Source organism: Neolamprologus brichardi, chromosome 11, assembly GCF_056152115.1.
Source record: "Neolamprologus brichardi isolate AB-2024 chromosome 11, ASM5615211v1, whole genome shotgun sequence".
NCBI lineage: Eukaryota > Metazoa > Chordata > Actinopteri > Cichliformes > Cichlidae > Neolamprologus > Neolamprologus brichardi.
The window spans coordinates 8257796-8328660 of record NC_142114.1 but is presented as its reverse complement, the minus strand read 5'-3'; the positions used below and the strand labels follow the sequence as shown (position 1 = coordinate 8328660).

At 40.4% G+C, this 70865-nt stretch overlaps 5 protein-coding genes and 2 long non-coding RNA genes across 11 annotated transcripts in view; 4 read left to right on the top strand and 3 right to left on the bottom strand.

Annotated features, from left to right (window-relative positions):
• Positions 1 to 4129, top strand: part of LOC148100485 (sulfotransferase 2B1-like) — a 21806-nt gene extending 17677 nt beyond the window's left edge. For both annotated transcript variants that reach the window (XM_087848082.1, XM_087848081.1), the window contains 2 exons: positions 1152 to 1332; positions 1528 to 4129. In XM_087848082.1, the coding sequence (XP_087704208.1) occupies positions 1152 to 1332; positions 1528 to 1643 (297 nt within the window). In that variant the 3' untranslated portion in view covers positions 1644 to 4129. The remainder of the gene's footprint in view (positions 1 to 1151; positions 1333 to 1527) is intronic.
• A 2636-nt stretch (positions 4130 to 6765) lies between these two features.
• On the top strand, positions 6766 to 20916 carry LOC148100484 (sulfotransferase 2B1-like). 2 transcript variants are annotated; one of them, XM_087848079.1, is made up of 5 exons: positions 6766 to 6901; positions 8785 to 8993; positions 9083 to 9418; positions 18878 to 19058; positions 19254 to 20916. In XM_087848079.1, the coding sequence occupies exons 1-5, from the start codon at positions 6766 to 6768 to the stop codon at positions 19367 to 19369; spliced, it is 978 nt and encodes a 325-aa protein (XP_087704205.1). In that variant the 3' UTR covers positions 19370 to 20916. The 2 variants fall into 2 exon arrangements, with proteins under 2 accessions (XP_087704205.1, XP_087704206.1); XM_087848080.1 differs by lacking the exon at positions 6766 to 6901 and having other exon boundaries at positions 8796 to 8993; positions 9083 to 9209; positions 9324 to 9418.
• Positions 20917 to 25300: 4384 nt separating this feature from the next.
• LOC148100480 (sulfotransferase 2B1-like) lies at positions 25301 to 61828 on the top strand. 2 transcript variants are annotated; one of them, XM_087848072.1, is made up of 6 exons: positions 25301 to 25523; positions 35023 to 35231; positions 35321 to 35447; positions 35562 to 35656; positions 59790 to 59970; positions 60166 to 61828. In XM_087848072.1, exons 1-6 carry the CDS (start codon positions 25382 to 25384, stop codon positions 60279 to 60281), a joined length of 870 nt encoding a protein of 289 aa, XP_087704198.1. In that variant the 5' UTR covers positions 25301 to 25381; the 3' UTR covers positions 60282 to 61828. The 2 variants fall into 2 exon arrangements, with proteins under 2 accessions (XP_087704198.1, XP_087704197.1); XM_087848071.1 differs by having other exon boundaries at positions 35321 to 35656.
• LOC148100483 (uncharacterized) lies at positions 48830 to 49506 on the bottom strand. Its single transcript, XR_015719768.1, has 2 exons — positions 49458 to 49506; positions 48830 to 49287 (listed from the first exon to the last, which is right to left on the bottom strand). It is a non-coding gene; the product is annotated as an uncharacterized LOC148100483 (long non-coding RNA).
• Positions 51121 to 52325, top strand: LOC148100482 (uncharacterized). Its single transcript, XR_015719767.1, has 2 exons — positions 51121 to 51536; positions 52070 to 52325. It is a non-coding gene; the product is annotated as an uncharacterized LOC148100482 (long non-coding RNA).
• LOC148100481 (transcription factor Adf-1-like) lies at positions 52762 to 54980 on the bottom strand. Of its 2 annotated transcripts, XR_015719766.1 has the most exons (3): positions 54476 to 54980; positions 53417 to 54334; positions 52762 to 53246 (listed from the first exon to the last, which is right to left on the bottom strand). XR_015719766.1 is itself a non-coding variant. In XM_087848077.1 (2 exons), exons 1-2 carry the CDS (start codon positions 54603 to 54605, stop codon positions 54063 to 54065), a joined length of 402 nt encoding a protein of 133 aa, XP_087704203.1. In that variant the 5' UTR covers positions 54606 to 54980; the 3' UTR covers positions 52762 to 54062. The 2 variants fall into 2 exon arrangements, 1 of the variants encoding a protein (XP_087704203.1); XM_087848077.1 differs by having other exon boundaries at positions 52762 to 54334.
• Positions 61829 to 65293: 3465 nt separating the features above from the next.
• On the bottom strand, positions 65294 to 70533 carry LOC148100479 (uncharacterized). Its single transcript, XM_087847896.1, has 9 exons — positions 70099 to 70533; positions 68983 to 69069; positions 68500 to 68640; positions 68240 to 68379; positions 67987 to 68123; positions 67863 to 67881; positions 65666 to 65765; positions 65393 to 65548; positions 65294 to 65319 (listed from the first exon to the last, which is right to left on the bottom strand). The coding sequence occupies exons 1-9, from the start codon at positions 70325 to 70327 to the stop codon at positions 65294 to 65296; spliced, it is 1035 nt and encodes a 344-aa protein (XP_087704022.1). The 5' UTR covers positions 70328 to 70533.
• Between the last annotated feature and the right edge of the window lie 332 nt (positions 70534 to 70865).

Here is a 70865-nt window from a genome sequence, read left to right as displayed (position 1 = left end):
CATGAAAACAGAATTTATTAAATTTAACGGAGTTAGAAGTTAACAGGAAGTTAGCTCGCTAGTTTACACCTAAACATTTCATACCATGTTCTGACAGAGATTTTTGAAACTAATTAAAATGTACAGCTCTGCTACCACTTCCAACATAAATGAAGACAGAAAACTAAACAGCAGTGGCGTTTGCAGGGTTACTGAAGTTGGACTACCTGGTATATAATGTTGTGCTACGTGATTGCTAGCGACACAGCTATGTTAGCATAACATTAGCACAGTAAAGCTGGAGGATGAACGCCAACTTTTTTTCCACTCGATAAAAGTTAACGTGAGGGATTCTGGTGGTTAGGGACAAATGCAATCGCATAGCAGGATGCTATACACGGGCCAAACTTCAGTCAGGAGAACAACTGAGATTATTCATCCACAATACGAGGTTAGTTATTAATATACTGCAACAACATGGGAATAGAACAGCTGCGAGAGAATTCAACGTTAATGAATCAATGTTACGGAAGTGTAGTAAGCGCAGTTTTTGGCTTTCCCCATATTTCAAAAGTGAAAAGTGCAACAGAGAGTTACAGGACTCTCTCCCAGACCACAGACTCATACTCATAATTCAAGTCAGAGCTTTATTTAAAAAAGAAAGAAAGTTGTGTTCTCAAAATTGGAGTTCAAGTTATTTTTACTTCCAATAGTGTTAACATACTAAACAGGTCATGAACAAGATTTTTTTTTTAAATTTTCATTGTCAGTGGGCTGAAGCAGTTAATTAAAAGTAGTCTAACATAAATGCTGTAATTTGGTTATTTTAATAAACCATGTAACTTGGATGGATTCGATGTTGGCGTGACCACAGTGCACACGTCTAATGTTGCTCACAGTGGTCCAAGGGACCGCTCAGGGAGTTTGTGTGTTTGCTCAGACACATGAAAAATTAGAGGGAACATTGGAGTGCACCCTCCACATTTGTCACTTTGAGCAAAACAAACCCAGACTTATGTCTTGCCAAAACTTGAAATTGTGACTTAAACCATTCAAACCCCTGACTTTTAAAAGTTTGCTCATGAAATGACTTGAGAATAAGTTTTCAATAAAAGCCAAATTTAAAAAAACACAGACTGTTTCACATTATATAACAAGCGTGTTTCTTCCAGGACCTGCCTGCGGCTCTCAGGCGTATTTCTGATTTCCTGGGCTGTAATCTGACTGAAGAAGTACTTCAGAAGATAGCAGAACATTGTTCCTTCAAGACCATGAAGAACAACAACATGTCCAACTTCAGTCTGATCCCTAAGGTGTACTTGGACCATGACAAATCTCCTTTCCTAAGAAAAGGTGAGTTTCCATATCCCATTATGACACATCTGACTGGGTTGAAAAATTTGTGATATTGAACACAACACACCAACTTGGACGCATTTGTTATCAAAGATGTCTTTTCAGAGTTTCTTCCATGGTCAATTTCTGTTCTCATCAGGTGTTTTTATGTTTATGTGACTCTTTGCATGCTTGGCGTGTTTTTGTTGTCAGGTATTGCTGGAGACTGGGAAAACCACTTCAGCTCAGAGCAACTGACCCGATTCACCTCTGTGATTTCCAAAGAGCTGGAAGGTGAGAGCTTCCCTCTACCGTGGAGCTTGGATTGACCACCATCTGAAATAGTGAGACGGAGAGATCAGGAGTGGTAAAGACAAAATCGAGACCTATATCGCGAGTAATGTTATATTTCTTATATATTTGGAAGGAAAATGACAAATGGCTGCACCGATTTAGTGAAACATGCAAACACACATGGAAGTACAGTACATAAGGAGAAAACAAAGTTTGTCTTCTAAGGAACTTGAAAGTCAGTAATTTGTCAAATCAATTTTATTCCTCAAAGCAGCCTCAATTGTCTTGGCAAGGTTTTCTTGTAAATTCAGTTAAATTAAGCCAATCAGACGCTTTCCAGATGGTATTAGATAGTGGACCACCTTTGTACCTTTTTCCGGATCTCCTCCATACATATTGTTGACAATTTGAACTAGACATTTTAAATTTGGATTCATCACTCTAAGAGACCTGTTGCCACTGATCTTCAGTCCAGTTCTTGTAGAATTTGGCATACCTCAGCCTTTTCTCTCTGTTCACCTTCCTTAAGAATGGCATCTTGACAGGCACCCTTCCACTGAGATCATTTCTGATGAGACTTCAGTGAACAGTAGATGGATCGACTGAAGGGTCCGATCCATCTACTCTAGATGTGCCAATTTTTAACTTTACTGGATGGGACAACTGTCTTATTTAATCAGCATTTCTAGAACACAATGCTAAATGGCATGATCAGGAAGTGACACTATGGTTTAGGGAAGGCCTCAGAGGGGACTGGTGGCAGCTTGTGCTTTACTGAGCTGCAGGTCCTGGAAGGGTAAAGGCACTTTCACGTGCCATCGTTTTCCTTCATCACCACAAAGGAAAACGTTTTGTATTGTCTGAGTTTGGTGAATTTTTTGTCACAGGTTTGCGTTCTTATACAGGGACCTTCAGAGTCATTCTAATGGCTCTGCGGACCTCAGGGGGAAAGCAGTGTTGTGGAAATTACACAGTCTTCACTAGTCGGGATAGTTACAAAGCTGTCTTCATTATGAATGAGCAATACATGTCTTTATTGAACATTTGAAGGTAATACAACACAAACTCTGGTAGAGGATATAAAGTCAGACATACACGTTTTGAAACGACAAGGAGCAGGTGCATCTAGTATACATAGAGCTGCCCCAAAAAAACAAAAGAGTGCATCGGCCAGCACAACAAATTTTGGATCCTTCGCTCTGATTTAGCGATGAGCGCAGCGCATGCCGTTGTGAAAGGGCCTTTATGCTCCGCAGTGTGACTCACAGGTCCCAGGTCAGCCCTGACTTTGTGTTAGGTAATACTAAAGTAATAATGGGATTTCTGGTATATCACAGCTTTATCCTTGCAACAGTTACCGGAAGTTAAGGGACCTACCTTATAATGAATATTCATATGGAAATCCTCCAGCTTCAAGCTATATTACCCTTCCAGGACCTGCAGCTCAGCAAAGCACCCCTTCGACAGTCCAACCCATCTGTTCTCTGATTGGATTGTTAAATTTGTGATTTACCTGACATTGACCAATCAGCTGAAAGGAAGACAAATTTGGTCAAAATTTTTAAGTTGAAAGTCACACACAGCCAGGGAACTTGAAAGTTTAATATATAGTTTTTTGCTTTGTATCTGTAACCAGACCTTAAAAAACAAATTTGTAATGTGTAAATATTTTTTTACAATTACAAATCTTTTTTACATTGACACAAATTCTCTTCCATAGATGCACAAACATAAAATTTTCAGATATTTGGTTTAGAGGTTACAAAACTCAGTTCACAACAAACAAAATATTTGTACTTGTAAAATATTTATAATAAATATTTTAAAATATTTATAACCACAATTTGAGCCCATAAACTAGAGCCCTAAACTAGTGGTAAAAAACTAAATTGCCGCAAAATGACGTCACTTCCGGTTTCAAGCAGGTCATGGCGGACATGCAATAGTTCACGCTGATGGACGTAGGAAGTGTTACAAACAGCTGATCGGATCGGCAAAGCATGTTTCTGGAATATTGTGTTTTTGTTGCTGCAACTGCTTTTTATGCAGTTTTTGCAAAGCTATATGTGGAAGGAAACTGTGACCTAGGACAAGCTGATGGCATAAGATGTACGTACAACTCCTCCGGTTTCATATGCAAAAAAAATTATTGCGCTAGCTTACGTGGTTGCAGTGCCACCGGGATTTAAAAATAGTTATGCAAAACGGAGCGTGCCCGCTCCGACCGGCTTTAAAGGGTTAATATATATTGTTTTTTAGTTTGTAATACTTATTGCATGTTAACCTTGTATATGATTAACTTTTGCCATCTAGGACCTCCATATTCTGGATCTGCATGTATTTGACATTTAACTGGTACAATTTTTAAAGTTACTGAGCACAGCACATTCACGGCACAGTCCACATGTTTCTGCTAATACAAAGTTATGATACTGCAATCTTAATTAACATGGATGTAATGTTGTATTTAATTTGTTGTTGAGAATTTTAACAAGAAGATCAATAAAGTCATTAACAGTAACTTGTTGTCTTATTTACTTCTTTTATAGTTTTGATGAAATAGTAGTAAAATTTTAAATGCTAAACATCATATTGTTCTCTGGACATATGATAGACACACAGGCTTGTTTTTATTTCAGCTGCAGCTGTAATAACAAGAATGATGGATGAATCTTTGAAAAGACACATTTCTGTTGGATTTTGTAAAAATAAGGCCTACAAATAAAGCTCCATTCCCCTATATCTGTAACGGGGTTGCTTTTTTTCTCTCATAATGAATCAAGCTACTTTAGCCACTCTGCATTCCTCTAATCTGATTTTCAAGCCTGTACATTATGTGTACATAGTGACTCAATGTGCTCTAATCACCACTTATATATTACAGAGCTGGAGCTTTTAGTCAGCAGCAGAGCTCGCACAAGTTGATCCTCCTGGGATGTTGCAATGGTAGACTGAAAAAAAAAGCTAGGATACTAGATATAAAAATGCTTTGCTAACTTTATGGAGCAAGTCAAAGCTTAAAAATGCCTTGCCTTTTTATGCTTTGGAGAAAAGTTATTTGCAAACATATTCAACTTAAAATGCGACAGCTATGCAGATTTCAAGCTGCTAGCATATACAGGTCTGCTTACAGCAACATTTTATGATAAACTGTATCTTGGAGACAAATGCAAACACATTCCTACATGTCAGACCACAGGGGTTGGAAGCACACACAGGACATTGGGTAGACTAAAGCAATTGTCAGTCTTAAATGAACCATATCCAACAAATGTTGCACCAAATCATGTTTTCACTTGAAATGTGTTTTATTTATTTAAATTTGTTAGATGACAGTCAAACATCAAAACAGGATCTGCACACAGTGTTAAAGTGTAGCAGACTGATGAGTGTGTGCAGTGGCGGTCCTAGTCTGTTTGGCGCCCTGGGCGAACACTCCCTCAATTTTAAATTGTTATTGATCCCTTTACCCCTACTCCTAAAGTGTATATTTATTGTTTGTTTACTCGCACTTCTGTAACTGGAGCCTCATCATCTCTCTATATACTGGACTGTATGTAGCGGAGATGACAATAAAGTTTACTTTGACTTCAGCAGCGACCAGGCGCACCGAGGGCTCTCGCGCTCACCTATAGAATTTCAAAAAAACATCAGTGCAAATTATAAGTCTGTATCATGATGTGTGGTGTTTTCGTGTTTGTTGTTTTGTTTTTATTTTGTTTTAATTTGCGAGTTGGTTATTAGATGCTGCTCCAGCCAGCCAGTGAATCCCCTGTCGCCCCGCCCTCTCCACCCTGTGCCCCAAGCAGCAGGCGCACCTCGCAAACAGAGGGCGCCCTTACTCCCAGCAAATGGGCGATAGAAAACCGATCGATGCCTATGCCATTCCCAATATGCGCTGGCTGATGTCGGGGCAGCATGAGTACGAGCAATTTTTTATTTTTTTGCCAATGCCCGTGATGCCGCCCCCCATCACGATGCTGCCCCGGGCAACCACCCGTGTCTCCCGTATCTAAAACCGCTACTGAGTGCGTGTTTCTCTCACAAAATGCAGACACTCACTCTGTCACAGCCCAAAACACAGAAAGGCACAGGTCTAGATTCAAACCCAGGACCTTGGTGCTATCAGCGGAATAGCAATAAGTTTATTTAACCTAATTCCTTGGAGTCAAAAATAACTGACTCTCTAACTCTGTCATATCTATTGTTATAGTAAGGAAGTTACTTTTTCATACACAAGCTCATTATAAGCATACATTACTTTCTAATTATCTGTGATGCTTTTTGACAATAAAATATGGAGATGCAACAGCTCCCCAAAAATGAAGCCAAAACGTCTCTATCGCCCCCTGGTGTCTGGCTGCAGGATAGGTCATAAACCCCACCTCCTCCATGTTAGCGGATGGGACTATGGTCAGAGTAAAATAAAAAAATTCTTCGATAATTTTTTTTTCAACAGAGGCTTTCTTTCATTATCAGCAGGCATGTGCCCCAAGTGCCCTTTTCTTGAGGCAATATGAAACAGGGAAGTACCGCCGTGTAATCCATTTATTTTAACAAAGTAACTGTATTCTAAATACCACCTTTTTAAATGGTAACTGTAACGGAATACAGTTACTCATATTTTGTATTTTGAATACGTAACGGCGGTACATGTATTCCGTTACTCCCCAACACTGTGTGAGTGGAAAAGTACGAGCTATCACCGAGCAGAAACAATAATAACCACTGCAGCCAAGAAGAGTGCCTGACGAGCCCAATTGTAAGTAAGCTATTAAGACTCGACTGTACACCGTGTTCCTGTTTTCCTCCGAAACAATAAGTTTTGTTGGAGCAGCCTTTCAACGCCTCTCTCTGTCTCTATTTTTCGGCTACGAGCCCGACACGGAACCGACGTATTAGCCAGAGGTCCCTTTACCAACCGGTGGTCATTAGGTCTTGGCTTCAACCTCTGAAATTGAAAAGCAGTTTGGAATACAAAGTTCCCTTTCAGGAAGGTATACGTACTTGAGGGAGAATGGTCCAATCATTTCAACTAGATTATTAAATAAGGAGGTGCTCAGGGAAAGGGCACTGACTACGTAACAGGAGAAAGTCTCTAACGAAGGAGAAGGATAGGAGAAAAATACAGAAGACTCACTCATCCAGAGAACTGTCATGTCTGCCACTGAGTACATTAAGTACCACGGTCTCCTCCTGCCCCCGGAGGCCCACACCACGGAGAGCTTGGAGTACGCCCAGAATTTCTGTGTGGAAGACACTGATGTGTTTGCCATCACTTATCCGAAGTCAGGTATGTGTTTGTTCTCATATCTGTTGTCGCTTTTTAGCTTTTCTAGTTGTCTCTGATGGTTTTTGTTGGTTTACTTTTGTTGATAAGCTTTAGTTTCCACATTTTATATATTTATTCCTGTATATTTAAGAAATTTATTTTGATGGCAGCAAAACATCTCAAAAAAGGCTGAGATTTGGGCAAAGGAACACTGAAAAGGGAAGTGACACTAAAAATAATCACATGGAGGAGCATTTCAAAACTTATTTGATTAATTAGTGACAGGTCAGCAACATGACTTGGAATAAAAAGATCATCTAAGAGAGGCAGAGTTTCTCAAAAATGACGCTAGGCAGCGGTTCCTTTCTGAAAACAGCATTCACAAGTTGTGGAATGGTTTCAGAAAAATGTTCCTCAAATTAATGCCTGCATCTCTGAAGGTGTGGGGGTCTATCTGTGCTTATGGAGTGGGTGCTTGCACATCTGGAAAGATGCCTTCAGAGCAGAAAAGTAACTTTTAGTTTAATTTTTCTGTGATTTTCTGCCTCTTTTTCTGTGATATCCTGCCTTTTTGGCCTAAAGAGACCACCCACCATTGGAGAGGAACTCCTCTAATAAGCACATCAGGGCTTAGGAGGGTAGCTCAAATAAGTCAAACGATATAGACCAAAAGCAAATATGCATATTTCAGCAACATAATGCTAAACCACATACTGCCGCTAATACAGCATGCTTTTATAGTAGAAGATTCTACTTCAACTGGCTCCTTTCAGTATGGAAGAGTAGCGGCTCTACCCTGAGGCACAATCTCTAATGGAGAGACCAGCCTCCCTTCAGAGAAAGGTCATTTCTGCCAACTTTCTCAACTTAGAGGTGCTGATTCTCATTCCCACCACTTCATACTCAGCTGTAAGACAGGACAGCAGGGGGAAAAGGGGGAATTTCTTGAAATTCAGAGATTATACATAATGTCCTCATTTATTTAAAAAACAAACTGGAGTATACTCCCTGTATCCCATACAGAGGTGGCATGAAAATGCTATGCAGTTAAGTGAAGGCTCAACAAGTTAGCTTACTGTTTGTAATAATGCACCTTGTAGGACTGGTAGAGAGCAGACTCTGGGCTTCATGGTCAGTTTAACAGACAATGATGGTGGGAATATTATTAGTAGTCCACTCACTGAGCTTGACGTTTATAGTAGCTTCATACTCTGTAACAGTTGGAAATCAGCCATGATAGCTCATCTAGCATCTCTGTTGGCTAAATCCATAAACAACAGTGAATCTCAGAGCAGCAGCATACCTTAGCTGATCACAGCATGTACTCAAAGAAAAATCCTACTGGCGCTCACATTGGGAATTGTTCTTATGTGATTCTTTTCCCTATGCCCACCACCCACCTACTGAATCCTACTGTCTACTGTAATGTTGGGCTACATTATTTTTTTCTGTTTACATGTTGATGCAAAGTCACCCATCTACAGTGCAGGCAACAGCAACAAATGTAAGGCGGAGTTAGCTTAGTACAAAAATAGCTGGTAGAAATTTTTTTTCAAAGAGCTGTTTTTTCTTTTTGTACTCAGGGTACATTTACATCCAGTATAAGTCCACATGCTTTACGTATACTTGGTCAAAGAAGTTGAATCATCTGGACGACCCTTTCAAATTTTGATTTGTCAGACCTCTGGAAAATCTTTCACTTAAGTCTTTGTTAGATGAAGTCAGCCTCAAAGAAGACAACAGCATTTCTGGATCTTTTTTTCCCTTGCAGGGCAGGATGTTGTTTTGAAGTTGTGGTGCAATGACAAACTGTGTTCAATGGCATTGTTTCTCAGAAGGGTTCCTGAGCTCGGGCATAGTTTCCAATACAGATTGTGTCTGTTATTTCACTGTTATTTCTTCAGGTACAATCTGGATGCAGGAGATCCTCCCACTGGTGCTGAATGGCGGGGATCTGACCCCCATACATAGCATTCCTAACTGGGAGAGAGTCCCATGGCTGGAAGAGAAACACCTGGCACGGGTGGTGGATAAGCTGGCATCTCCACGGGCACTGGTCTCACATTTTCCCTACAACCTCATGCCCCCTTCCTTCTGTACCTCCAAAGCAAAGGTAATGACTCTGTGTGATATTCCCAATGTGTTCCTGATTGTGTAAGAGACTTTACACACACGTATGTTTTTGCACTCTTTCTGCTGTAGGTGATCTACGTCATGAGGAACCCAAAGGACATCATGGTGTCTTCATACTACTTCCACCAGATGGTCGGCTTCCTTGAGGATCCAGGAACCTTTGATGAGTTCATGGATAAATTTCTTGAGGGCAAAGGTCAGAGATCACATATGCACAAGAGGAGACATGCAAGAAAATCAATATTTGCAAGTTCTATCACAATAGTGGTTGGATCAGTAACTGGTCAGCCAATGTCTGCTTTATTTGCAGTGATGTTTGGAAAATGGACAGACCACGTGAAGAGTTGGAGAAACAGTGAACTGGGAGACAGAATAATGTACATTACATATGAAGAAATGGTTCAGGTAAAAACACTTCCAATGTTTTCACTGAAAGGAAAGTATTTCATGTGAGGTTTTTTTTTTTTTGACTAAACCAGCAGACGCAGTGTCTCATAGTGCACCGCATTGTCAGTGTGTGCGTGCACACTATGAGAGACAGGTGTAACAGAGAGCTGCCATTACCTGCACAGAATAAATATTTTAACTCACACTTTCTCTTGTTATATTTTCAATTGTCATATTGTGCATTGAAGTAAACAGAAAGTAATTGGAGGAATGTTGAAACTTTTATTCATTATCAGGTCATCAGCTGAATTACATGAGCAGGTGTTGTTAGCTGTGTGTGTATTTGTGGGTGCGGTTGTCTTGCTCAACTTCAGCCTGCAACTTGTCACTACGGCATTCGCCTACAATATACAAGTAAAGAAAGCGATCTATATCAATATACAAATCTGTTGGTTAAATAACATGAATTTTTGCAAATATAAATCATAGTAGTCAGCTAGAACCTCATAGAAAGAAATAGTTTTTTCAGCCTTTTACTCACCTCTGCTGCCTCGAGGTTGCAATGTTATGATTGGGGAAGATTGTGCCCTAGGCAGTGTTGGGAAGGTTACTTTTAAAATGTATTCCACTACAGATTACAGAATACATGCCCCAAAATGTATTTTGTAACGTATTCCGTTACGTTACTCAGTGAGAGTAACGTATTCTGAATACTTTGGATCACTTAACATATTATCATGCTTTTTACAACTGCATGAATGTACTGCTGCTGTGTGATTTATTACTATTACTGAAGGTCTGCGGCTCCAAACCGTAGTAAAGGGACCTCTGGCTAATACGTCGGTTCCGTGTCGGGCTTGTAGCCAGGGCTGGACTGGGACAAAAAATTGACCCGGGCATTTTGACTAGAGACCGCCCCCTCAGGTATTATAGGAAAAGCCATAAAGCCTTTGAATGAAAACAGACGCTGTTGTGACAGTGATGTACACTGTCTTGTTGGTATATGTATGATTTCTATACATTTTACGTCAGATAACAACTTTGGTTGTAAGCATCAGATAATTAATAAAAGCGAGACGTTTTAAATGAGAATAAGAACGTGTTTCTTTGTGCCCCCCTTTCCCTGTTAATGCCCTACCTGGCCCCCTGGCAAAACATACTAGACCCGCCCCTGCACTGTTACCAGCTGTCAGCGTAAAAAAGGATCCTGGTGTTATTTGTCTCTTAGAAACAGTTCATAACTTCCCTTCAACTCATTCATGTCACCTAAAAGGTAAACCTGTTTCTCAATCACCTGTTCAGCTCTGATGATTCAGTAAGGACATCTCCTGGTTTCATCTTCATGTTTCCCTCTCGCCACATATACAAACCGATATCATGACCATGAGAGATCATGAGTTATTGTAACTGACTGTAAAAAGTCAGCACAATGAAAATAAACTACACCTTAACTTGGTTTATATTTGACCCAGATAGACTGCAGGTCATAACTTCTTACCTGAAGTTCAGTTCACCTGACACTCAGACCTGCGTCTGCCTCGGGTCTCTCCTTCTCCTGCCTCACCTTTCTCTCATCCACCTGCTGGCCTCCACCACTTGCTAATGTTACTGAATCTGTGGAAGCTCCGCGATAGCCACCACCAAACAACTGAGTTATTTTTACACACCGGCCAGCATCTGGCCAATCCACCACCTTTCATTGTTTATACCATTACCAAAAAAAAAAAAAAAATCATCGGCCCATAAAAACAAAAAATCACCATCGGCCCACCGGGCAAATGCCCGGTATGCCCGATGGCCAGTCCAGCTATGCTTGTAGCCAAAAAATAGAGACAGAGAGAGGCGTTGAAAGGCTGCTCCAACGGAACTTATTGTTTCGGAGGAAAACAGGAACACAGTGTACACTCGAGTCTTAATAGCTTACTTACAACTGGGCTCTTCAGGCACTCTTCTTGGCTGCAGTGGTTATTATTGTTTCTGCTCGGTGACAGCTCGTACTTTTCCACTCACATTTTTCTCCCTCCTCGCGCTCACAGACACATAGCGGGTATGGCAGTCCATTCTCCCTGTAGCACAGACTACACTGCCATAAGGCTACATTCTTTAGGCCTATTAGCTTAGCACAACAACAACAACAACAAAAAAGCACTCTCTCACCCAGGAAACACACAGTCGCAGAGAGAGCGCGTCACCATGGCAACCGTAACGCTGCCGCCTGGATCAACAGAACATAGCTGTCAAACAAAACCCAAACAGGCCTGACCCGCCACAATATGAAACAGGAAAACACCGCCGTGTAATCCATTTATTTCAACACAGTAACTGTATTCTAAATACCACCTTTTTAAACGGTAACTGTAACAGAATACAGTTACTCATATTTTGTATTTTAAATACGTAACAGCGGTACATGTATTCCGTTACTCCCCAACACTGGCCCCAGGACCCGCAAACTATTTGTTCCGGGAGGAGAGTAAGGCATGAGTATAGGGTATGGGAATTTATTTATTCATTCATTCATATTTATAATAGGGTTATTGTTGGTTGTTATTTTAAATGTGGCCTAAGTTGGAAATGTTTGTAAATAGTGTATTTTTATAAATATTTCTGTGTTACAATGCAATTTCTTTTGTATCATCTATAGTCCTGAGTGAAACCTGCAGAATGGAATATCCTGTGAGGTTATTTAAACCCATCTGTTCCATTCAGTCAAAGACTCTTTGGTTCTTATGTTGGATGTCTGCTTCCATGGCCACTCGACCAAGCTGACAACTGTGTTTTTAAAAAATTGTTACTTACCTACATCTATTAATATTGTGTTTTGAGTAGGGGTGGGACTCGATTAAAAGAAAGTTAATCTAATTAATTAGAGGCTTTGTAATTAATGAATTAATCTTGATTAATCACATTTAATCGCACAAGCAAATGTGCCTCAAAGCGCAAATGTTTTTTTTTTTTTTTAGTTTAAAAGGGTTTTAGTGGGCGACAGAATAAATAATAGACATGGACATGAAAATTGTAAACTCAAGCTCTTAATTTCTGGGGGGAAAAAAATTAAACTGCATTTCAATTCAAAACAGAGAAGCAAAAATAATATCCCTGGCCAAAATTGGGCAGACTTAAAAATAAAATACTATTATAAGTACATTTTCAAAATGGTATTGTCTTTCAATAATAATGATAAAGATTTCAACATAAAGTGCAGTTTTTCTTCTTAAAAAAATAAGGCAGAAATATAAAAGGTTATTTGACCAGTGTCACCTTTAAACTCTGAGTAACCTTAGCCAAAATTATTTTGTACATTCTGCTAAAACACTGTGATCATCGACTATTTTAGTGCAAAAAATAACAAACCCATTGGACTCACAATACCTACGTACTCCATACTGTCTGGTCTGTGTCTTTTAACCAGTTACTTAGACAAAGTAACTGTGCTTTTATCTGTTTTTATGTTGTAAGGTATGAAGATTCATGCGCTTTGTGCTGAGATGGTTTTTTTCTGTTCTCAAACTGCTCTCCTCTCAGGAGCTCAGTCTGCTTTTCTCCTCCTCTCCCTTCATGTATTGTGCATTTCATTGTTTTTCTTACCATCCTACCGCTCTCTGACCTGTCTTCCCAATGTGATGTTTTTGAAGTGTATATATGGTTAGAAGGGGACCCATTTCACTGCAGGTAACATGTACATGAAACATTGCAAGTGACAGTTAAATGCATAACCATCATCATCATCATCACTTCCAGGCCAGGCCAGACAGCTGTGGGTGGGTCTCTGCTTGACTGGACCACCACTGCAGCTGTCTGTCTGTCTGTCTCGCTGATGATGGATTCTGCTCTGTACAAACTCAGAGCCCTGTTGCACAGGGTGTCCTCATCTCAATCAGAGTCTGAAGACAAATGTAACCCTGGTAAGATTTACAGCAATCAGAAGTACAGGGTTCTTTGAATGCATCGTAGTTCTTGTTTGATAGTTTAATTTCCGGGCATGCCCTGAAGGCATCATCTGCAGCTCGGTGCGCGTGAAGGTGTGGTGTAGGGGAAAAAAGACGGCAAGGAAAAACTCCATGCTGCCGCAGAGCACGGTTTTCCAGTTGAAAGAGAGAAAAAAAGAGGTTCAATTAACATTTGTGAGTGAGCTGTCGTTAGCGGTGAACCACAGACGGGTACCTACCTCGAAGGAGTCGGAGTGTTTCTTCGAACTTTTTGAACTATTCTGGTGAGTTAGCCTAGCTCACTTAGCACCGCTATTGCAGTTCAATGCACTGAAAAAAATAACTAACCAGTCAGAATAGTAGTAAATGTGTTTAATGATGTTTAAGATGTGTTTTTTATAGTATTGTGATGTTGTGACAGTTTGTTTATTATGAGTGTCTAGTGTTTTTCTTTTTTTGGGCCTGCTAGTTCAGCCGCGGCCAGCTAAGTGGTTATGCGCAGTTCACGTGCAATAGCTGTGCTGTAGCTGTAACTGCGGGTGATGCACAGTAATACTGGTGTATTTACTTTTAATGTGTCACAAGATGCAAATTTATTTTAATATTTAAAAGAACCAAGGACATTAGGAACAAGGACATTTAAGGAATGTGGACATCTAACATTCTGCGTATTTGTGTGCAGACTGGTTTTTTTTTTGAGGTACAGTTCCATGTGTGCCAAGTGAGGAGCTGGTATCGTGGGTCTAAGACACTGTTGCTGCTGTGGAGGCCTTCTGTGTGTCAGGACGCCAACACGTGGATGCCTGCCGTACCAGGAGGGCGGTAGGGAAAAAACAAAGGGAAGCCCACCTGAGAGATACTTTATCATTTTCTTTTGCTACTTTTTCCCCGCCTGAGATTCAGGTCGTTTTCAGTTCTTAACCCAGGGCAGTGGGTAACTGAATAAACTGACACCATAAGGAACTGGACACTCACATGCTATTTTCTTTTCTTTTTTCCTTTTCTTGGGGTGTTGAAATATTGTGTTTCTTGTCTTAAATCTATTTTGATTGTTCAATTATTTTTGTTATGCATTTGAGATGGTTACTGCATTTAAAGGTATCCCTACATTGAGGATGAGCAAAGGGAACTGATCCAAGGAAAATATATATATAAAGCAAACTTTCTTTCACAAACCTGTGGTTGTGCGTGTTATGTGGGTTGGAAGTCTTATTGCTCTTACAGAGTTGCTACTGCCAATCTCCTTCCCAAACCTAGATTCGGATATTGTAGACATTGCACTTAGGCGAGCAGTATAGATCATCTCTTTATAGATAGAGGGACACACGTCCAGGTTACACAAAGAAGAGAGGAGGAGGCCCATTGTTTTTGCTGCCTCCTTTGTGGTGGCATCTTTACGCTATTCCTACAGCAGGGCTTCAAGGCTGGTCCAAAACTCTTCTCGCTCTCCGCTTGCAGGATGCTTTAAATCCTTAAAGTGTGGGTCAAGCACAGTAGCTATCTTGAGCCACTGATGGTTGAGTGTAGCTACACGCTGGGATAGGTCCTTTGTGAAGGCAGTCTTAAATTTCACCATGTAGTTTGAGTTATCATTGGAGACCTCCATGGTGTGACGCAGGTGGCCGAAAGCAGGTAAAACCACGGAATATAAGACATATGGCTCACCTCCAAGAAGCTCAGTCACAAACCTGTAGTAGACAGTTCAAGAAAATAATGTCCTAAATTCTTCGTTTAATGCTACCGCATCCGGGGCAGCCGATACGCCAGTATTGGGGAACAAGGATGCTGGTGAGAAGTGGGCTACTGGCCGAAGAAACCGAAACATCATCACACCGAAAGTGGAAATACAAATTTGAACTGGTCACCACGTCGGCCAAAATGAAATCATTGCCAGAACTACTGAACTGCAAAATCGACATCAGAGCTTTATCCAAATTATGACTCACAGGATCAGGGCAGACGGTCGTCGAACCATCACTCAACGATGACCAGATGGCACTCTACTACTCAGGTGGAGAAATTGGCAAAGCTCAACTGGAAATGCCTGTCAGATCCCGCTTACAAGGCAGAATTTCAAATAGCATTATCCAGCCACTTCGGTGCACTGGTGCCATCCAAAGATGTCAACGTCAAAGAGCAACAAGTTTTGGACGTCATCATGGAAAGCGCCAAAGACCTGTGCCATCCCACACGCTGCCGAACACAGCCGTAGATATCCGACGAATGTCTCGATATGGTAGATGAAGCGAAATGTGTGAAGCTGGTCGACTTTAAACGATATCATCAGCTCAACAAGGAAGTCTGATGCCAAATGAAGGAAGAACGCGAGGCTTACTGGAACCAAGTAGTGGCTGACTTGGAGGAAGTGGCCTCAAAGCATGAGTGCCACACCATTTATCGAATGCTCTGATGCCTGAGTAGAAAAACCAAATCAACAAATGACAACATCTGAAAGGCTGATGGCACCTTTGTACAATCATCAACTGAGCGGTTACAGTGCTGGACGGAGCCACAAGGACCACCAGCAGAGCCGCCACCTATCGAAGCACCAGAGACCCCGATGGTCCGATGATGAGTCGACCCTGACAAAGGTGAAGACAGCCATCCGGACTTTGAAAAATGTAAAAAGCGCTTGGTGTGGATGCAATTACAGCGGAATCAATCAAGGCTGGCGGTGATGTTCTTCTCCAACAAGTGCACCTTCTTCCGCAAAAAAATGTGGCGCACAGAGACGATTCCAAGAACACGGAAGAAGGCCATCATTATCCCAATCTTCAAGAAAGGCAACAACCGAGAATACCAAAACTAATGCGGCATCAGTCTGCTCTTGATCAGTGGAAAAGTTTTCATGAAAGTAATTCAATCATGCCTGCAGAAACATCGCGAACAAACGAACCGCGAAGAGCAAGCCGGCTTCAGACCTCACCGCGGGTCCTGTGACCAGATATTCAGTATTTGCCAGGTGAGGAGCAAATTTTATGTGGGAAACGGACGGTCATTGTCTTTATTGACTTTCGGCCTACATTCGACTGCATCGATTGGGCAGCACTTTGGATGACGCTGGAGACTGAGCACATCCCACCGAAAGTAATTAAGCTCCTACAGGAAAATTAGAACAAATCATTGAGCCAAATTCGCATCTGAAGCAAGCAGTCGACTGAATTCGCCATCCGCACAGGAGTCACCTTACTGCTGCTCTTCAACATCATGGTTTACACCATCATTTGACCGTGTAGAAACATCCTGTATGAGTGGCTCTTTCTGTTGCCCCAGTCTTGTTTGCTCCTGGTGTAGTTCCTCCATATTAGCAGGGGTGTCTGTAATGCATCTCATTTTGCTTCCCTTTTAATATCATAAGGCTGTTCAATTTTACTTGAAGGCTTGAAGGCCAGTCATTTCATCAAATTTGGACTGTTCATATCTTTTATTGGCACTGCCAGTGCTAGGATCTGTGCCTCCTGCAACATGTTTTGCATTTGGATGGTACCGTAAGGTTGAGGTGCTTCGGTGGTACGGAAACTCCTTTTTGGACAGCTTGCACATGCTTTTTATCAAGGCTTCTGTCAGGTAGTCTTTTGAAATGAAATTTGCCTCCGATCAGTGCTAACAATGCGCGTTCTTCTTCTCCCTTTTTGTACATCTGATGTGTGCATCAGTGTAGTCGGTATTCCAGGAAATTGTGCATTGACAAAACTTCCCCTTTGCTTGAAATGCAAAGTGTGATTAAATGCGTTATTTTTTATTTAAATTATGTAATAAATTATTTACATGTTTAAATTCCCACCCCTAGTTTTGAGACACAATTTCCCACATATTTTGATGCTCCACCTAAAGGCCCGAGTGCACCAATGTTCCTTCTAAGCTGTGCACGTGCACAATTGCGCACTGCTGGCATGGTCTCTGCGCACAGAAAATCTGTGTTGTGCTCAAAAAAAATCGAACCTGAATTGAAATTAAAATTAAAACTTTAACAATTCTGTTTTGCAGTGTTAGTCAGTGAGTGACTGGCTGCTCCCGTATGGGATTAGAACAATGCCACCATATCCCATAGTCCAGCCAATAATGCGATTTACATTCGCAGCTATTCAATGTGGTTGACAGGCTATGACAGCGTCCTAATGTGCCGACACCGGTGTTTTAGCTAGCAAAGCGGCGTGGCTTATGTGGAGTGAAGCCACGTTAATGACAACGTGTACAACCATTGGAGATGTGAGCAGGACAGACAAAACAATTGACGGAAAAAGTGTGGACTTTATACCAGTTTTTAAATTGTGTTGATAGGCCACGTAAAACCGGAGTTATGATAAAAAGATATGCAATGTTTGGTTTTGTTCCTGAATACTATTGTTGTTTATATTTACTGCGGGAAGAAACGGTAAAAATGGATTTCATAAGGAAAACGCTCGAAAGCCTGTGAGCAAAAACAAAACCAAAAAAACCCCACCCTTTCCTATTGATCGAAAAATATACCATGTCGACCAATCAAAAATGATATGGCAACATGGCATTTATTGTTTAGGAAGGGGGGAAGTTTTAGGAGTGACCGCAGTGTTTTGCCAGGTGAGCGATATGCGACGTTTAGCACAAATCTTGTGTAGTTAGTGTGTAGTGTAGTCAATAGTTTTGTTGTGTGTGTCAGAACAATGAGGCGACTACTAAATGTTACAGGTGTTACAGGAGTGATACATCTCCTGTTGTCAGGCAGGTATCAGGCGGTTGTTCTCCTTTATCTCATAGTGGACAGAAATAATTTTTTGGAGTGACACAAATAATTTGTGTGGCATCAAATTTGATGCAGAACAGCTGATTGTTCTGTAAATAGTTTGAAATATTTATTTTTAAAAATGCCTTGGCTGCATTTTTAGGTAAACAGCTGCAAAAAACTTCGTTGTTTGCAAAACTTTTTTGAAGAAGTAACTATATAATTAATTGCCCAACACTGGTCATTATATACTGTATTTTGCAAACAGAGAGTTACAGGACTCTCTCCCAGACCTCAGACTCATACTCATAATTCAAGTCAGAGCTTTATTTAAAAAAGAAAGTTGTGTTTTCAAAACTGGAGTTCAAGTTATTTTTACTTCCAATAGTGTTAACATACTAAACAGGTCATGAACAAGATTTTTGTTTAAATTTTCATTGTCAGTGGGCTGAAGCAGTTAATTAAAAGTAGTCTAACATAAATGCTGTAATTTGGTTATTTTAATAAACCATGTAACTTGGATGGATTCAATGTTGGCGTGACCACAGTGCACACGTCTAATGTTGCTCACAGTGGTCCAAAGGACCGCTCAGGGAGTTTGTGTGTTTGCTCAGACACATGACAAATTAGAGGGAACATTGGAGTGCACCCTCCACATGTGTCACTTTGAGCAAAACAAACCCAGACTTATGTCTTGCCAAAACTTGAAATTGTGACTTAAACCATTCAAACCCCTGACTTTTCAAAGTTTGCTCATGAAATGACTTTAGAATAAGTTTTCAATAAAAGCCAAATTTAAAAAAACACAGACTGTTTCACATTATATAACAAGCGTGTTTCTTCCAGGACCTGCCTGCGGCTCTCAGACGTATTTCTGATTTCCTGGGCTGTAATCTGACTGAAGAAGTAATTCAGAAGATAGCAGAGCATTGTTCCTTCAAGACCATGAAGAACAACAACATGTCCAACCTCAGTCTGGTCCCCAAGGTGTACTTGGACCATGACAAATCTCCTTTCCTAAGAAAAGGTGAGTTTCCATATCCCATTATGACACATCTGACTGGGTTGAAAAATTTGTGATATTGAACACAACACACCAACTTGGACGCGTTTGTTATCAAAGATGTCTTTTCAGAGTTTCTTCCATGGTCAATTTCTGTTCTCATCAGGTGTTTTTATGTTTATGTGACTCTTTGCATGCTTGGCGTGTTTTTGTTGTCAGGTATTGCTGGAGACTGGAAAAACCACTTCAGCTCAGAGCAACTGACCCGATTCACCTCTGTGATTTCCAAAGAGCTGGAAGGTGAGAGCTTCCCTCTACCGTGGAGCTTGGATTGACCACCATCTGAAATAGTGAGACGGAGAGATCAGGAGTGGTAAAGACAAAATCGAGACCTATATCGCGAGTAATGTTATATTTCTTATATATTTGGAAGGAAAATGACAAATGGCTGCACCGATTTAGTGAAACATGCAAACACACATGGAAATACAGTACATAAGGAGAAAACAAAGTTTGTCTTCTAACAAACTTGAAAGTCAGTAATTTGTCAAATCAATTGTATTCCTCAAAGCAGCCTCAATTGTCTTGGCAAGGTTTTCTTGTAAATTCAGTTAAATTAAGCCAATCAGATGCTTTTCTTTTTTTTCTCTAGGGTTTTATACTGGAGTGTAATCTTATAGTGTAATGTTATAGCTTATGATTACTGAGGTATTAACCCTTTAAGACCTACCATAGAACCAAGTCCGCCAGAGCTTATATTATATTTTTACATGTTGTAGTGCCATTTTTGGAAGCATTTCAAGTTGATATACATCAATACCACCATTATAGCCCAAATTTTAATGATATGTATGCATTAAGTGCATAGTGCACCAAAAAATTGAAAATCGTTTTTGTTTTTTTAACATATATTTCTAGTTAGAGAAATTTAAGAGTCTTATCCCTCAAAACTGTAAATACAACAAAGTTGCACAAAATAGTTTCCCACCACAGGAAATTTATTTTAAGTGTCTTCATAGTTTTATTTTTGAAATACACCAATTTTTATATACTGCAGGAAAAACAAAAATAAATATTATAAAGCAAATTTGCAAAAAAAAAAACCCAGCATATGCATCAAAATAAACTATTTCCAGCAGTGCAATATGAGTCCTAAGCATCCCAGAAACGACACAGAAAGTCATAAAGTCAAACATAACTTTTAAAAACACAAGTATAGGCTCATAAGGTCCTGATGGTAAAAAACTAAATTTCCGCAAAATGACGTCACTTCCGGCTCCGAGCAGGTCATGGCGGATATGAGATAGTTCACGCTGATGGATGTAGGAAGTGTTACAAACAGCTGATCGGATTGGCAAAGCCTGTTTCTGGAATATTGTGTTTTTGTTGCTGCAAGTGCTTTTTATGCAGTTTTTGCAAAGCTATATGTGGAAGGAAACTGTGACCTAGGACAAGCTGATGGCATAAGATGTACGTACAACTCCTCCGGTTTCAAATGCAAAAAAAATTATTGCGCTAGCTTACGTGGTTGCAGTGCTACCGGGATTTAAAAATAGTTATGCAAAACGGAGCGTGCCCGCTCCGACCGGCTTTAAAGGGTTAATATATATTGTTTTTTAGTTTGTAATACTTATTGCATGTTAACCTTGTATATGATTAACTTTTGCCATCTAGGACCTCCATATTCTGGATCTGCATGTATTTGACATTTAACTGGTACAATTTTTAAAGTTACTGAGCACAGCACATTCACGGCACAGTCCACATGTTTCTGCTAATACAAAGTTATGATACTGCAATCTTAATTAACATGGATGTAATGTTGTATTTAATTTGTTGTTGAGAATTTTAACAAGAAGATCAATAAAGTCATTAACAGTAACTTGTTGTCTTATTTACTTCTTTTATAGTTTTGATGAAATAGTAGTAAAATTTTAAATGCTAAACATCATATTGTTCTCTGGACGTATGATAGACACACAGGCTTGTTTTTATTTCAGCTGCAGCTGTAATAACAAGAATGATGGATGAATCTTTGAAAAGACACATTTCTGTTGGATTTTGTAAAAATAAGGCCTACAAATAAAGCTCCATTCCCCTATATCTGTAACGGGGTTGCTTTTTTTCTCTCATGATGAATCAAGCTACTTTAGCCACTCTGCATTCCTCTAATCTGATTTTCAAGCCTGTACATTATGTGTACATAGTGACTCAATGTGCTCTAATCACCACTTATATATTACAGAGCTGGAGCTTTTAGTCAGCAGGCGAGCTGTGCCTAAAAATAATGAAATAGATGGACAGCCGAAAGATTTGTTTCTGAACAGAGGTCTTTAAGTTAAGAAAGTGCCATCTTTAAAAAGATATTTAAAGGTGTTTATACTATTATGTTTCCACTGTACATAAGTGCCATTGATAAGACAAGGGGTAAATAGGTGGTTCTGTGTGATGGGCATGTGTACTGATCCAAAGACGTACTTAAAATGACTCCTGTATTGTGACCACATCCAGTACCACAGTAGTGATGTGCGATACCACTGATTTCCTTTCCGATCCGATACCAAGTAAAATTCAGGGTGGTATCGACGATACTGATCCGATACCGATACTTTGTACAAAAACGTATTTTATTTATTGTATCTTTTATAGTATCTCAAATTATAGCGTCATCATGATTACAGGATATCAGATTACTTGTTCTTATCACTTAATATTGCAGAATTCATCATATAGAAATAAAAAAACTGAAGTTGTGCGCAATTTGAACACGCTGCCTGCCTGCAGCACTAAAGGACTCCGCGAGAGATGTCATATTCTGTGATATGATTTACTCTGAGGTGTTTGACGAGGTTAGTGGTGTTGCCACAACACCTCACTTTCTTGCCACATGTATCACAAACCACGTCTCGGCTGTTTGTGGAGGTAAAATACGTCCACACATGACTCCATTTATGCTCAGCCATTGTTGTGAGTGCCATGCCAAGGGGCTGCAACACATTTATACAGCCATATTTCGCATATGACTATGAAAGGCGGAAGAGGAAGTAGTTCCTTCCAATGTAGACAATCCGAATGATAATAGTTTCTTTCCACTGTGTTCCTGTTAATGATAAACTACAAATTTACCCTAAATTACTAAAATATCGATATTTTAATATGAGAATCAATTCAAGAACATAAATGACTGCTATCGGAGGAATCGATATTTCAGTATCGATCCGCACATCACTATACCACAGGTTTTTTTTTGGGGGGGGTTTGTGAAATGAGAGGGGTTGAGTGGTAGTGGTAGTGGTTAGCACTTTTGACTTGCAGCAAGAAGGTCCTGGGTTGAAATCCAGCGTGTTGTGTTTTCGTCCTTGTTTGTATTGGTTCTATCCAGATACTCCAGCTTCCTCTCTCGTGCCAAAGACATCCAGTTAGTGTAGTTGGGTTAATTGGTGATTTTAAGTTGCCCATGAGTGGCTAACTCTCTGTGCTAACCCTGCTATAGAATGATGATCTTTCCAGGATGCACCTTTCCTGTCGCCCAATGAAGCTGGGATAGGCTCCAGTCAACCCACAAACCTGAACTGAATATTTATTATACTATTAGAAGGATTTCATTAAATATTTTAAATGGATTAGTTGGTGTTTTACATGCTAGTTTTCTAGTTAAGAGTTTTATGTGTTGATTTTAGCTTTCATTTGTGCAATCTCACAATAATAACAGTAAAAGCTTAAAATACTTCACAGCTGCATGATTGGTTGACTGGATTTGTAGAAAGATACACTTGTGGTCATATGGTACATACGCTCATCATGGACATGAATACATTGGGCTTTGATCTTTAGTGTCTTAAAAAAAAAAAGAATCGTGGTCAAGTTTGAATTTATTTTGGATTTTTCCACACAGTCAAAAGTACAGATGCATGGGTGAAATGTATGCATAAACTCAAATCTTTTAATAAGTGGTTCTGAATGAGCTACACGGTCTTTTAAAATCGCACCACACATCAAAACTGGAACGGATGAAGAAGGTTAACATTCCCCAAAATTTGAGGACTATGCTTAAAACCAACCAATTTAGCCAACTACTTTTTGACTACCAAAAATGCCTGGTTAAGGTGTTAATTGCTAATGGACATTTACCCAAATATTAGTTCTGGTGTATTTGTACTTGTATCTCTATGTATGTTATTATTATTATGTGTCTGGTTGTTATTTTGAAAAAATTCACCTCTTAACAACCAGGAATGCTGCAAACATGTGAAAGTAATCAAATTTGCCTCTGGAACATGCAGAGAATGACACATTCCTGAAGTTTGGCTCAAAATGCAGGATAACTTGTAGTTCTTTACATACTGAAGAACTGCAAGTATTAAACATTTTTCCCCATTAATAAATCAATCAGATCAAGATGAGGATCAGATGGAGATAAAAAGGTCATCAAGGAACAAGAGAAAGAGACAATTTTTTCAGTTATCACACGGAATTGTCTTTCGGTAAAAGAAAACTGTATAAAAAGAAGATGGCAAAAAGGAAAGGGAAAGGTTCATGCCTTTGTATATTTCAGGTGTCTCCTCTGCTTTTCACACACCTGATTTTCCCAGTAGTTACATCTCATTTTTCTTGGTTAACATTTTTTCTCCTAATAGAGCTCACACTGCCGAATGTTTTCTCCTTCTGTCAGCTGTTGTCTCTAGATTCAAATAAAGCACTCACTTTTCAAGCGTCACAATGGACTATGCTGTTATATATTATACACAGACACACATTATATTAACATGGACCCACTCCAAGATAAGGTCAAGATACAGAAAGGGAGAACATTCTGATACTTTCCCAGAAACACAGAGGAAATTTGAAGGCTACTTAACAAATTTTTTAAAAACCTATGATCCAGCTTTATGCTGTAGTCAGTAATGTCTGCAGCATAAGGCTGGTCATAGTTTGTTTGTTCTTTAAGTTAGTTTACTAAATACAGCCAAGACTAATTTAGTAAGAACACAAGGGTCTTTTGGTTCAGACCTGGAAATTATCAAAGCATTTTGGAATACAAAGGTTTTTTTTCTGGAAGGTATACGTACTAGGGAAAATGCACTAAGAACCAGGAACAATGCTAAAAATTAACATTGGCCCCTGATCTTCAGGCAGTACTGCATAAAAACCAGGTTTCTGTCATGAAAACTATGGGATGGGTAGAGGAGCACTTCTAGAAATCCTTGTCTGTGAACACAGGTCACAAATTCAGGTTAAAGCCCTGTCTCTCTGCAAAGGAGAAGCCACATGAACAAGAACCAGAAACATCACCATCTTCATTGAGCATCTATCCTTAACCACCAGGAGGAAGTCAAAAGTGAAACATGTATGTGACGGTGGTGCAGAGAAATGTGTCGTGAAAGTCTTAAAAAACAAATTGAAGTATGCTAACTGTGTCTTACTCAGAGGTTGTGTTAAAATGCTGTACAGTTTAGTGCAGGCTAAACAAGTTAGCTTTCTGTACTGTGAAGTCTGCAATATGACTGAAGTATGTGCTGAGAAAAACTGCCAAGAAAGTGTATGGTGTGGTGGTGGAATAAAAAATACAGGAAAATATTCGAAGGGAAAGGTTATTTATATCTGCTAAATTGAGTATGAAACCCACTGAATTGTGATAAATATATTATCATTTGGGAAAAAATATACCTCAAACATGCACTATGAAAAATCTCTGAACCTTCATGTCTATAACTTTAAGCTGCCCTAAAGTGCTTTGGAGGCAGACACATTTATATTCCAGGTCTCCAAAAAAAAAAAAAAAACCCAGATTCAAAATCAATGAAAAGCTGGAAGGTGGGTTAACTGAGTATTTGGGAAAGTAAACCCTGGGTGATTTAGTGGTAACTGAAATGTGTTTGCAAATTGCTGATGTTTTATCTCATAACTCACAACACACGTCTCTCCTCTACATAAGCTTTATAAGTTAAAAATATCAGTATCGGTATTAATATCAGCGATAGTGCCCCTGTATTGACCTGATATTAATATATATATTTTTTTTTTGCTGTATCGAACAAAACCTAATTGTAAATACGGCGCCATCACGTGCCGCCTTCACGCCCCCCTTTAAAATCTGGCTATTACTTTATTCGACAAGATTGTGGGACAGTTAATTGCTATTAGTCTGAATAGTAATTTTGAGGTCATAAGTAACATAATAAATAACTTTGGAGATGTTTAAGGAATCAAGCACTGGGTACGAGGAAAGTAAATATTTACTGTTTGATTTGCATTTTCGCTTCCTCTGTGATTTCCCACCGTGAGTGAACGTGGCGGGGAGGTGCGAAGGTTACTGACAGCGACACTTTCTCTGCATACTTCGAAAAATGTCGATTTCCGAGGAGATGTACCTGCACTATCACGGACTGATTATGCCCAAGGAAACTCACTCTTATGAGAGTTTGGAGTTTGCTCAGGGATTCAAGTTTGAAGACGACGACGTCCTGGCTGTTACATACCCGAAGTCAGGTGTGAGCTTCTGTAAAACACTCAAGCGGCTTTTACTTCACAGAAAACTGATGACTAAACCTTTGTGACGGTAATATTTGACGATAGACGCTACACCTGCGCATTTATCTGTGTAAGTGGTGTCAGACAGAGTACGCAGAGTCTGCGGGTGAGGGTGAAAATAAATGAGGTTCGCGAGTGAATTGTACGCCGTTGTTGTACAACAGTTGTTGTGCCAAAAAGTGATTGTCTGCCAAAAACTGATTTCCGGTATTTGCCAAAAACTGATTGCTTGTATTTAAACTGCTATAAGTGTTGGCCTATAATATGTGAAACACAGGGGCGATTCTAGGATCAGAGCTTTGGGGGTGCTGAGCACCCAGAGAGCTGCCCATCCAGGCAAGGTAAACTTTACTCATCACAATGAGACTTCTTCCCCGTCTCTGTCAGTCCCTGCATCCCTAAATGCCTCCAGTTGTCCCGAGTTCTCTCTGACTGCCTCCTTGGTGCATTTAAACCCCTGTTCCTCCCTGTCCTCATCGTCTGTTGTCTTCATCAACATGAAGACAACGGCATATCAGTCATCATAATTTTACCCTCTCTGTGCAAGTCTGCAAATTTCTTTATTAAATCATAAGTTTCTTAAATTCATCAAGTCTCTCTGTGCCTGGGTCCTCACAAAACATGACATCACTGTTTTGTACATTTTAACACAATTTAATCCCCACATTTTTGAAAGAATAGCAAAACACTTTTTTGAAAAGTCTGTAACAAAACCATCAAATCTGATCAAGGTTATTAAAATGCTGCCAAAGAAGAATGGATTGGAATTTTTTTTAAAAAAAACATATCCTAACCTTAATTACTGGGGAAAAATGATGAATGGTGCTCATAGTGAGTAAAAAGTAAACTGTGTGCATTTTTTGGACAGAGATTCACTTCTAAAGTGTATGTATAATACAATACAGATACATAAAAAAATACACTCCAAAAATAGAAGAGTCCTTGAAATATACAAAATATTATTAGAAAATGGAGACACTTGGCCTTTGATACAATGTATGAAAATATCTTTACTGCAGATACTACTATGGCTCTGCAGATTTTTTCTTTTCTTTTAACATGTCGCCTCACCTTGAGGTTGGTAAATCTGTCTATCACATTTTGGTGGTCAAGTCTCTCACGCATCTCTTTCTCAACTGACATCACAGCCAGGTGCTGGAGTCTGCTTTGACCCATGGTCCTTCTCAGCCAGGTATGGAGCTGACTCAAGACACTAAAAGACCTTTCACAGCTACAGCTGCTAACTGGGTTTGTTAGGGCAACCTGAATAACAGTTTTCAGTTTGGGGAAGATCCGATTATCCAGAAGATTGTACAATGTTAACATATCTGGAATGGCACCAGCCTCACTCTTGAGCTTTATAAAGTCTTTGGCAACCGTGACTTCCTCTGACTGAAGCTCAATATGGTAATGCAGTGCCAGGGCTGACAACCCAGTTTGTTTTGCAGATTCTGTATAGCAGCTTTAATATAGGGAGAACACAACTTCCAGATTGTATGAGTTGTTTGTATTAGATGTTTGTCTTTCTTTTCTTTGCCAGTTTAACAGTTCCTGTTTTGCCTGTTAGTACTCCCTGTCTGTTTTCTTAACTGGTACTTCCTGATCTTGTACTTTGTCCTCATGTTCCCCTCTTTCCTCTCTCCCTCTTTGGACTGACAATCTGTACACACACACACACACACACACACACACACAACAGGAGTTATAAGGTTAATGGACATCCAGTCAGTTAGCTAGTTAGTACCTTGGGTTCAATATCAGCACATGCACATATGGCAAAATAACCAGTTTCTCTCATTACATTTCAAACAGGACAGTGGTAACAACAGCAGGCTACGGACAATGTTAAGTTTTAGATTTTAAATAGGCTGTATACATTTCAATGAGATCAACAGGGCAGTCAAATATCGCTAATTTTACTACCGAGCAAACATCGTCGGAAAACACGTTTTCAACTAGGGCTGCCACAAACAATTATTTTGATAGTCGACTAGTCACCGATTATTTTTGCAATTAGTCGACTAATCAGATCATGCATCCATTGGACGTAAAACGTACAGCTTATTGCACCAGCATGCATCTGCTCTCATATAACTATCATTAGCTTACAGCTCTAAGTGTTTAAGGTATGTGCTAACTAAAAATAAAGACAAGATTATAGTTTATTAAATTTTAATGAAATTTGCAGATTGTTTCGGTGAAGTTTAATAAACTCATTGTTATCTAAAATATAACAGGACACCGGAGTATATTCTCGAGCATCTCACACTTCTGATAATCAGTTGTCTGCTTGACGTTTATTCAGCTGTGTAAAAACTATAACTTTAATCTCAGCCTAACCGATTTACTCAGGAACAAATAAAATAGTAAAAAAAGCCAAACAATAACATTTTTAAGTTATCTAAGTGACTTATATATGTTTAACCTGAGTAGCGAAAGACCGCAGTGGGTTTGAAAACGATTTGCCGGAGTCCGGTGTTCTCACGGCTCTAGTGAGCCTTGCCCCCGGCTAGCTATCGAGCTAGTGGGTAACAGACAAGAAAATATGTGGTGTCTTGATAAACTGAGCAGATATTTGAGGTTTACACAGCTACATTCTCGCCTGAAAATATGCTAAATGTTTATTTTGTGACCCAGAAAGAATAATAAGAGTAATATTAAAACTAACTAGCTGCCGCCATTGTTGGAAACTGAGCTGGGCTGCGCTATGAATTCTGGGACACAGCTCCTTCTTCTTCTTCGGGGTTTAACGGCAGCTGGCATCCTTGTACATGCAGTGCTGCCATCTTCTGTTTCAGTCCGTTATTACACTCTTAAATTCTACTACTTGTTCCTGCGTCTTTTGCGATCTTACAAAGCTTCAAACGACTCGTCGACTATTAAATCAGTCGTCGATGATTTTGATAGTCAAGGTAATCGTGACTAGTCGACTAATCGTGGCAGCCCTATTTTCAACACCGCAGGTTACCGTTCCTGTCGGTGGCGCTGTCACTTGGTGTTCGCTCGTTCTGTGGTATAGTATCACTTCCTGTTCCTGCTCAAACACAGTGGTGTTTCTGAGTAGCTTATTTGCTTAGCAGTTTAATTAAACAACTTCTAAATACATTCTTTTTTTCACAGTATAATCTTCACGTGCTTCATCCGAAGCACACTTTCTGTGTACTCACTACCTAATTTATAGCCAAAGTATTCACTCACTGTCTCTGTACTGTTTCGCTAGCTTAGCTCGTAGCCGACCCGTTAGCACCATGGCTACTTCACCTGTCCCTTCTGCACTTTCTTGCTCATTGTGTCAGATGTTTAGTTACTCCTCGGCCTCCTTTAGCGGTAATGATATCTGTAACAAATGTAGCATATTTGCAGCTCTGGAGGCCAGGATTACTGATCTGGAGACTCGGCTTCGCACCTTGCACTCACCCTTAGCTAGCCAGGCCCCTGTAGCTGGTGCAGCCGAAGATAGCGTAGGCCCCGCTAGCTGCTCCCCGGCAGACCCCAAGCAGCTGGGGAAAGGCTGGGTAACGGTGAGGAGGAAGCGTAGTCCTAAACAGAAGCCCCAGGTACACCACCAACCCGTTCATGTGTCTAACCGTTTTTCCCCACTCGGTGACACACCCGCTGGGGGTCAAACTCTGGTAATTGGTGATTCTGTTCTCAGACATGTGAAGCTAGAGACACCGGCAACCATAGTCAATTGTCTTCCAGGGGCCAGAGCAGGCGACATTGAAGGAAATTTAAAACTGCTGGCTAAGGGTAAACGTAAATTCAATAAAATCATAATTCACGTCGGCAGTAATGACACCCGGTTACGCCAATCGGAGGTCACTAAAATCAATATTGAATCGGTGTGCAACTTTGCCAAAACAATGTCGGACTCTGTAGTTTTCTCTGGTCCCCTCCCCAATCAGACCAGGAGTGACATGTTTAGCCGCATGTTCTCCTTAAATTGCTGGCTGTCTGAGTGGTGTCCCAGAAACGATGTGGGCTTCATAGATAATTGGCAAACCTTCTGGAGGAAACCTGGTCTTGTTAGGAGAGATGGCATCCATCCCACTTTGGATGGAGCAGCTCTCATTTCTAGAAATATGGACAAATTTATTAAACCCCTCAAAACATGACTATCCAGAGTTGGGACCAGGAAGCAGAGTTGCAGTCTTACACGCCTCTCTGCAGCTTCTCTCCTCCTGCTACCCCCCCAAAAACCCATCTCCATAGAGACTGTGTCTGCTTCCAAAAAGACAAAAAACAAACTAAAAACCAGCAACAAACAACTTAAACATTTACAAAGAAAGAACAATACAGTATCCACATCTGAACCAAAGAGTAAAACAGTGAAATGTGGATTATTAAATATTAGGTCTCTCTCTTCCAAGTCTCTGTTAGTACATGACTTAATAAATGATCAACAAATTGATTTACTCTGCCTTACAGAAACCTGGTTGCAGCAGGATGATTATGTTAGCTTAAATGAATCAACACCCCCGAGTCATTCTAACTACCAGAAATCTCGAAGCACAGGTCGAGGGGGCGGTGTGGCAGCAATTTTTCACACCAGTCTATTAATTAATGAAAGACCAAGACAGACTTTTAATTCATTTGAAAGCCTGATGCTTAACATTATCCACCCCAGCTGTGTAACTCAGAAACCAGTCTTACTTGTTATCATCTATCGTCCACCTGGGCCTTACACAGAGTTTCTGTCTGATTTCTCAGACTTTATATCTGATTTAGTTCTGAGCTCAGATAAAATAATTATTGTGGGTGATTTTAACATCCATGTTGATGCTAAAAATGACAGCCTCAACATGGCATTTAATCTGTTGTTAGACTCAATTGGTTTCTCTCAAAATGTAAAAGAACCCACCCACCACTTTAATCACACTCTAGATCTTGTTTTAACATATGACATAGAAACTGAACATTTAACAGTGTTTCCTGAAAACCCTCTCCTGTCTGATCATTTCTTGATAACATTTACATTTACAATAATTGATTACGCAGCAGTGGAGAGTGGACTTTATCAAAGTAGATGTCTTTCTGAAAGCGCTGTAACTAAGTTTAAGAATATAATCCAGCCACTGTTATCATCGTCAATGCCCTGTACCAACACAGAGCAGAGCAGCTATCTGAACGCTACCCCAACAGAGGTCGATTATCTTGTTAATAATTTCACCTCCTCACTACGTATGACTCTGGATACTGTAGCTCCAGTGAAAACTAAGGTCTCTAATCAGAAGTACATGACCCCGTGGTATAATTCTCAAACACGTACCCTCAAGCAGACGACTCGTAATCTGGAGAGGAAATGGCGTGTCACAAATTTAGAGGATCATCATTTAGCCTGGAGAAATAGTTTGTTGCTTTATAAGAAAGCCCTCCGCAAAGCCAGAACAGCTTACTATTCGTCACTGATTGAAGAAAATAAGAACAACCCCAGGTTTCTCTTCAGCACTGTAGCCAGGCTGACAAAAAGCCAGAGCTCTTTTGAGCCAACCATCCCTTTAACGTTAACTAGTGATGACTTCATGAACTTCTTCACAAATAAAATTTTTATCGTTAGAGAAAAAATTACCAATAATCATCCCACAGATGTAATATTATCTACAGCTACTTGTAGTTCCATTGATGTTAAGTTAGACTCTTTTTTTCCAATCGATCTTTCTGAGTTAACGTCAATAATTACTTCCTCCAAACCATCAACGTGTCTTTTAGACCCCATTCCTACAAAACTGCTCAAAGAAGTTCTGCCACTGATTAATTCTTCGATCTTATATATGATCAACCTATCTCTAATAATCGGCTATGTACCACAGGCCTTCAAGGTGGCTGCAGTTAAACCTTTACTCAAAAAGCCATCTCTAGACCCAGCAGTCTTAGCTAATTATAGGCCAATCTCCAACCTTCCTTTCATATCAAAAATCCTTGAAAGAGTAGTTGTCAAACAGCTAACAGATCATCTGCAGAGGAATGGTTTATTTGAAGAGTTTCAGTCAGGTTTCAGAGCTCATCACAGCACAGAAACAGCTTTAGTGAAGGTTACAAATGATCTTCTTATGGCCTCTGACAGTGGACTCATCTCTGTGCTTATCCTTCTTGACCTTAGTGCAGCATTCGATACTGTTGACCATAATATTCTATTAGAGCGATTAGAACATGCTGTAGGTATTACAGGTATTGCACTGCAGTGGTTTGTATCATATCTATCTAATAGACTCCAATTTGTGCATGTAAATGGAGAGTCCTCTTCACACACTGAGGTTAATTATGGAGTTCCACAGGGTTCAGTGCTAGGACCAATTCTGTTTACATTATACATGCTTCCCCTAGGCAGCATCATTAGAAGACATAGCATACATTTTCACTGCTATGCAGATGACACCCAGCTCTATCTGTCCATGAAGCCAGATAACACACACCAATTAGTTAAACTGCAGGAATGTCTTAAAGACATAAAAACTTGGATGGCCACTAACTTTCTGCTTCTCAACTCAGATAAAACTGAGGTCATTGTACTCGGCGCTGAAAAGCTTAGAAATTTGGTATCTAACCAGATTCTTACTCTGGATGGCATTACCTTGGCCTCCAGTAACACTGTGAGGAACCTTGGAGTCATTTTTGACCAGGATATGTCCTTCAACGCACATATTAAACAAATATGTAAGACTGCGTTCTTCCATTTGCGCAACATCTCTAAAATTAGAAATATCCTGTCTCAGAGTGACGCTGAAAAACTAGTTCATGCATTTATTACTTCCAGGCTGGACTACTGCAATTCATTATTATCAGGATGTCCAAAAAACTCACTGAAAAGCCTTCAGTTAATCCAAAATGCTGCAGCAAGAGTACTGACAGGGACTAGAAAGAGAGAGCATATTTCTCCTGTTTTGGCTTCCCTTCATTGGCTTCCTGTTAAATCCAGAATTGAATTCAAAATCCTGCTCCTCACATACAAGGTCTTAAATAATCAGGCCCCATCTTATCTTAATGACCTTGTAGTACCATATCACCCTATTAGAGCACTTCGCTCTCGCTCTGCAGGCCTACTTGTTGTTCCTAGAGTATTTAAAAGTAGAATGGGAGGGAGAGCCTTCAGTTTTCAGGCCCCTCTTCTGTGGAACCAGCTTCCAGTTTGGATTCGGGAGACAGACACTATCTCTACTTTTAAGATTAGGCTTAAAACTTTCCTTTTTGCTAAAGCATATAGTTAGGGCTGGACCAGGTGACCCTGAATCCTCCCTTAGTTATGCTGCAATAGATGTAGGCTGCCGGGGGATTCCCATGATGCATTGAGTTTTTCCTTTCCAGTCACCTTTCTCACTCACTATGTATTAATAGACCTCTCTGTATTGAATCGTATCTGTTATTAATCTCTGTCTCTCTTCCACAGCATGTCTTTATCCTGTCTTCCTTCTCTCACCCCAACCGGTCGCAGCAGATGGCCGCCCCTCCCTGAGCCTGGTTCTGCCGGAGGTTTCTTCCTGTTAAAAGGGAGTTTTTCCTTCCCACTGTCGCCAAAGTGCTTGCTCATAGGGGGTCATATGATTGTTGGGCTTTTCTCTGTATCTATGAAGCGCCTTGAGGCGACATTTGTTGTGATATGGCGCTATATAAATAAAATTGAATTGAATTGAATTGAATTACCTGGTGTAATGTTTTTCAGTTAAAAAGAAACATGGTCTGACTCCTACCTAACTATATAAAGAATAACTGAAAGTTAAATGCAGCTAATATGTCCTGTTTTAAGCCAGGCACTTCCACCTCCGCTCCGCTGCGTCTCAGCCACCATCGCTCTGGCAGCAACGACGCTAGAGCGAGTAGGAGAGAGCCAAGCTGGAACAAATCATTTTGGGAGGGGGGAGGGGTTATCTATACTTTTGTTGTTAAAATGTTCCATCTCAATTAAGTACTGTATGCTTTTTATACTTTTAGTAGTGTGTCCCACAAACAGCAAATATTTTCAAAAAAAGTAAGACATCTTTGGGGGTGCTTTGATTCATTTTGGGGGTGCTGAAGCACCTCCAAAACTGGGCTAAAATCGCCCCTGGTGAAACATATGTCAAATGCATCCCTTATGGATGACATAAAGTCATCTTGAGCCACAAACAACATTAGTGTAACAAGGTAGAAGCCGCAATCAGTTTTTGGCAGTGACTTTTACGTAACCTTTATTTATGCAGTTAAAAAAATGTCATTAACATTAAAAATGTCTTTTGTAAGAGTAAGCTGGCCAAGAGGACAGCAGAAATGGCAGCAAATATTACAATAGTTATGTAAAAATATTTTAAGTGGGGATAATGGACCAGATTGGTTATAATGTAAGTACAATAACACAGAGTTGTAAAGATACTTGAAAAACAGATAATTTTTTAATTCTATATATAACCCCTTTGTAAACCCTGTTCACCAAAGTCTGTTTACGAACATACGTAAAGATATTACACATAAACAATATACAGAAACATTGGAAATCAGTTTTTGGCAGGAAATCACTTTTTGGCACAACACCGTCCTTGAACAGTTTGCTGCTCAACCTGAATGTTCACTATTACCAGTTTGCCTTTGAAGGCTAGAGACTGCATAAACCTGTATATGTGGTTAAGTAAGCCTAGATACTGTGCACTATGCAAGAGTTATGCAAAGTTTTTCCAGTCACTCCAAAGCCGTGTGTCAACTGTTATGATATTGTGAAAAATGATGCAAATGGCTGTGGTGAACACGTACTTCAAGAAGAGGGAGGAACATAGAGGGATGTATAAAAGTGTATAAAATGTGCAGTTTGAAGGAAATGGGAGTCTGCAAGGTAGTGGCAGGTGAGAATGTAGCTAGGCAGATGAGTCGCTGAAGTTGAAGAGCAAAGAATGTTGCACAGAGTTCAGAGAGGATTTAAGATAGCTCTGGGTGGAAGGCAAGGGTTATCAGATGTCTGGGAAAACTGTCCAGAATGTGTCCTCTGGATAGTTTCCAAACAACAAGTAGACTTGTTGTGAAAAGAAGAACTACAGGAAAGTATCCAAAGTGAAGAAAGACTTGAGTACTGGGAGCTTGTCATACAGCAAAGAGAGCGCTTACGAAAGGAAATGGTTTATAATGAGTTGTATGTGAGGCTGCACACTAAGAAAAGAAAATGAGGCTTGTAACAACTGGCTAGTCCAGACAAGGTAGAAAGGATGTCCAGCAGATTATCGTGGTTAATGACAAAGATGAAATATACCAACAAGTGAAAAGAGTGTGTTGAGATGATGGAAAGCACTGCACCTGGCACTCATGTGTGTGTATGATGTGCAGGATCTTTAATTGGAGAGCAGTTACAAACTGTGCTCACATTTACTAAGACCGATTTTCACAAGCGTTCCTGATACTAAGCACCGGTTCCCACTACTGTTTCTGTTAACCCGTTATGCAGTTATACTTGAAGACCTGTAGCTCATACTCATTTATTTTTTTATTGCTATTTCTTCAGGTACAATCTGGATGCAGGAGATTCTCCCACTGGTGCTGAATGGGGGGGATCTGACCCCCATACATACCATTCCTAACTGGGACAGAGTCCCATGGCTGGGAGAGAAACACCTGGCACGGGTGGTGGATAAGCTGGCATCTCCACGGGCACTGGTCTCACATTTTCCCTACAACCTCATGCCCCCTTCCTTCTGTGCCTCCAAAGCAAAGGTAATGACTCTGTGTGATATTCCCAATGTGTTCCTGATTGTGTAAGAGACTTTACACACACGTATGTTTTTGCACTCTTTCTGCTGTAGGTGATCTACGTCATGAGGAACCCAAAGGACATCATGGTGTCTTCATACTACTTCCACCAGATGGCCGGCTTCCTTGAGGATCCAGGAACCTTTGATGAGTTCATGGATAAATTTCTTGAGGGCAAAGGTCAGAGATCACATATGCACAAGAGGAGACATGCAAGAAAATCAATATTTGCAAGTTCTATCACAATAGTGGTTGGATCTGTAACTGGTCAGCCAATGTCTGCTTTATTTGCAGTGCTGTTTGGAAAATGGACAGACCACGTGAAGAGTTGGAGAAACAGTGAACTGGGAGACAGAATAATGTACATTACATATGAAGAAATGGTTCAGGTAAAAACACTTCCAATGTTTTCACTGAAAGGAAAGTATTTCATGTGAGGTTTTTTTTTTTTTTGACTAAACTACCAGACGCAGTGTCTCATAGTGCACTGCATTGTCAGTGTGTGCGTGCACACTATGAGAGACAGGTGTAACAGAGAGCTGCCATTACCTGCACAGAATAAATATTTTAACTCACACTTTCTCGTGTTATATTTTCAATTGTCATATTGTGCATTGAAGTAAACAGAAAGTAATTGAAGGACTGTTGAAACTTTATTCATTATCAGGTCATCAGCTGAATTACATGAGCAGGTGTTGTTAGCTGTGTGTGTATTTGTGGGTGCGGTTGTCTTGCTCAACTTCAGCCTGCAACTTGTCACTACGGCATTCGCCTACAATATACAAGTAAAGAAAGCGATCTATATCAATATACAAATCTGTTGGTTAAATAACATGAATTTTTGCAAATATAAATCATAGTAGTCAGCTAGAACCTCATAGAAAGAAATAGTTTTTTCAGCCTTTTACTCACCTCTGCTGCCTCGAGGTTGCAATGTTATGATTGGGGAAGATTGTGCCCCAGGCAGTGTTGGGAAGGTTACTTTTAAAATGTATTCCACTACAGATTACAGAATACATGCCCCAAAATGTATTTTGTAACGTATTCCGTTACGTTACTCAGTGAGAGTAACGTATTCTGAATACTTTGGATCACTTAACATATTATCATGCTTTTTACAACTGCATGAATGTACTGCTGCTGTGTGATTTATTACTATTACTGAAGGTCTGCGGCTCCAAACCGTAGTAAAGGGACCTCTGGCTAATACGTCGGTTCCGTGTCGGGCTTGTAGCCAGGGCTGGACTGGGACAAAAAATTGACCCGGGCATTTTGACTAGAGACCGCCCCCCCAGGTATTATAGGAAAAGCCATAAAGCCTTTGAATGAAAACAGACGCTGTTGTGACAGTGATGTACACTGTCTTGTTGGTATATGTATGATTTCTATACATTTTACATCAGATAACAACTTTGGTTGTAAGCATCAGATAATTAATAAAAGCGAGACGTTTTAAATGAGAATAAGAACGTGTTTCTTTGTGCCCCCCTTTCCCTGTTAATGCCCTACCTGGCCCCCTGGCAAAACATACTAGACCCGCCCCTGCACAGTTACCAGCTGTCAGCGTAAAAAAGGATCCTGGTGTTATTTGTCTCTCAGAAACAGTTCATAACTTCCCTTCAACTCATTCATGTCACCTAAAAGGTAAACCTGTTTCTCAATCACCTGTTCAGCTCTGATGATTCAGTAAGGACATCTCCTGGTTTCATCTTCATGTTTCCCTCTCGCCACATATACAAACCGATATCATGACCATGAGAGATCATGAGTTATTGTAACTGACTGTAAAAGGTCAGCACAATGAAAATAAACTACACCTAAACTTGGTTTATATCTGACCCAGATAGACTGCAGGTCATAACTTCTTACCTGAAGTTCAGTTCACCTGACACTCAGACCTGCGTCTGCCTCGGGTCTCTCCTTCTCCTGCCTCACCTTTCTCTCATCCACCTGCTGGCCTCCACCACTTGCTAATGTTACTGAATCTGTGGAAGTTCCGCGATAGCCACCACCAAACAACTGAGTTATTTTTACACACCGGCCAGCATCTGGCCAATCCACCACCTTTCATTGTTTATACCATTACAAAAAAAAAAAAAAAATCATCGGCCCATAAAAACAAAAAAATCACCATCGGCCCACCGGGCAAATGCCCGGTATGCCCGATGGCCAGTCCAGCTATGCTTGTAGCCAAAAAATAGAGACAGAGAGAGGCGTTGAAAGGCTGCTCCAACGGAACTTATTGTTTCGGAGGAAAACACGAACACAGTGTACACTCGAGTCTTAATAGCTTACTTACAACTGGGCTCTTCAGGCACTCTTCTTGGCTGCAGTGGTTATTATTGTTTCTGCTCGGTGACAGCTCGTACTTTTCCACTCACATTTTTCTCCCTCCTCGCGCTCACAGACACATAACGGGTATGGCAGTCCATTCTCCCTGTAGCACGGACTACACTGCCATAAGGCTACATTCTTTAGGCCTATTAGCTTAGCACAACAACAACAACAACAAAAAAGCACTCTCTCACCCAGGAAACACACAGTCGCAGAGAGAGCGCGTCACCATGGCAACCGTAACGCTGCCGCCTGGATCAACAGAACATAGCTGTCAAACAAAACCCAAACAGGCCTGACCCGCCACAATATGAAACAGGAAAACACCGCCGTGTAATCCATTTATTTCAACAAAGTAACTGTATTCTAAATACCACCTTTTTAAACGGTAACTGTAACAGAATACAGTTACTCATATTTTGTATTTTAAATACTTAACGGCGGTACATGTGTTAAGAGATATATTCTAAAACACTTCTTCAGCAGAGAATCAGAGAGGAGAAACACACAGAATTTCTTGCTAGCAAGGGCAGCCTAGAGTGAGACTCAGAGACTCGCCCTGAGGACCTGCCCTGGTCCTTTATTTATACACTACAGTGGGTGCTTGTTTGGTGTGTGTGTGGTGTGTGTGTGTGTGTGGTGTGTGTGTGTGTGAGGGGGGGTCAGAGTGTGACCCCATAAAGACTTCCCTAAAACTGCTGGTCTGGAAAGTCCAGCAGTTCATCAAACCAAAACCACTTAGACTGGAAACAGATATAACTACGTTAATCCTACCGTAAAACAATAAAACAAGGTACGAACTTTCTCATGCTCCTAGGATGTGGGGGTGAAAGCCAGAACACCCTGGAATGTTACAGACTTCCTAGGATGAGACATCCTTTCAATAAACACAAATGGTTACATGCAGTATTCTACCATATTCAAACTTATATCATTAAAAGTTTATACTGACTACTAAGTACAATTTTCCATTGACATTCCCTCCTGTTGTCAGTATAAATTAAAATGAGATATCAGTATGTAACATCTTGTTGTACATTTTCTGTCACATCGTCATTGGTCACACAAAGTCTTCATGTTCCAACAGGTCGGAGTCATTATCATCACTTGTCATGGCTATGTATGCAGCAACAGTGGAAAATATTATGCGGTTAATCAAGAGTTTTAAACATGGCAGTATACATGTTACAAAGACACAAAATAAAAGTAGAAATATCCCAACTCCGATGAGTAGTCTTTTTAGCACCTGTAACCAGGAGCCAGTGTAAAGCCAAGAAAACCAGTCACTTGTATCGCTTACATAGTCCTGATTTTGGGCCTGCAGGATTTGTCTCAAAGGCGTGCTGGGCATATGAGAGTAGACATAATAGTCTGTATTTGCTGATTCTGTCTTTGTCCTGTAAAGGTGAGCGTCGTAGTCAAGGTAACCAGGAGGGTCCACCTTCCCATGGCTACGTACAGGTCCGTCACACCCTACTACTTGGTTACTCTAGAGTTGGCCAATGGCTGGAGGTTGAAGTGCGAGCAATTCCCTACGGGCGCCCAATCAGCACTTCCCCCTCGCCACTGAAGCAACCAAGTGAGGGTGAAACTTTCCTCTACTAGTTGATTTCTGTGGAGGAAGTGGAATCCTCTGGGACCTCAACCTTTTTGCAGTGGCTCTGATGTATCCAGGAGGGTCTCTCCGCTATTTTGCAGGCAGTTGGAGTGGTCAGAAGCACTTGAAATGGCCTCTATCAACCCCCATCACCTTGCTTTAGGCCTTCGTCCTGCGATAGGAATATTTATGACTCTTCTATTGTCCATCCTCTGCAGAAAAACCCCTCTGTGGAAAGGGTGCTGGGTCCAGTTATCTTACTGCTGTTATGATCCCAGCAGTCTTCAGAGTGTCATCATATGCACAGTACAGTGACACAGCATTAGGTGATGTTCATAGGAAATTGCTGTCATCACCACCATAGCTTCTGGTTCCTGTGCTTTTCACAGAATCATGATGTCATCCTCGGACTCCCCCTGCGCTGTCGATGGAGCTTGGCACGCCCCCCTCATCCTTCAGGTGCCCGTCTGTTGTCCACAATCTCCTCTGTTGGCCTCTGGAAATCCCCCTTGGCACAGCTCTCATTCCAACGCAGTTTCGTGGTCCTTGCTTCTCATGATGGGCCCTAACCAGCTTGACCTTTGACCTCAACCACTGCCTGGGCTGTCAGCTATGCCTGGAATGGTTCTTGTTTCTCACTGGGCCTCTGAAGATTTTTCAGGAGATGACTGCTGCACCTGTATTTCCTTGCTAGGAGGAAAAACTTCTATTTGGAGAGCATGTCAACAATCATCAAACCACATTCTTTAGTTCAGTGAACTTCACTTATAGGCCATCAAAGCCTCATCTGAGCATGGATGCACCACTTGCATAGGTTTGATACCCGTTGAATGAACTGTTAATCACACAAATCGCTGCAAAAATCATATAAAACATAGTTTAATGTTAATTCATTGTTCATGTTAATCCTGGACCCCTCCTCTTGACGAGTCAACTCATCAAAACCAGATTCCTGTCTTAAAGAAAAAGGTTAGCTAGATCATGTCCCAAGCAACATCAGGGCATCTCCTCCTCTGGAGCAGAACCACCCCGGACCTATAACCCTGCAATAAAAGATGTTAGTGTGTTTTGCATATTAAGTTTGCTTAAAAACGGGCTCCGCCAGGAGCCTGCATACACACCATCATGGCCTGAAAAACAAGATCTGGAAGTGAAATCAAACTTCACACTTATAAACAATTATATCATAAGAGTAATAAAGCATTCAACATCAGCAAGACAAGTATCATGTGCAGGTTTTTTCAAATCAGTAAACTACAATTAGTTCCATAATTTGCCTCAGACATGGATCATCCCATGTACTCAGTCAACATTAATGTAATCGGTGACTTCTCTTAAGCAAAGTCACTCCACTCATCAATCACTATGAGCTCAATGGTGGTTAGCTAATGAGCCCCATATTAAATTATTCCATAAACACTGCATCTCTTATTTGTTTTTCTCATGTTACTTGTCCGCTTCTGCTGAATTCTCTACATGTACTCTTAGAAAAACAAACATTAGCAATACACATTGACCATCCCGATGGTCAGACACAGGTCGACAGTTTCCAAAGGTGCCATAAAAAGACCATAAAGTTAACCATCCATAGCTGTGGAAAGAAGTGACACTAGTTTTCAACACAGGAAACTTCTCATCAACATATAGCCTGTAACTACAATTTTCTTCATACAAAATCTCAGTAATCCTGTGGTAGAAAAACATTAACTAGTTGTCCTGTTATAAATTACATGATCAAACCACATGAAGAATTGTAATGCTGTAGAGAAGAAAATGTAAATGTTAGCGCTGCGCGGGTGTATACACTCTTTCTCACAGTAATCTCTGTGAGCAACACAAACCCATGAATAACACACCCCTGGTAGATTCACAAACACAGAAAGTGGCATTTAAAAGGTTAAATCATCACGCAACCTCAAATGTTGCTGGCATCTTTCTGCTCCTGTAAAAGGAAACACACATAGATTCATCCACCCTTTTGTCCTGTCTAGGTGGAGGTTAACCTTGAGTAGTGGTCAAGTCTTGTCAGCTTTTATCAGTCAGTCAGTTTGTTTTTATTTCCATTCATTCATTCATTCATCCATTCTTTCTTTCTTTCTTTGCTGATAGTGGAAACTATCGCCGCATTTGATTTCCACCCTCAGCAAAATGACGTCATTTCAAAAGAAAAAGAAGAACTTTAGCTCGGATTACCTCGCTGAATCCTTTTTAGGCAGGGACTCTCATTTTCTAATTGTCCCAAATAAGTGGCTTTCTCCTGAGCCCATTTCAATGTGGAGAAACTCACTTGTAACAATTTTCTCAACGACGTATCGTATAGCGCTTCTAATCGTGCAGATCTGCTCAAACAGAGATTATCAAACAAAACTTTCAGTGCACTGTGAAAGTATCAAAATAAAAAGGCCTTGTTAAGTCATGACACAAGCTCCTCATCTCAGGAGGGTAAATCATACCATTGGCATGGTTTATCATACTATCATACTAATTGGCAGGCTCAACTTCACAACAAAAGAAAAATCATCAGCTAGATTCACTCCAAACCAACCATCAGCTGCACAACACACAACATAACCCTAATATGTTATGAGTTTAATCCCCAAGTCTGTGCCTTTCACTCATTTGGGCCACAGATCCATATTATCCAGTATTTCTTTTTTCCCGTCATCATAAAACGTGAGACATGTCATCAGCTATTTCACAAAAGACGTTTGTTCTTACGTATTCAGAGTTGTGTATCTGGGTGCAGGATTCACTCGCACATCAAAACAGGAAACTCAGTGTTTTAGAGTCTCCACTCTAACAAACTCCAACACATCTCATTCACTCGTGCTAAGATTCAGTCACCTTTCCTCAATCTAAGAACGATCAACTAATTTGCATATCAGCTATTAACCCACTAAGATGACAGGACAACAGAAATGCATATTCAAAATGTTATCACAAAAATAGAATTTCCCTCATACAGTAAATTACTTATGCTGCATCAATCAAGCAGGAAGCACCTCCCAATTTACTATATTAACAACTAAATTTATTGTCTGATTTCTGGTTGGTCAAACCAGAATCTTTTTTCCCACAAAAGTTAAACTGTTGTCCTGCAACCTAGAGAGTCAATTTTTGGCATTGGATAAATTCAGCATTTGATAACAAGTGTCTGTTAAATTCACACTATTTTAACACTGATGAGAGATAACAAGCTGATCTTCATTGCATGTGTGTTTGTGTTATTAGGCAGGTTTAATGCATGTCTGTGGAGCTGCATCTCCAGCAGAACATGTTCTTAAAACTGCCTTTCCTACACATTTCTCTGCGATTATTTAATCATTTTGTAACTAATGTGCTATGAGTCCATTGATCTTTGCATCACTTCTCGTCACACTAAGTGACTTGGACAAGATGGTAAACAGACTCACATGCTTAAGATGTTGTCTAATCTTCATGAGTTCTCTTGTGTTTGGAAGTGTTAGTAGGGTTAATGCATGTTCTGCTTGTGTGTGTGTGATTTTGTATGTTTCTTTTTGCAGTGTTTCAGACTCCTTCACAATTTCCCACTTAAGCAGTCAGTTTTGTTTTTCCCAGGTTTGCTAACCCAAATTTTGATTTCCCATATTGAAAACAAAATTCCTATGTGTTCTCACCACTCCTCTCACTCTGTTGTCCTCTCCCACTTCAACAGTCCAATAGCAGGCAGTTCTCCTTCAGCTTTGTCCTGTGTTTCACTGTCTCTTCTTGCCATTTTACTCCAAAGGTGGCAAATGTCAAACTCCAACAGTCTCCTCAGTTCTCCTCAAACGTTCTTTTCACATGCACAGTGAATTTGCAGCTTGTTGGGAACACAGTACCATTCATCCAATCAGGCAGGATGATGGGTTTGCTCTTCTTCTCTGATGCTGTTTGTCCACACTGCTGCTGCTTGCTGGGAGTCTTTGCTCAGGACTCTGATGCTGTCTCTTTATCTGCCATGTTATTGCTCTTTGGAGCTGCATTCCTTGTCTTCAGGGAGGAGTGAGAGCTCACTTGTGAGTTTGAGAGACACATGGAGCTGTAAATAAGTTAGCCAGAAACTTGGCCTGAATGTTTCTAATGATGTTAAACTATAACTTTCTTCCGACCGCTGCATGTGGAAAATTGATTCAGGTCTGCTTGTCACCTGAAAGTGACAAACTAAGACATTTTCATTATTATTATCACTGCTTAATCAACACACACAACTCTCTCTCTCTCTCTGTTTTTGTGAACAGTCCTTTCTTAAAAGCAGAAAATAAGATTGTAGTTGTTCTTGGCTGATCAACACAAAACCTTTTTCCTATGATTATTTTTCATCTACAATGTAAATTTTGTCTCTTTTTCACTCTTTTTTTTTCTTCTTTACAATAGCTGGTGACCTGCAGAATCACCGCTCTCACAATCAGATGCAATTACTTTTACACAGCGCACAAAAACACTGTGACGTCAGACACATTCACACTCACTTTTTTCATCTGCGTAAATAAATCATTTGGCCAATGACATGTGCCATTGTGATCCATAAATATGATCACAAGTTTATTTAACTATTTTTCAACCCACCAAAACAAATAAACAAAAACATAATGCTGATGCTATGAACACTCCACACACATGAGTCAAGATGCAGGAAAACTGCTCACGGAAACGCTTCACACTCCAGTTATCATAGTTATCATAGTTTCGTTTCCCTCTCTTTTATGAGTTCTTAGCCAGATCTCAATCTGATAATGTGTAGCTTGCTCATCAGCTCAGAAGAGACCACAACGCAACCTCACACAGTGGTTGCGTGCTTTGCCCCACAGTGGCAAAGACTTGCACTTTCATATTCAATTCAGCTTCTCCATCATGTAGTTTTCAGCTGCTTCATACAGGGTTCAGCATATTAGTTGTTTTCATAGGTGTGCTCTATATCTCAACAATGGCTCATATTAGGATGACAGTTTTTCAAACAGGTCAAGTGCCTCTATGCACGTAATTAGTTAAAGTATTTACCTATTTTACTTCATATGTCATTGTACTGAATTTGAGCAACCCTAAGCTTAATGCAGATTACTTTCAACAATTATCCTCCTCACATCATGACTGACTGAGGTGCCTCTTCATATTAATATTATTTCATCATTAACACCAGTTTACAGGTTGTTATCCTCGCTATTATTAGTATGAATACATTAAAGATAAGCTGTAATTTAGCCTTTTGTTTATTTTACTTTATTCCTCTTGTATTTATATCTATTCAGTCGGGTTTGTTTCCAACCCTTTTTAAACTACTACTACTTTGATCTCTAATTTTCACTTGGTGATTTTTACGTTCTTCCTAGTCTGAACTGCTCTCTTCACCTGAGCTGCTATCCGATTCTGAGTTACTGTCTTTGTTTCTTACAGTCACGTACAAAATGTCCCTCTTTTCCACACCTCCAGCATGTAGTGCTAAAGCCACTGTTTGGTGTGTGTGTAGCTCTGCCTCTACCTCTTGCTCTTCCACTATGCATTCCTCTCCCTTTCTTTTGGATTAGTCCTGCTCCGGCTTGTTGTTTTTCTAAACATTTCTCATCAGGTGTTAATTTCGCTTGTTTATTCTCCATTTTCAAAGATTTTGCTGGGCCGTCGCTGGCACGCTTGACTTCAGAGTGGTTTACTGATACGGCCTTCGACTTCACCCTAACGGTGAAGCGGTATCAGTTTTATGAGATGAAACTCAACCGTTCTCCTTTGTCGCCAGTACTTGAGCCTCAGCAAAGAAAACAAAAATGGAAGTAATTCAGCAGCTTATTGTGCTGTAAAATCAATTATTACTTCCAGACACACACACATATAGACATTTGCGCGCTAATTTGTCACGAAGTATTTTCAGCTACCTCTAAAACTAGTCTAAACACAGTTCCTTTTGGCGAACTTAAACCTATTTTAATTTCTCTGTCTCAACGTGTTTTCATTTGCTTAAACGTATTTTAATTTGTCACGAAGTAATTTCAGCTACCTCTAAAACTAGTCTAAACACAGTTCCTTTTGGCGAACTCAACCTATTTTATCTTTTTACGAAGTAATTACGACTACTTTTAAAACCTAAATTTAATTCAGTTCCTTTCGGCAAACTCAACCTAATTTATCACGTGACTTTAAACCTTTGCGGCCGTTTTATATACCAAAATAGTGTTTCTCACCCTCCGACGTCTCACTGGTGATTCGGATCATCAGACTGAATCCCAGCGCCGTGGACCAGGCCACCGGCCCAGACCCGAATTCAAGTCCTGGGGCTCTCTCCTCGTCTAAGAGGGCTGTGCACAGGCTTCAGTGCTGGTTCCCCACGGCGTCAGGAATCAGTGCTGGATCTTGGAACAGAGTCACAGATAACAGTTCTGATGTTTTCTGCTCCGGCTCGAAGGACCAAATAATGTTAAGAGATATATTCTAAAACACTTCTTCAGCAGAGAATCAGAGAGGAGAAACACACAGAATTTCTTGCTAGCAAGGGCAGCCTAGAGTGAGACTCAGAGACTCGCCCTGAGGACCTGCCCTGGTCCTTTATTTATACACTTCAGTGGGTGCTTGTTTGGTGTGTGTGTGGTGTGTGTGTGTGTGTGGTGTGTGTGTGTGTGAGGGGGGGTCAGAGTGTGACCCCATAAAGACTTCCCTAAAACTGCTGGTCTGGAAAGTCCAGCAGTTCATCAAACCAAAACCACTTAGACTGGAAACAGATATAACTACGTTAATCCTACCGTAAAACAATAAAACAAGGTACGAACTTTCTCATGCTCCTAGGATGTGGGGGTGAAAGCCAGAACACCCTGGAATGTTACAGACTTCCTAGGATGAGAAATCCTTTCAATAAACACAAATGGTTACATGCAGTATTCTACCATATTCAAACTTATATCATTAAAAGTTTATACTGACTACTAAGTACAATTTTCCATTGACATCATCATCACTTCCAGGCCAGGCCAGACAGCTGTGGGTGGGTCTCTGCTCGACTGGACCACCACTGCAGCGGGGAGTCTGTCTCGCTGGTGATGGATTCTGCTCTGTACAAACTCAGAGCCCTGTTGCACAGGGTGTCCTCATCTCAATCAGAGTCTGAAGACAAATGTAACCCTGGTAAGATTTACAGCAATCAGAAGTACAGGGTTCTTTGAATGCATCGTAGTTCTTGTTTGATAGTTTAATTTCCGGGCATGCCCTGAAGGCATCATCTGCAGCTCGGTGCGCGTGAAGGTGTGGTGTAGGGGAAAAAAGACGGCAAGGAAAAACTCCATGCTGCCGCAGAGCACGGTTTTCCAGTTGAAAGAGAGAAAAAAAGAGGTTCAATTAACATTTGTGAGTGAGCTGTCGTTAGCGGTGAACCACAGACAGGTACCTACCTCGAAGGAGTCGGAGTGTTTCTTCGAACTTTTTGAACTATTCTGGTGAGTTAGCCTAGCTCACTTAGCACCGCTATTGCAGTTCAATGCACTGAAAAAAATAACTAACCAGTCAGAATAGTAGTAAATGTGTTTAATGATGTTTAAGATGTGTTTTTTATAGTATTGTGATGTTGTGACAGTTTGTTTATTATGAGTGTCTAGTGTTTTTCTTTTTTTGGGCCTGCTAGTTCAGCCGCGGCCAGCTAAGTGGTTATGCGCAGTTCACGTGCAATAGCTGTGCTGTAGCTGTAACTGCGGGTGATGCACAGTAATACTGGTGTATTTACTTTTAATGTGTCACAAGATGCAAATTTATTTTAATATTTAAAAGAACCAAGGACATTAGGAACAAGGACATTTAAGGAATGTGGACATCTAACATTCTGCGTATTTGTGTGCAGACTGGTTTTTTTTTGAGGTACAGTTCCATGTGTGCCAAGTGAGGAGCTGGTATCGTGGGTCTAACGGTGTGTTCACACCGAACGCGATGGACGCGAACAAAAACGCCCCAAACGCCCCTAATTTGACGCGTGCACATTCGCGCCTCAACGCGTGTCCAAGAAAAATCCATCGCGCGTCAAAATATGATATTTTGACGCGCGTGAACCGGAAATGTGGGAGGGATGTGGGAGGAAGTTGTGCCAGACCGGTATCTTTGCAAGATGGCAGCTGTCGAGTTAGCGCTTGAAGAGAGAGTCTCCCTTCTCTATGTACTGTGGAGAGCAGCGGCGTAAAAGACGCCCTCGCCGTACCTGGGTCCATCAGGTCCTCCAGAGGCATGAGCAGTTTGGTGAGTTTCACCATTTGCTCCAGGAGCTGCGCCTGGATGACGGCCGATTCCAGCGACATCACCGTCTTTCACTCGGCCAGTTTGAGGACCTGCTTCCCCGGTCGGTCCCAGAATCGCCCGCCTAGACACCAATTACAGGCGCTCAATCCCACCTGCAGAGCGCCTGTCCATCTGCCTGAGGTTAGTAAAAGTATTTAATACGGTAGTCCTTTATTGATACCTGTGCTAATACATGCTAAACCATCCATTTATACACTGCTAACATGGATGTGCTATGCTAACAGTGAATGTGGTACGGAGACGACTGTTTATAATATTTCTAGTGATACTCAGAAGGTCTCATCAAGTCCCGATTTAATTCGATTTATGCTGTTATCAGTGTTTGAATGACAGCATGGCTGTGGTGTCATATCAATGTATGCGCTCGGTGTTTGCTGATATCAAACTGTAGCATTAGGACCACTGAGTTAACCTTTGTAGTGATACTCACTCCTTTTTATTTAGACCTGGTTTAATTCTGGGATAGTTGAATATTTGTATATAATCACCGCAGACTGTTTTAGATTGTATCTAATATATATCATGTAATTATCCTTATAATTACAAAAGGTTTTATGTAAGATTTATGTTTTGCAATTTGTAATTTTGGAATTTCAATAATGTATTTTGTAACTGCAGTACACATAATACTCATTTTAAACAATTTTGTCCAGGTTCCTTGCCAGCAAACAACTCCTCCAGAGAGGCTGTCCTGGTGAGGGAGAAATTCATGGCTCACTTCTCGGTGGAGGGAGCTGTGTCTTGGCAACCAAAGGAGTAGCCTGTTTGAAGTCCGAGTGACTTCCCCACAACGGCTCTTTTAAGAGCCACCCACAAACCTCTAAAGAGTGTTCCTGTCTTTTTAAATTTTTCTTAATAAATGGAGCTCTACTCCAAAATAAACTAACCTCTTTTTACTCTCTTAAGTAACTTGTCTTCACTATGTTCCTATATACAGTGTGGTGCAAAAGTTTGGGCAACCTTATTAATAGTCATTATTTTCCTGTATGAATCGCTGTTACAATGAAAAATGTCAGTTAAATATATCATATAGGAGACACACACATTGATATACACTAAATATTTATTTCATTTCTCTTTTTTTGTGTCGCCAATTTATGCACCTGCTTGATTTAAACAGTTATTGCACACTTTCTGTAAACTGCATTTCACTTCTCAAATATCACTGTGTGTGTCTCCTATATGATATATTTGACTATTTTTATTGTGACAACCAATGATTTGTACAAGAAAATAATTACTTTTCACAATGTTGCCCAAACTTTTGCATCCCACTGTATTAGTATGTTTTGTCATTAGTATAATATGAAATAAATTCTACTTGTGTCAAGTCGGGTGCCAATATTTGCTGTGTAGTAGAACAGAGACATTTTGTCATTATAAATGTTTATTTGAAAAAATATAAATTCATTAACAAAAACATTTATCATAAATATATGAAATTTAACTATTTACAGAGAGACAGGAATAAAAAGGACCCAGCTTGGAGTGGAAGAGCCTCAGGGAGAAGGAGGAGAAAAATAAGAACATTGTTTCTGCCCTGGAGAGCTGCTGCCTCATCAGAAAACTACTGATCATTAGGGTCCAATGTTTCCAAATTTAACACAGCTGTGCTGTTTTCAAAAACTAATTTATAAATTTGAAATTTCACGAATTCTCGTGTCTGAGGCGGCATGCTCTCCAGAGCAGGAACAAGGCCGAGGAGGAAATGTTCAGTTGGAGACGGGCGTGGCCTCTTTAGGGACTCCAGGATGGCCAGCTCCACCGCCGATGGACCGTCCTGGGACCCGTCCCTCGCCCGCCTTCGAGCTGTCCTCCTCTGTGGGCCTGTAAAACACAGCACAAAACAACACAAAGTAATGAGAAGGCTGCTACTAGATTTTCATTTTCAAAATTGAAAAAAACAGGATATAAACAGATTGGTTGTAGATATTTAGTAAAGGTGATCACAAGGGAATTCAAGCGAGTAAAAAGCTGTCAGTGCTTGATGTTCATACCTGTGGGTGCAGCAGCAGGAGCTGAGGGACCAGGGACTGGAGAGCCAGGAGGAGAGACAGGGGAGGACTCTGCTGCATGATTACTTGACTCTATGAAGACAATATTAAATGTTAACAGGTTGAAGACAATAGTCATAGAGAATATTATATTATTATATACTTATATACTTATTATTATATACAGTGGTCTCTCATTTATTGCAGCACATGAACAGTAGTCACAGTTCTCACAAGTTGATTCTCAAAGTGAAAACCTTTTTTCGATTTTAAAACGTAAAAGTATTATGCCGCGCTTTTTCTCCGTCTGCGGCGCCACTTTTGTGCGCCTTTTTTGCTCCCGGTGCAGGTGTGTATTTCCGAATGAGGGTCATAGTTATGAGTGTTTTTGTGCTGTTTTTTTCTATTGGACGTGATGGTTATCAAAACCAAACATGATAAGTTTGGCAAGCGCAGGAGACACGACACGGAGGAGATTTGTCATTTGGGCTGCAGAATGCAATGCGCATTGTTGAAAGCTGTACGGTGCAATAAAAAAAATCAACGAAAAGGCGAGGCAGTGACGGATGAACAGCGGGACTACTGTATACTGTTTATTAATAAACAAAATATGTTCCTGTATGACAACACGCATAAATTAACTGCCTACATTAACTCAATGTAAACATACCTTCTGACTGACACTCCCCTGCTGCCTCTTCGGGCTGTCCCTGGTCCTCGGGGGAGAAGTTCTCCACGGTCCGCACCATATTTCCGCTAGTCTCCCGCGGGGTGAGGAAGGGGTCCAGAAACCCCATGACCGCGAAGAACTTCCATTTTCTCCCCGATCCTGCTGCAGACCCACTCCTCTTCTCCTTCTCTGCCTTCTTCTCCTTATTATAGGTGTCCCTGAGGCTCTTCCACTTTCTCCTGCAGATGTCCTCTGAATAAACGCATTATCTTGTTAGCGGAAAGGTATTTGTACATCAGTGGGAAAATAGCGGGACAGTAGGCGGGCTTGCTAGCTTTTGCGCGGGTTCATCGGGTCAGTCTGAAAATTAAAAAGAAGGAATGAACTTACCAGGTTGCCCGATCTCCTCACTTATGTGTCTCCAAGCTAGGTCCTTTTTATTCCTGTCTCGGTAAAAGTAGTAGCTAGCATCGTATAACTCCGGGTGATTAGCCACGGCACTGATTAGCTTTTCCTCCATTCTGAATGAAGAATGAAGGGCTTTGGCTGGATCTGCCCCTTTGACCTAGGTCAGAGCCACGTCACCAGGCTCCTGATTGGTTGTCGCGGCGCGATTTGACGCTGGAGTTCAGATTTTTCCAACTCGAGCGGTAGACGCGAAACGCGCGTATGCACAAAATGCAACACAAAAACTGACGCGCGTGGTTTTATTCGCGAGTCAAACGCGCCAGACGCGCTACACTGACGCGCGTTTCACGCGTTTTGGCGTTTTCGCGACGCAAATCTGCTTCCGAATTTTCGCGGGACCCACAATCGCGCGTCATCGCGCTTTTCCATTGACTTTACATGTAAACCTGACGCTCTATTCGCGTCCATCGCGTTCGGTGTGAACACACCGTAACGGTGTGTTCACACCGAACGCGATGGACGCGAACAAAAACGCCCCAAACGCCCCTAATTTGACGCGTGCACATTCACGCCTCAACGCGTGTCCAAGAAAAATCCATCGCGCGTCAAAATATGATATTTTGACGCGCGTGAACCGGAAATGTGGGAGGGATGTGGGAGGAAGTTGTGCCAGACCGGTATCTTTGCAAGATGGCAGCTGTCGAGCTAGCGCTTGAAGAGAGAGTCTCCCTTCTCTATGTACTGTGGAGAGCAGAGCAGCGGCGTAAAAGACGCCCTCGCCGTACCTGGGTCCATCAGGTCCTCCAGAGGCATGAGCAGTTTGGTGAGTTTCACCATTTGCTCCAGGAGCTGCGCCTGGATGACGGCCGATTCCAGCGACATCACCGTCTTTCACTCGGCCAGTTTGAGGACCTGCTTCCCCGGGTCGGTCCCAGAATCGCCCGCCTAGACACCAATTACAGGCGCTCAATCCCACCTGCAGAGCGCCTGTCCATCTGCCTGAGGTTAGTAAAAGTATTTAATACGGTAGTCCTTTATTGATACCTGTGCTAATACATGCTAAACCATCCATTTATACACTGCTAACATGGATGTGCTATGCTAACAGTGAATGTGGTACGGAGACGACTGTTTATAATATTTCTAGTGATACTCAGAAGGTCTCATCAAGTCCCGATTTAATTCGATTTATGCTGTTATCAGTGTTTGAATGATAGCATGGCTGTGGTGTCATATCAATGTATGCGCTCGGTGTTTGCTGATATCAAACTGTAGCATTAGGACCACTGAGTTAACCTTTGTAGTGATACTCACTCCTTTTTATTTAGACCTGGTTTAATTCTGGGATAGTTGAATATTTGTATATAATCCCCGCAGACTGTTTTAGATTATATCTAATATATATCATGTAATTATCCTTATAATTACAAAAGGTTTTATGTAAGATTTATGTTTTGCAATTTGTAATTTTGGAATTTCAATAATGTATTTTGTAACTGCAGTACACATAATACTCATTTTAAACAATTTTGTCCAGGTTCCTTGCCAGCAAACAACTCCTCCAGAGAGGCTGTCCTGGTGAGGGAGAAGTTCATGGCTCACTTCTCGGCGGAGGGAGCTGTGTCTTGGCAACCAAAGGAGTAGCCTGTTTGAAGTCCGAGTGACTTCCCCACAACGGCTCTTTTAAGAGCCACCCACAAACCTCTAAAGAGTGTTCCTGTCTTTTTAAATTTTTCTTAATAAATGGAGCTCTACTCCAAAATAAACTAACCTCTTTTTACTCTCTTAAATAACTTGTCTTCACTATGTTCCTATATACAGTGTGGTGGAAAAGTTTGGGCAACCTTATTAAAAGTCATTATTTTCCTGTATGAATCGCTGTTACAATGAAAAATGTCACTTACATATATCATATAGGAGACACACACATTGATATACACTAAATATTTATTTCATTTCTCTTTTTTTGTGTCGCAAATTTATGCACCTGCTTGATTTAAAGTTATTCCACACTTTCTGTAAACTGCATTTCACTTCTCAAATATCACTGTGTGTGTCTCCTATATGATATATTTAACTGACAATTTTTATTGTGACAACCAATAATTTGTACAGGAAAATAATTACTTTTCACAATGTTGCCCAACCTTTTGCATCCCACTGTATTAGTATGTTTTGTCATTAGTATAATATGAAATAAATTCTACTTGTGTCAAGTTTGGTGCCAATATTTGCTGTGTAGTAGAACAGAGACATTTGTCATTATAAATGTTTATTTGAAAAAATATATAAATTCATTAACAAAAACATTTATCATAAATATATGAAATGTAACTATTTACAGAGAGACAGGAATAAAAAGGACCCAGCTTGGAGTGGAAGAGCCTCAGGGAGAAGGAGGAGAAAAATAAGAACATTGTTTCTGCCCTGGAGAGCTGCTGCCTCATCAGAAAACTACTGATCATTAGGGTCCAATGTTTCCAAATTTAACACAGCTGTGCTGTTTTCAAAAACTAATTTATAAATTTGAAATTTCACGAATTCTCGTGTCTGAGGCGGCATGCTCTCCAGAACAGGAACAAGGCCGAGGAGGAAATGTTCTGTTGGAGACGGGCGTGGCCTCTTTAGGGACTCCAGGATGGCCAGCTCCACCTCCGATGGACCGTCCTGGGACCCGTCCCTCGCCCGCCTTCGAGCTTTCCTCCTCTGTGGGCCTGTAAAACACAGCACAAAACAACACAAAGTAATGAGAAGGCTGCTACTAGATTTTCATTTTCAAAATTGAAAAAAACAGGATATAAACAGATTGGTTGTAGATATTTAGTAAAGGTGATCACAAGGGAATTCAAGCAAGTAAAAAGCTGTCAGTGCTTGATGTTCATACCTGTGGGTGCAGCAGCAGGAGCTGAGGGACCAGGGACTGGAGAGCCAGGAGAAGAGACAGGGGAGGACTCTGCTGCATGATTACTTGACTCTATCAAGACAATATTAGATGTTAACAGGTTGAAAACAACAGTCATAGAGAATATTATATTATTATATACTTATATACTTATTATTATATACAGTGGTCTCTCATTTATTGCAGCACATGAACAGTAGTCACAGTTCTCACAAGTTGATTCTCAAAGTGAAAACCTTTGTCGATTTTAAAACGTAAAAGTATTATGCCGCGCTTTTTCTCCGTCTGCGGCGCCACTTTTGTGCGCCTTTTTTGCTCCCGGTGCAGGTGTGTATTTCCGAATGAGGGTCATAGTTATGAGTGTTTTTGTGCTGTTTTTTTCTATTGGACGTGATGGTTATCAAAACCAAACATGATAAGTTTGGCAAGCGCAGGAGGCACGACACGGAGGAGATTTGTCATTTGGGCTGCAGAATGCAATGCGCATCGCTGAAAGCTGTACGGTGCAATAAATAAAATCAGCGAAAAGGCGAGGCAGTGACGGATGAACAGCGGGACTACTGTATACTGTTTATTAATAAACAAAATATATTCCTGTATGACAACACGCATAAATTAACTGCCTACATTAACTCAATGTAAACATACCTTCTGACTGACACTCCCCTGCTGCCTCTTCGGGCTCTCCCTGGTCCTCGGGGGAGAAGTTCTCCACGGTCCGCACCATATTACCGCTTGTCTCCCGCGGGGTGAGGAAGGGGTCCAGAAACCCCATGACCGCGAAGAACTTCCATTTTCTCCCCGATCCTGCTGCAGACCCACTCCCCTTCTCCTTCTCTGTCTTCTTCTCCTTATTATAAGTGTCCCTGAGGCTCTTCCACTTTCTCCTGCAGATGTCCTCTGAATAAACGCATTATCTTGTTAGCGGAAAGGTATTTGTACATCAGTGGGAAAATAGCGGGACAGTAGGCGGGCTTGCTAGCTTTTGCGCGGGTTCATCGGGTCAGTCTGAAAATTAAAAAGAAGAAGGAATGAACTTACCAGGTTGCCCGATCTCCTCACTTATGTGTCTCCAAGCTAGGTCCTTTTTATTCCTGTCTCGGTAGAAGTAGTAGCTAGCATCATATAACTCCGGGTGATTAGCCACGGCTCTGATTAGCTTTTCCTCCATACTGAATGAAGAATGAAGGGCTTTGGCTGGATCTGCCCCTTTGACCTAGGTCAGAGCCACGTCACCAGGCTCCTGATTGGTTGTCGCGGCGCGATTTGACGCTGGAGTTCAGCTTTTTCCAACTCGAGCGGTAGACGCGAAACGCGCGTATGCACAAAATGCAACACAAAAACTCACGCGCGTGGTTTTATTCGCGAGTCAAACGCGCCAGACGCGCTACACTGACGCGCGTTTCACGCGTTTTGGCGTTTTCGCGACGCAAATCTGCTTCCGAATTTTCGCGGGACCCACAATCGCGCGTCATCGCGCTTTTCCATTGACTTTACATGTAAACCTGACGCTCTATTCGCGTCCATCGCGTTCGGTGTGAACACACCGTAAGACACTGTTGCTGCTGTGGAGGCCTTCTGTGTGTCAGGACGCCAACACGTGGATGCCTGCCGTACCAGGAGGGCGGTAGGGAAAAAACAAAGGGAAGCCCACCTGAGAGATACTTTATCATTTTCTTTTGCTACTTTTTCCCCGCCTGAGATTCAGGTCGTTTTCAGTTCTTAACCCAGGGCAGTGGGTAACTGAATAAACTGACACCATAAGGAACTGGACACTCACATGCTATTTTATTTTCTTTTTTCCTTTTCTTGGGGTGTTGAAATATTGTGTTTCTTGTCTTAAATCTATTTTGATTGTTCAATTATTTTTGTTATGCATTTGAGATGGTTACTGCATTTAAAGGTATCCCTACATTGAGGATGAGCAAAGGGAACTGATCCAAGGAAAATATATATATATAAAGCAAACTTTCTTTCACAAACCTGTGGTTGTGCGTGTTATGTGGGTTGGAAGTCTTATTGCTCTTACAGAGTTGCTACTGCCAATCTCCTTCCCAAACCTAGATTCGGATATTGTAGACATTGCACTTAGGCGAGCAGTATAGATCATCTCTTTATAGATAGAGGGACACACGTCCAGGTTACACAAAGAAGAGAGGAGGAGGCCCATTGTTTTTGCTGCCTCCTTTGTGGTGGCATCTTTACGCTATTCCTACAGCAGGGCTTCAAGGCTGGTCCAAAACTCTTCTCGCTCTCCGCTTGCAGGATGCTTTAAATCCTTAAAGTGTGGGTCAAGCACAGTAGCTATCTTGAGCCACTGATGGTTGAGTGTAGCTACACGCTGGGATAGGTCCTTTGTGAAGGCAGTCTTAAATTTCACCATGTAGTTTGAGTTATCATTGGAGACCTCCATGGTGTGACGCAGGTGGCCGAAAGCAGGTAAAACCACGGAATATAAGACATATGGCTCACCTCCAAGAAGCTCAGTCACAAACCTGTAGTAGACAGTTCAAGAAAATAATGTCCTAAATTCTTCGTTTAATGCTACCGCATCCGGGGCAGCCGATACGCCAGTATTGGGGAACAAGGATGCTGGTGAGAAGTGGGCTACTGGCCGAAGAAACCGAAACATCATCACACCGAAAGTGGAAATACAAATTTGAACTGGTCACCACGTCGGCCAAAATGAAATCATTGCCAGAACTACTGAACTGCAAAATCGACATCAGAGCTTTATCCAAATTATGACTCACAGGATCAGGGCAGACGGTCGTCGAACCATCACTCAACGATGACCAGATGGCACTCTACTACTCAGGTGGAGAAATTGGCAAAGCTCAACTGGAAATGCCTGTCAGATCCCGCTTACAAGGCAGAATTTCAAATAGCATTATCCAGCCACTTCGGTGCACTGGTGCCATCCAAAGATGTCAACGTCAAAGAGCAACAAGTTTTGGACGTCATCATGGAAAGCGCCAAAGACCTGTGCCATCCCACACGCTGCCGAACACAGCCGTAGATATCCGACGAATGTCTCGATATGGTAGATGAAGCGAAATGTGTGAAGCTGGTCGACTTTAAACGATATCATCAGCTCAACAAGGAAGTCTGATGCCAAATGAAGGAAGAACGCGAGGCTTACTGGAACCAAGTAGTGGCTGACTTGGAGGAAGTGGCCTCAAAGCATGAGTGCCACACCATTTATCGAATGCTCTGATGCCTGAGTAGAAAAACCAAATCAACAAATGACAACATCTGAAAGGCTGATGGCACCTTTGTACAATCATCAACTGAGCGGTTACAGTGCTGGACGGAGCCACAAGGACCACCAGCAGAGCCGCCACCTATCGAAGCACCAGAGACCCCGATGGTCCGATGATGAGTCGACCCTGACAAAGGTGAAGACAGCCATCCGGACTTTGAAAAATGTAAAAAGCGCTTGGTGTGGATGCAATTACAGCGGAATCAATCAAGGCTGGCGGTGATGTTCTTCTCCAACAAGTGCACCTTCTTCCGCAAAAAAATGTGGCGCACAGAGACGATTCCAAGAACACGGAAGAAGGCCATCATTATCCCAATCTTCAAGAAAGGCAACAACCGAGAATACCAAAACTAATGCGGCATCAGTCTGCTCTTGATCAGTGGAAAAGTTTTCATGAAAGTAATTCAATCATGCCTGCAGAAACATCGCGAACAAACGAACCGCGAAGAGCAAGCCGGCTTCAGACCTCACCGCGGGTCCTGTGACCAGATATTCAGTATTTGCCAGGTGAGGAGCAAATTTTATGTGGGAAACGGACGGTCATTGTCTTTATTGACTTTCGGCCTACATTCGACTGCATCGATTGGGCAGCACTTTGGATGACGCTGGAGACTGAGCACATCCCACCGAAAGTAATTAAGCTCCTACAGGAAAATTAGAACAAATCATTGAGCCAAATTCGCATCTGAAGCAAGCAGTCGACTGAATTCGCCATCCGCACAGGAGTCACCTTACTGCTGCTCTTCAACATCATGGTTTACACCATCATTTGACCGTGTAGAAACATCCTGTATGAGTGGCTCTTTCTGTTGCCCCAGTCTTGTTTGCTCCTGGTGTAGTTCCTCCATATTAGCAGGGGTGTCTGTAATGCATCTCATTTTGCTTCCCTTTTAATATCATAAGGCTGTTCAATTTTACTTGAAGGCTTGAAGGCCAGTCATTTCATCAAATTTGGACTGTTCATATCTTTTATTGGCACTGCCAGTGCTAGGATCTGTGCCTCCTGCAACATGTTTTGCATTTGGATGGTACCGTAAGGTTGAGGTGCTTCGGTGGTACGGAAACTCCTTTTTGGACAGCTTGCACATGCTTTTTATCAAGGCTTCTGTCAGGTAGTCTTTTGAAATGAAATTTGCCTCCGATCAGTGCTAACAATGCGCGTTCTTCTTCTCCCTTTTTGTACATCTGATGTGTGCATCAGTGTAGTCGGTATTCCAGGAAATTGTGCATTGACAAAACTTCCCCTTTGCTTGAAATGCAAAGTGTGATTAAATGCATTATTTTTTATTTAAATTATGTAATAAATTATTTACATGTTTAAATTCCCACCCCTAGTTTTGAGACACAATTTCCCACATATTTTGATGCTCCACCTAAAGGCCCGAGTGCACCAATGTTCCTTCTAAGCTGTGCACGTGCACAATTGCGCACTGCTGGCATGGTCTCTGCGCACAGAAAATCTGTGTTGTGCTCAAAAAAAATCGAACCTGAATTGAAATTAAAATTAAAACTTTAACAATTCTGTTTTGCAGTGTTAGTCAGTGAGTGACTGGCTGCTCCCGTATGGGATTAGAACAATGCCACCATATCCCATAGTCCAGCCAATAATGCGATTTACATTCGCAGCTATTCAATGTGGTTGACAGGCTATGACAGCGTCCTAATGTGCCGACACCGGTGTTTTAGCTAGCAAAGCGGCGTGGCTTATGTGGAGTGAAGCCACGTTAATGACAACGTGTACAACCATTGGAGATGTGAGCAGGACAGACAAAACAATTGACGGAAAAAGTGTGGACTTTATACCAGTTTTTAAATTGTGTTGATAGGCCACGTAAAACCGGAGTTATGATAAAAAGATATGCAATGTTTGGTTTTGTTCCTGAATACTATTGTTGTTTATATTTACTGCGGGAAGAAACGGTAAAAATGGATTTCATAAGGAAAACGCTCGAAAGCCTGTGAGCAAAAACAAAACCAAAAAAACCCCACCCTTTCCTATTGATCGAAAAATATACCATGTCGACCAATCAAAAATGATATGGCAACATGGCATTTATTGTTTAGGAAGGGGGGAAGTTTTAGGAGTGACCGCAGTGTTTTGCCAGGTGAGCGATATGCGACGTTTAGCACAAATCTTGTGTAGTTAGTGTGTAGTGTAGTCAATAGTTTTGTTGTGTGTGTCAGAACAATGAGGCGACTACTAAATGTTACAGGTGTTACAGGAGTGATACATCTCCTGTTGTCAGGCAGGTATCAGGCGGTTGTTCTCCTTTATCTCATAGTGGACAGAAATAATTTTTTGGAGTGACACAAATAATTTGTGTGGCATCAAATTTGATGCAGAACAGCTGATTGTTCTGTAAATAGTTTGAAATATTTATTTTTAAAAATGCCTTGGCTGCATTTTTAGGTAAACAGCTGCAAAAAACTTCGTTGTTTGCAAAACTTTTTTGAAGAAGTAACTATATAATTAATTGCCCAACACTGGTCATTATATACTGTATTTTGCAAACAGAGAGTTACAGGACTCTCTCCCAGACCTCAGACTCATACTCATAATTCAAGTCAGAGCTTTATTTAAAAAAGAAAGTTGTGTTTTCAAAACTGGAGTTCAAGTTATTTTTACTTCCAATAGTGTTAACATGCTAAACAGGTCATGAACAAGATTTTTGTTTAAATTTTCATTGTCAGTGGGCTGAAGCAGTTAATTAAAAGTAGTCTAACATAAATGCTGTAATTTGGTTATTTTAATAAACCATGTAACTTGGATGGATTCAATGTTGGCGTGACCACAGTGCACACGTCTAATGTTGCTCACAGTGGTCCAAAGGACCGCTCAGGGAGTTTGTGTGTTTGCTCAGACACATGACAAATTAGAGGGAACATTGGAGTGCACCCTCCACATGTGTCACTTTGAGCAAAACAAACCCAGACTTATGTCTTGCCAAAACTTGAAATTGTGACTTAAACCATTCTAACCCCTGACTTTTCAAAGTTTGCTCATGAAATGACTTTAGAATAAGTTTTCAATAAAAGCCAAATTTAAAAAAACACAGACTGTTTCACATTATATAACAAGCGTGTTTCTTCCAGGACCTGCCTGCGGCTCTCAGACGTATTTCTGATTTCCTGGGCTGTAATCTGACTGAAGAAGTAATTCAGAAGATAGCAGAGCATTGTTCCTTCAAGACCATGAAGAACAACAACATGTCCAACCTCAGTCTGGTCCCCAAGGTGTACTTGGACCATGACAAATCTCCTTTCCTAAGAAAAGGTGAGTTTCCATATCCCATTATGACACATCTGACTGGGTTGAAAAATTTGTGATATTGAACACAACACACCAACTTGGACGCGTTTGTTATCAAAGATGTCTTTTCAGAGTTTCTTCCATGGTCAATTTCTGTTCTCATCAGGTGTTTTTATGTTTATGTGACTCTTTGCATGCTTGGCGTGTTTTTGTTGTCAGGTATTGCTGGAGACTGGAAAAACCACTTCAGCTCAGAGCAACTGACCCGATTCACCTCTGTGATTTCCAAAGAGCTGGAAGGTGAGAGCTTCCCTCTACCGTGGAGCTTGGATTGACCACCATCTGAAATAGTGAGACGGAGAGATCAGGAGTGGTAAAGACAAAATCGAGACCTATATCGCGAGTAATGTTATATTTCTTATATATTTGGAAGGAAAATGACAAATGGCTACACCGATTTAGTGAAACATGCAAACACACATGGAAATACAGTACATAAGGAGAAAACAAAGTTTGTCTTCTAACAAACTTGAAAGTCAGTAATTTGTCAAATCAATTGTATTCCTCAAAGCAGCCTCAATTGTCTTGGCAAGGTTTTCTTGTAAATTCAGTTAAATTAAGCCAATCAGATGCTTTTCTTTTTTTTCTCTAGGGTTTTATACTGGAGTGTAATCTTATAGTGTAATGTTATAGCTTATGATTACTGAGGTATTAACCCTTTAAGACCTACCATAGAACCAAGTCCGCCAGAGCTTATATTATATTTTTACATGTTGTAGTGCCATTTTTGGAAGCATTTCAAGTTGATATACATCAATACCACCATTATAGCCCAAATTTTAATGATATGTATGCATTAAGTGCATAGTGCACCAAAAAATTGAAAATCGTTTTTGTTTTTTTAACATATATTTCTAGTTAGAGAAATTTAAGAGTCTTATCCCTCAAAACTGTAAATACAACAAAGTTGCACAAAATAGTTTCCCACCACAGGAAATTTATTTTAAGTGTCTTCATAGTTTTATTTTTGAAATACACCAATTTTTATATACTGCAGGAAAAACAAAAATAAATATTATAAAGCAAATTTGCAAAAAAAAAAAACCAGCATATGCATCAAAATAAACTATTTCCAGCAGTGCAATATGAGTCCTAAGCATCCCAGAAACGACACAGAAAGTCATAAAGTCAAACATAACTTTTAAAAACACAAGTATAGGCTCATAAGGTCCTGATGGTAAAAAACTAAATTTCCGCAAAATGACGTCACTTCCGGCTCCGAGCAGGTCATGGCGGATATGAGATAGTTCACGCTGATGGATGTAGGAAGTGTTACAAACAGCTGATCGGATTGGCAAAGCCTGTTTCTGGAATATTGTGTTTTTGTTGCTGCAAGTGCTTTTTATGCAGTTTTTGCAAAGCTATATGTGGAAGGAAACTGTGACCTAGGACAAGCTGATGGCATAAGATGTACGTACAACTCCTCCGGTTTCAAATGCAAAAAAAATTATTGCGCTAGCTTACGTGGTTGCAGTGCTACCGGGATTTAAAAATAGTTATGCAAAACGGAGCGTGCCCGCTCCGACCGGCTTTAAAGGGTTAATATATATTGTTTTTTAGTTTGTAATACTTATTGCATGTTAACCTTGTATATGATTAACTTTTGCCATCTAGGACCTCCATATTCTGGATCTGCATGTATTTGACATTTAACTGGTACAATTTTTAAAGTTACTGAGCACAGCACATTCACGGCACAGTCCACATGTTTCTGCTAATACAAAGTTATGATACTGCAATCTTAATTAACATGGATGTAATGTTGTATTTAATTTGTTGTTGAGAATTTTAACAAGAAGATCAATAAAGTCATTAACAGTAACTTGTTGTCTTATTTACTTCTTTTATAGTTTTGATGAAATAGTAGTAAAATTTTAAATGCTAAACATCATATTGTTCTCTGGACGTATGATAGACACACAGGCTTGTTTTTATTTCAGCTGCAGCTGTAATAACAAGAATGATGGATGAATCTTTGAAAAGACACATTTCTGTTGGATTTTGTAAAAATAAGGCCTACAAATAAAGCTCCATTCCCCTATATCTGTAACGGGGTTGCTTTTTTTCTCTCATGATGAATCAAGCTACTTTAGCCACTCTGCATTCCTCTAATCTGATTTTCAAGCCTGTACATTATGTGTACATAGTGACTCAATGTGCTCTAATCACCACTTATATATTACAGAGCTGGAGCTTTTAGTCAGCAGGCGAGCTGTGCCTAAAAATAATGAAATAGATGGACAGCCGAAAGATTTGTTTCTGAACAGAGGTCTTTAAGTTAAGAAAGTGCCATCTTTAAAAAGATATTTAAAGGTGTTTATACTATTATGTTTCCACTGTACATAAGTGCCATTGATAAGACAAGGGGTAAATAGGTGGTTCTGTGTGATGGGCATGTGTACTGATCCAAAGACGTACTTAAAATGACTCCTGTATTGTGACCAAATCCAGTACCACAGTAGTGATGTGCGATACCACTGATTTCCTTTCCGATCCGATACCAAGTAAAATTCAGGGTGGTATCGACGATACTGATCCGATACCGATACTTTGTACAAAAACGTATTTTATTTATTGTATCTTTTATAGTATCTCAAATTATAGCGTCATCATGATTACAGGATATCAGATTACTTGTTCTTATCACTTAATATTGCAGAATTCATCATATAGAAATAAAAAAACTGAAGTTGTGCGCAATTTGAACACGCTGCCTGCCTGCAGCACTAAAGGACTCCGCGAGAGATGTCATATTCTGTGATATGATTTACTCTGAGGTGTTTGACGAGGTTAGTGGTGTTGCCACAACACCTCACTTTCTTGCCACATGTATCACAAACCACGTCTCGGCTGTTTGTGGAGGTAAAATACGTCCACACATGACTCCATTTATGCTCAGCCATTGTTGTGAGTGCCATGCCAAGGGGCTGCAACACATTTATACAGCCATATTTCGCATATGACTATGAAAGGCGGAAGAGGAAGTAGTTCCTTCCAATGTAGACAATCCGAATGATATAGTTTCTTTCCACTGTGTTCCTGTTAATGATAAACTACAAATTTACCCTAAATTACTAAAATATCGATATTTTAATATGAGAATCAATTCAAGAACATAAATGACTGCTATCGGAGGAATCGATATTTCAGTATCGATCCGCACATCACTATACCACAGGTTTTTGGGGGGGGGGGGTTTGTGAAATGAGAGGGGTTGAGTGGTAGTGGTAGTGGTTAGCACTTTTGACTTGCAGCAAGAAGGTCCTGGGTTGAAATCCAGCGTGTTGCGTTTTCGTCCTTGTTTGTTTGTATTGGTTCTATCCAGATACTCCAGCTTCCTCTCTCGTGCCAAAGACATCCAGTTAGTGTAGTTGGGTTAATTGGTGATTTTAAGTTGCCCATGAGTGGCTAACTCTCTGTGCTAACCCTGCTATAGAATGATGATCTTTCCAGGATGCACCTTTCCTGTCGCCCAATGAAGCTGGGATAGGCTCCAGTCAACCCACAAACCTGAACTGAATATTTATTATACTATTAGAAGGATTTCATTAAATATTTTAAATGGATTAGTTGGTGTTTTACATGCTAGTTTTCTAGTTAAGAGTTTTACGTGTTGATTTTAGCTATCATTTGTGCAATCTCACAATAATAACAGTAAAAGCTTAAAATACTTCACAGCTGCATGATTGGTTGACTGGATTTGTAGAAAGATACACTTGTGGTCATATGGTACATACGCTCATCATGGACATGAATACCATGGGCTTTGATCTTTAGTGTCTTAAAAAAAAAAAAAGAATCGTGGTCAAGTTTGAATTTATTTTGGATTTTTCCACACAGTCAAAAGTACAGATGCATGGGTGAAATGTATGCATAAACTCAAATCTTTTAATAAGTGGTTCTGAATGAGCTACACGGCCTTTTAAAATCGCACCACACATCAAAACTGGAACGGATGAAGAAGGTTAACATTCCCCAAAATTTGAGGACTATGCTTAAAAGCAGGGTCTGTACACAGTAAAATTCGGAGTGTTAAAATAACACTTAAAGAGTTAAATTTAACACTGGTCGCGAGTCTATTTGGTCCCATTCGGAATTGGTGTTAAATCGACTCTTTCTATAGTGTTAAAATTTTAGAGTAAAATTAACTCTAAATAGAGTAAAAATTTAACACTGAGTAACACCGCAGAGTGTTAAATGAACCTAACACTACTAGTAGTGTCATATTATTTACTCTATCATAGTGATAAATTAACTCTATTTGAGTAAAATTCCACTGATTTTTAACACTGAATTGAGTTATTTGAAATTAACACTGGAGGTTCAAAGAACTCTGATGAGAGTTGATGTTAATCTATACTGTGTTATTCATACACTAATCTCTAGTGAAAAATTAGCTCTCATAGAGTAAAATTTTAAATTAATTTTACACCAAGTAGTGTTACTAAAACTCTTCCTGTAGTGTTACCTTTACACTCAATTTAGTGTTTTGCAGCATAAAAACCTGGTTTCTAATAATGCTTTAAAATATAAAACAAGTAAGCAAAAACCACAACTAGATAATACGTTTAATGGCTTTATTTTGATGTCAGGCTCAAAATATTAAAACATCTCATGTAGTGTACATAAAACACTACACACACAAAAACAGTCATAAAACACTTTAAAACAATGAATTTAGTTCGGCATAAAATGACAATATGGATCCACATACAGGGAGGAATCAGAAGTGCCATACTTCATTTGAAGATCAAATGGTTTGAAGTAACACAGCCCTTTTATGTTCAACACCTTCAGCACCATATTGGGGTGCATTCTGACCTTAAATGCATGAAAATGGTCATCAAAACACAAGGTTTCCATCAGTTTTCCACAGAGCAATACAATGTCATCTTTCACAACAATACTTTTGATCTTATAAAACACTGGAATCTCAGACACTACCTCTGTACAGATGATAAAGTCATGGCGGTACTCTGTACCATGATGCTTTATCCACTTAGCTGAAAAAACACTGGTAGACAACGCAGCTCCAAATTTTAAAGCAATTTCTGGACCTTCTTTCAGCTCTCCAAGTGTCACCATCTTTCCTGGTCTAAAGCTAATCTTTCAAGGCTAAAAGACTCCCAATACATGGCCATACAACTTTGGTGTTTCTTGGCCAATGTCATTGTAATGTTTTTAAAGCTTTTTAATTGCTTCTTAAAGAAGTTATGTTTGGCTTCGTAACGCATGCACCACATGTCCAGAATTGGGCCAATATTTCGTATACTGCGAGGGTAATGTATCATGAAGTGATGCTTTGGTAGGAGACTGAGTGTGGGAAATAACTGCTTAAAGAGCTGATGATGATCAATAATCAAATGTTTGAGGTAGATGGTCATACCTTCTGACAGCACTGGTGAAAACACAATATTGACAGAGAGAGAGATTGCTTCCTTACACTCATCCTCACTCAGCACGTTCTCTGTAACAAACTGCAACTCTCGTCTGACAGTTGGTCCACCACACTGGTCTTCACCCGATGATCCATCTCCTGGTGCTAGACAATATGAAATACAACTTTATCAAAACTAATAATAACATTTAATAACCATTATTAATACAGAACCACAATTTGGAACTGTATTATATGTTTCCACTTAATTATAAATGTTACCTCCAGATGATAATCGCCTCTCTTTAGCAGTGCATCTCTGTATGGTTTTAATCCTCCAGGCCAAGTACCCAGTGCCACTCTCGCCATCATAATAATGTTCCTTGGAGAGTGACATATACAGACATTTTGTTTAATTTATCAGTAAGTTATGTAACCATGAACAGTTGATAAGGACATACATTTTGGCAGGATTTAAAATTTTGATTTTAGTTGTATCAGTTATTACTGTTAGCTACTTATTAGGGGTGCAACGATACAAAAAATTCACGGTTCGGTTCGGTTCGATACTTTGGTGTCACGGTTCGATATTTTTTCGATACAAAAAATGTTCATGCCTTTTTATTAATTTGTCATTTATTAAATTTCCACGGCACATTCTGCACCACATCTCTGTGCGTTCATCATTTGTTTAAAGCCAGCTCACCTCCTGCAACCACTTTTCCAAGAATATGCGCTTCTTTTGTGGTTCGGACTCCTTCTGACATTTCTTTGGAGGTGGAGGAACATCACAGTAATTGCTTAAAGGAGCTTCTTCGACATCTTTAAGAGTTCTAAACAAATGTCTGTCCTCCTCCAGAAAATCTTATGTATGCAAACACGCGTTGCAACTTCTTATCTTGTGCGCGTTTTTTTATTTTGACAGCGAATGCGCACCTGCGGACCACTTATGTGCAGCCCTGGTTATTTAGCTCGTCATATTGCAGCCACAGAAATTCGTTTGTCCATGAAACCATAAAGCTGCACTTTCTTTTTGCCTTATAGTCTGATTTGTCATAACTTTTCCGTTTTGTGGTAAGCTTTTCTTTGGCTGTCACTTCTTCACCCTGACCTGTCTTATTTGGCTCAGCAGGACTAAAATATATATCCTGCTGCTTTTACACACGCACTCACATAACGCTCAGCGATTCTCTGCGCGATCAACCTCTCACATGTTTAAGCTGCGGGAGATTTCACTTGTCATGTTTGCATAGTAAGCTAACGATTGATAAGATGATGTCAGAGGAATTGGTGCGCAAATTATCATCACTCACCAATCAGTACTGTCGCTCTCTATACACAGTTGCGCGATTGCAAAGTGAAAGTAAAAAACAAGCGCAAATTCAAACGCGATTTCAATATGTCACATATTGACAGTGGCTCACCGATGCCAATGACATAATTACCCAGCTACATTTCCGAAAGAATGCAAAAGCATTGACATATATTTTTCCTTCCTACGATAGGCCGACGGGCAGGGCAGCCCGACTGGAAAAATCGCTAGCCCGGGACATCGGGCTTGCGATTTTGCGAGCCCTGTATCTGATTGAGGAATCACTCATCTTTGGAAAAGAGAGTTTATTACAGAGAAATGGCTCTTTCCAAAATAAAAGCTATACTATACGCTTCTTCTGGGCTATATTCTCAGCAGCATATTAAACATATCAGGTCCCCATAAGGAGAATCATGTGCTAACGGCTGTCTAAATGACTCGGTAAAGTTTGTAGCATGCCTGCTTGTTGTTTTTGTCTGCTTCCACTTGTCTTTGCACTAGGATGATGTCAGCATAAATGTGCAGTCATATTCGTTGTGTTCCCACTAGTGCTGTCAGCGTTAATCTGAAATGAGGTTAACGCCACAACACGGCAAATCTCCTTTAACGAGCTACCGCGGAGTGCCCTGGGCACGGGGCTGGACGGCCAACACGTTAACGAGCTAACTGCGCTAACACACTAGTTCCCACTCATGTAATTGAACATTGCTGGCACATCCAACATACTGTTTTACTTTAGTCCATGACGCGCTTACCTTCAGGGTCATACATCACATGAAAACCAAAATAGTTCCAAATGCCAGATCTGAATGAGGGTGGGGGAGGTTCAATTTGCCATGTTGCAAGGAGAGCTTAACTTCTGTCTCGCTAGCTTGCCCTGCGCTCAGTGAATCTGTGTTCGACTACTCCGCCTAGGCTGCACTGTCGAGCGCAGATCCACTGAGCGCTCAACACAGACAGCACCGTCAGAAGGAAAGTTGATAAAATAAATTAAAAATGCTGTATTGTTCGATACATATGCGTACCGAACCGAAAGTACTGTATCGAACGGTTCAATATCGATACGAGTATCGTTGCACCCCTACTACTTACATAGCCATTTTTTGAGTATGGGTCACTGAGGTAAGGGAAAAAGGTTAAAATTCCTCTGGCATACATTTCTTTTACCTGCCGTGGTGGTGATGTACTGCAAGATCAAAAGGAAAAGAACTAGTCAGCTTCCCTGGAATTAATAGAGATTTAAAATAATTTGAAAATGATAGTAAAAATCACAGGGCCAGAAATAAATTACCCATTTTTTTCTGTCATGTCAGCTACCAATATGTTGACCATTTTTCTTCTGGTTTCATCCACCAGGGACTTGGTCCGATTGTACTCATTTATTATACGTTCTCCACCAGGTTTGCTGGTGAGAATGGATTCCACCAACTGGAAAAAACAATAAAAACATTCTACATGTTGATATAACCACTACAGTTCAGAACACTTAAACTACAAACAAAAAAGACACTATTAGAAGAATGTGGAAATCTGTTAACTCTTACTTGCTTAGCTTCTGCATCCAGCTTCTGACGTTTCCTCAAAGGGCTGTCTGAAAGGATGACAGTATCCTGTGAATCTGATGAATGTGGCGATAATAACTGGAACCACTCAGGAGACACTTCTGCAACAGATGTTTCCAGACCTCAAAAATAGGAGCAAAACAAATCAGTTTAGACTCATTTTATACACTCTTTGAATAAACAATGTAATAATGACACACACAAAAATGACATCCAATGAAACACACATCATTCAAACAAACCTGTTTCATATTTGATGGTTAGTACTCCGGTTGAGGGATCTGTTACTATATCCTCAAATACATCCTCATCCAACTCAGTCCCTGAACTATCAAAAACTTTCACTCCTTCTGTTACGGCTGGCACACCAAACTTTGCAAATGCTGGAAACAAGCACACAACTTTGTGTAAACAAAAAGATTACATGACATCTAATGTTTTGTAGCTTAAAATGAAGATCATTTCAAGATACTTCTTTAAAAGTGAGTCAGATAAATAAAAGCTAAATTATTAAGCGCCACTAACATGCTTGATAAGTGGTAGATTAAAATGGGTGACACTCACATTATGCAGTTTTTTCCCCACTAAATATACATTCATAACTAAGATGCTTCCAAAACACAGCTCATTTTCAATTAATCATAAAATGCAGTTTGAAGAGACTAAATAACAAAAAGAACGTAAAGCCCCTTGTACACCTTTTTTATACAATGTTGGTTTCTTACCGGCAATCAAAAACTCCTTAAGGCTTGGCTCAGATACTCTAACAAATTTCTGCACACCTCCGAGTTTTGCTTTAAGCAGCATGCTTCCTGTAGACAGTAATTTCTTATAGTCAGTGCTCTTCATTGAACTACAGTAAACAGAAAATGTGAATATTAAAACAGTCCAATAAATACCAGCAAAATAGCCTTGCAATGTTATTTCTTACTGTATGTTACTTTTATGTCAGTGTAACAAGGTGTTTCAGCTCTTTGGCGGTAGTTTTTAGCCCTTTACTAAATGAGTATTTCATCTACAAGAGATATAATCCTCAATACAAAGTAAGTTACTACTACTTTTTACCATTTGTCTGATCTAACTTAGTACTAGGGAGTCAGTATTTTGTCATCATTAGGTAACATACTGAACAGTCTGGTAACCAAAATGGAAAAAGGAGCGGGGTAACTTTTGTCAATACCATCAACTCACAATAAATACAAACGCTGTCATCTTAAATTCAACCTACTAAAAAAAAAGCATTAAAAACTGAATCCTGGACATTTTGGATACTTTATCAAGCTTATAACACCTGCTGGTTGTACTCCTGTAACTGTAAAATCGCTGAAGACAGCCAAATTAAAATAAGACAATAACCTTACTGAAAACGACCTCTATATCTGGTACATAGGTATCAAAAAAAGAAAAATGTAACATTTAGTGTAAACCTTTAATTAGTTAATGCTTGGGTTATGTAATTTAAAATTTAACGATAGCGAATTGCCGTGCACTGAGGTTAGCCAAAATGCTAGTTAGCGAGCTAATGTTAAGATGTAAATCCCAACACATGGAGGGTTTAATTTAATGGAATTTCGAACATGCTAGAACACAACACGATCACTACTACACACTGAAATAAATTTTGATAACAAGCCTTACAGTCCAACACTGATATCAGTCAACTTTTTTTTTTTAGCTAATTAACAACCTTACATTAGCATACAGACAGTGTCACATTTGCTTCTGGTACAAAATGAAATATATAATAAACATGGACAAAAGGAATGTAACCTTATTTTAATGTGCTATCTGTGCTTAAAATGTCGAATTGTTGGTTTAATAAGTAAATATGAACAACTTACCCTGCAATTGATGTGAAGAAAATGGCGTCCTGAAAAATCCTCTTGGTTTGAAAACGAGTCTGTGGTGGGAGGAGCTTTCTAGAGTAACGTTGACACTGCCTCTTTTAACTCCACGAATCATCACCCACACTGGGGGGCGTTTTGCTCCAGCTGTTGTTATAATGACTCTATTAGAGTAAATACACTTTAACACTGCTGATTTAACACTGGGAAATTTACTGTGTACCATAAAACCAACCAATTTAGCCAACTACTTTTTGACTACCAAAAATGCCTGGTTAAGGTGTTAATTGCTAATGGACATTTACCCAAATATTAGTTCTGGTGTATTTGTACTTGTATCTCTATGTATGTTATTATTATTATGTGTCTGGTTGTTATTTTGAAAAAATTCACCTCTTAACAACCAGGAATGCTGCAAACATGTGAAAGTAATCAAATTTGCCTCTGGAACATGCAGAGAATGACACATTCCTGAAGTTTGGCTCAAAATGCAGGATAACTTGTAGTTCTTTACATACTGAAGAACTGCAAGTATTAAACATTTTTCCCCATTAATAAATCAATCAGATCAAGATGAGGATCAGATGGAGATAAAAAGGTCATCAAGGAACAAGAGAAAGAGACAATTTTTTCAGTTATCACACGGAATTGTCTTTCGGTAAAAGAAAACTGTATAAAAAGAAGATGGCAAAAAGGAAAGGGAAAGGTTCATGCCTTTGTATATTTCAGGTGTCTCCTCTGCTTTTCACACACCTGATTTTCCC

Excerpts from the sequence above, each read along its gene's own strand:
- LOC148100480 (XM_087848071.1), top strand. The coding sequence starts at position 25,382 with ATGTCGATTTCCGAGGAGATGTACCTGCACTATCACGGACTGATTATG. Across the intron at positions 25,524-35,022 it reads TGTTACATACCCGAAGTCAG|GTACAATCTGGATGCAGGAG; the intron begins GTGTGAGCTTCT and ends CTATTTCTTCAG. Across the intron at positions 35,232-35,320 it reads TCTGTGCCTCCAAAGCAAAG|GTGATCTACGTCATGAGGAA; the intron begins GTAATGACTCTG and ends TTTCTGCTGTAG.
- LOC148100481 (XM_087848077.1), bottom strand. The coding sequence starts at position 54,605 with ATGGAGGAAAAGCTAATCAGAGCCGTGGCTAATCACCCGGAGTTATAT. Across the intron at positions 54,335-54,475 it reads TGAGGAGATCGGGCAACCTG|AGGACATCTGCAGGAGAAAG; the intron begins GTAAGTTCATTC and ends GCGTTTATTCAG.
- LOC148100484 (XM_087848079.1), top strand. The coding sequence starts at position 6,766 with ATGTCTGCCACTGAGTACATTAAGTACCACGGTCTCCTCCTGCCCCCG. Across the intron at positions 8,994-9,082 it reads TCTGTACCTCCAAAGCAAAG|GTGATCTACGTCATGAGGAA; the intron begins GTAATGACTCTG and ends TTTCTGCTGTAG. Across the intron at positions 19,059-19,253 it reads ATCTCCTTTCCTAAGAAAAG|GTATTGCTGGAGACTGGAAA; the intron begins GTGAGTTTCCAT and ends TTTTGTTGTCAG.
- LOC148100479 (XM_087847896.1), bottom strand. The coding sequence starts at position 70,327 with ATGGTACACAGTAAATTTCCCAGTGTTAAATCAGCAGTGTTAAAGTGT. Across the intron at positions 68,380-68,499 it reads AACCATCAAATATGAAACAG|GTCTGGAAACATCTGTTGCA; the intron begins GTTTGTTTGAAT and ends CCTATTTTTGAG. Across the intron at positions 68,124-68,239 it reads TGGATGCAGAAGCTAAGCAA|TTGGTGGAATCCATTCTCAC; the intron begins GTAAGAGTTAAC and ends TGTTTTTTCCAG.